At 44.4% G+C, this 67,466-nt stretch overlaps 1 protein-coding gene across 1 annotated transcript; it reads right to left on the reverse strand.

The window, feature by feature from the left end:
* Window positions 1-21,480: 21,480 nt before the first annotated feature.
* Window positions 21,481-36,727, reverse strand: LOC138665256 (oocyte zinc finger protein XlCOF6-like). Its single transcript, XM_069752570.1, has 6 exons — window positions 36,611-36,727; window positions 26,671-26,828; window positions 25,203-25,394; window positions 24,911-25,117; window positions 24,715-24,826; window positions 21,481-23,149 (listed from the first exon to the last, which is right to left on the reverse strand). Exons 2-6 carry the CDS (start codon window positions 26,818-26,820, stop codon window positions 21,846-21,848), a joined length of 1,965 nt encoding a protein of 654 aa, XP_069608671.1. The 5' UTR covers window positions 26,821-26,828; window positions 36,611-36,727; the 3' UTR covers window positions 21,481-21,845.
* Window positions 36,728-67,466: the final 30,739 nt, after the last annotated feature.

Genomic DNA, 67,466 nt, shown 5'->3' on the forward strand with positions numbered 1-67,466 from the left:
AAGATAGAAAAATAAGCCTACCTTGCCTCAGAGAAATTCCCCAAAGGAAAAGGCAGCCCCCCACATATAATGACTGTGAGTTGAGATGAAAATACAAACACAGAGATGAAATAGATTTTAGCAAAGTGAGGCCCAACTTACTGAACAGACCGAAGATAGGAAAGATAGCTTTGCGGTCAACACAAAACCCTACAAACAACCACGCAGAGGGCGCAAAAAGACCCTCCATACCGACTAACGGTACGGAGGTGCTCCCTCTGCGTCCCAGAGCTTCCAGCAAGCGAGAAAAACCAATATAGCAAGCTGGACAGAAAATATAGCAAACAAAAATAACACAAGCAAAACTTAGCTTATGCAGGATAGACAGGCCACAAGAACGATCCAGGAGAGAGCAAGACCAATACTGGAACATTGACTGGAGGCCAGGAGCAAAGCACTAGGTGGAGTTAAATAGAGCAGCACCTAACGACTTAACCTCGTCACCTGAGGAAGGAAACTCAGAAGCCGCAGTACCACTCATGACCACAGGAGGGAGCTTGACCACAGAATTCACAACAGTACCCCCCCCTTGAGGAGGGGTCACTGAACCCTCACCAGAGCCCCCAGGCCGACCAGGATGAACCACATGAAAGGCACGAACCAGATCGGCAGCATGGACATCAGAGGCAAAGACCCAGGAATTATCTTCCTGACCATAACCTTTCCACTTAACCAGATACTGGAGTTTCCGTCTCGAAACACGAGAATCCAAAATCTTCTCAACTATATACTCCAACTCCCCCTCAACCAAAACCGGGGCAGGAGGATCAACGGATGGAACCACAGGTGCCACGTATCTCCGCAACAATGACCTATGGAATACGTTATGGATGGAAAAAGAAGCTGGAAGGGTCAAACGAAAAGACACAGGATTAAGAACCTCAGAAATCCTATACGGACCAATGAAACGAGGCTTAAACTTAGGAGAGGAAACTTTCATAGGAATATAACGAGATGACAACCAAACCAAATCCCCAACACGAAGTCGGGGACTCACACAGCGCCTGCGGTTAGCGAAACGTTGAGCCTTCTCCTGGGACAAAGTCAAATTGTCCACTACATGAGTCCAAATCTGCTGCAACCTGTCCACCACAGTATCCACACCAGGACAGTCCGAAGACTCAACCTGCCCTGAAGAGAAACGAGGATGGAACCCAGAATTGCAGAAAAACGGCGAAACCAAAGTAGCCGAGCTGGCCCGATTATTAAGGGCGAACTCAGCCAAAGGCAAAAAGGACACCCAATAATCCTGATCAGCAGAAACAAAACATCTCAGATATGTTTCCAAGGTCTGATTGGTTCGTTCAGTCTGGCCATTTGTTTGAGGATGGAAAGCCGAGGAAAAAGACAAATCAATGCCCATCCTAGCACAAAAGGCTCGCCAAAACCTCGAAACAAACTGGGAACCTCTGTCAGAAACGATGTTCTCTGGAATGCCATGTAAACGAACCACATGCTGGAAGAACAATGGCACCAAATCAGAGGAGGAAGGCAATTTAGACAAGGGTACCAAATGGATCATCTTAGAGAAGCGATCACAAACCACCCAAATGACCGACATTTTTTGAGAGACGGGGAGATCCGAAATAAAATCCATAGAGATATGTGTCCAAGGCCTCTTCGGGACCGGCAAGGGCAAAAGCAACCCACTGGCACGAGAACAGCAGGGCTTAGCCCGAGCACAAATCCCAGAGGACTGCACAAAAGAACGCACATCCCGCGACAGAGACGGCCACCAAAAGGATCTAGCCACTAAATCTCTGGTACCAAAGATTCCAGGATGACCAGCCAACACCGAACAATGAACCTCAGAGATAACTCTATTCGTCCACCTATCAGGGACAAACAGTTTCTCCGCTGGGCAACGGTCAGGTCTATTAGCTTGAAATTTTTGCAGCACCCGCCACAAATCGGGAGATGGCAGACAAAATTACCCCCTCTTTGAGAATACCCGCCGGCTCAGGCAAACCCGGAGAGTCGGGCACAAAACTCCTAGACAGGGCATCCGCCTTCACATTTTTAGAGCCCGGAAGGTACGAAACCACAAAGTCAAAACGGGAGAAAAACAGCGACCAACGAGCCTGTCTAGGATTCAACCGTTTGGCAGACTCGAGATAAGTCAAGTTCTTGTGATCAGTCAAGACCACCACGTGATGCTTAGCTCCTTCAAGCCAATGACGCCACTCCTCGAATGCCCACTTCATGGCCAGCAACTCTCGATTGCCAACATCATAATTTCGCTCCGCAGGCGAAAACTTCCTGGAAAAGAAGGCGCATGGTTTCATCATCGAGCAATCAGAACTTCTTTGCGACAAAACAGCCCCTGCTCCAATTTCAGAAGCATCAACCTCGACCTGGAACGGGAGTGAAACATCTGGTTGGCACAACACAGGGGCAGAAGAAAAACGACGCTTCAACTCTTGAAAAGCTTCCACAGCAGCAGAAGACCAATTGACCACATCAGCACCCTTCTTGGTTAAATCAGTCAACGGTTTAGCAATGCTAGAAAAATTATTGATGAAGCGACGATAAAAATTAGCAAAGCCCAGGAACTTTTACAGACTCTTCAGAGATGTCGGCTGAGTCCAATCATAAATGGCCTGAACTTTAACAGGGTCCATCTCGATAGTAGAAGGGGAAAAAATGAACCCCAAAAATGAAACCTTCTGAACACCAAAGAGACACTTTGACCCCTTCACAAACAAAGAATTCGCACGCAGGACCTGGAACACCATTCTGACCTGCTTCACATGAGTCTCCCAATCATCCGAGAAGACCAAAATATCATCCAAGTATACAATCAGGAATTTATCCAGGTACTCTCGGAAGATGTCATGCATAAAGGACTGAAATACTGATGGAGCATTGGAAAGCCCGAATGGCATAACCAGGTACTCAAAATGGCCCTCGGGCGTATTAAATGCAGTTTTCCATTCATCGCCCTGTTTAATACGCACAAGATTATACGCACCACGAAGATCTATCTTGGTGAACCAACTAGCCCCCTTAATCCGAGCAAACAAATCAGACAGCAGCGGCAAGGGGTACTGAAATTTGACAGTGATTTTGTTTAGAAGGTGGTAATCAATACAAGATCTCAGCGAACCATCCTTCTTGGCCACAAAAAAGAACCCTGCTCCCAATGGCGATGATGACGGGCGAATATGACCCTTCTCCAAGGATTCTTTTACGTAACTCCGCATAGCGGCGTGCTCAGGCACAGATAAATTAAACAGTCGACCTTTAGGAAACTTACTACCAGGAATCAAATCGATAGCACAATCACAATCCCTATGCGGAGGTAGGGCATTGGACTTGGGCTCATCAAATACATCCCGGTAATCTGACAAGAACTCTGGGACCTCAGAAGGGGTGGATGACGAAATAGACAGAAAGGGGACATCACCATGTACCCCCTGACAACCCCAGCTGGACACAGACATTGATTTCCAATCCAATACTGGGTTATGGACTTGTAGCCATGGCAACCCCAACACGACCACATCATGCAGATTATGCAACACCAGAAAGCGAATATCCTCCTGATGTGCAGGAGCCATGCACATGGTCAGCTGGGTCCAGTACTGAGGCTTATTCTTGGCCAAAGGCGTAGCATCAATTCCTCTCAATGGGATAGGACACTGCAAGGGCTCTAAGAAAAACCCACAACGCCTAGCATACTCCAAGTCCATCAAATTCAGGGCAGCGCCTGAATCCACAAACGCCATGACAGAATAGGATGACAAAGAGCAGATCAAAGTAACGGACAAAAGAAATTTCGACTGTACCGTACCAATGGTGGCAGACCTAGCGAACCGCTTAGTGCGCTTAGTACAATCAGAGATAGCATGAGTGGAATCACCACAGTAGAAACACAGCCCATTCTGATGTCTGTGTTCTTGCCGTTCAGCTCTGGTCAAAGTCCTATCGCACTGCATAGGCTCAGGTTTATACTCAGATAATACCGCCAAATGGTGCACAGTTTTACGCTCACGCAAGCGTCGACCGATCTGAATGGCCAAAGACATAGACTCAGTCAAACCAGCAGGCATAGGAAATCCCACCATGACATCTTTAAGGGCTTCAGAGAGACCCTTTCTGAAAATTGCTGCCAGCGCACATTCATTCCATTGAGTGAGCACAGACCACTTCCTAAACTTCTGACAATATACCTCTACCTCATCCTGACCCTGACACAGAGCCAGCAAATTTCTCTCTGCCTGATCCATTGAATTAGGTTCATCATAGACCAATCCGAGCGCCAGAAAAAACGCATCAATATTACATAATGCAGGATCTCCTGGCGCAAGGGAAAATGCCCAGTCCTGAGGGTCGCCACGTAATAAAGAAATAATGATCTTAACTTGTTGAACTGGGTCACCAGAGGAGCGGGGTTTCAAAGCCAGAAACAGTTTACAATTATTTTTAAAACTCAGAAACTTAGCTCTATCTCCAGAAAACAAATCAGGAATAGGAATTCTTGGTTCTAACATAGAATTCTGAACCACAAAGTCTTGAATATTTTGTACTCTTGCAGTGAGATGATCCACACATGAAGACAGACCTTTAATGTCCATCACTACACCTGTGTCCTGAACCACCCAAATGTCTAGGGGAAAAGAAAGACAAAACACAGTGCAAAGAAAAAAAAATGGTCTCAGAACTTCTCTTTTCCCTCTATTGAGAAGCATTAGTACTTTGGGCCTCCAGTACTGTTATGAACTGGTGATTCAGAACCACAATGGGCCTAGTGGTTAAGAGCACACAAAGTGACCTGACAGTTACCAATAACATAGGACGAGCTCTGAGAAGTGGGAACTCTGCTGACCGCAATCCCTAATCCTATCAAACCACACTAGAGGTAGCCGTGGAGCGCTCCTGACCAGTCCTAGGCGCCTCGGGCACAGCCTGAGAAACTAGCTAGCCCTAAGATAGAAAAATAAGCCTACCTTGCCTCAGAGAAATTCCCCAAAGGAAAAGGCAGCCCCCCACATATAATGACTGAGTTGAGATGAAAATACAAACACAGAGATGAAATAGATTTTAGCAAAGTGAGGCCCAACTTACTGAACAGACCGAAGATAGGAAAGATAGCTTTGCGGTCAACACAAAACCCTACAAACAACCATGCAGAGGGCGCAAAAAGACCCTCCGTACCGACTAACGGTACGGAGGTGCTCCCTCTGCGTCCCAGAGCTTCCAGCAAGCGAGAAAAACCAATATAGCAAGCTGGACAGAAAATATAGCAAACAAAAATAACACAAGCAAAACTTAGCTTATGCAGGATAGACAATAGTGAAATATGTCGTGGCACAGCTGTGTCGGTGCTCAAGAGAGGTTTCCCACACCAGTAGATATATAGTAGATAAATAACTTGGCACTCAACTTGGTGGATAGTGATAATCAAGAAAAATGAAATTTATTACTTGAAATGGCAGTCCAGTAAGATATATAAACGTTTCGGTCAAACATAAAGACCTTCTTCAGTAAACTGCATAGATATGTTACAAAATATGACAATTACAATGTTGAAAAACAAATAATAAACAATAAACAAAACAAAAGTAAATCTCCTGATCAAGGTATGTGATAGGAGGGAGGGAAGGAAAGAGAGGTAGGGGAAAAGCTTTTTTACATACCCGACTGCTGTACAGTACAGACCAAAAGTTTGGACACCTTCTCATTTAAAGATTTTTCTGTATTTTCATGATTATGAAAACTGTAAATTCACACTGAAGGCATCAAAACTATGTATTAACACATGTGGAATTATATACTTAACAAAATAGTGTGAAACAACTGAAAATATGTCTTATATTCTAGGTTCTTCAAAGTAGCCACCTTTTGCTTTGAAGACCGCTTTGCACACTCTTGGCATTCTCTTGATGAGCTTCAAGAGGTTGTCACCGGAAATGGTCTTCCACCAATCTTGAAGGAGTTCCCAGAGTTGCTCAGCACTTGTTGGCCCTTTTGCCCTCACTCTGCGGTCCAGCTCACCCCAAACCATCTCGATTGGGTTCAGGTCTGGTGACTGTGGAGGCCAGGTCATCTGGCGTAGCACCCCGTCACTCTCCTTCTTGGTCAAATAGCCCTTACACTGCCTGGAGGTGTGTTTGGGATCATTGTACTGTTGAAAAATAAATGATGGTCCAACTAAATGCAAACCAGATGGAATAGCATGCAGCTGCAAGATGCTGTGGTAGCCATGCTGGTTCAGTATGCCTTCAATTTTGAGTAAATCCCCAACAGTGTCACCAGCAAAGCACCCCCACACCATCACACCTCCTCCTCCATGCTTCACGTGCTTCACGATGGGAACCAGGCATGTAGAGTCCATCCGTTCACCTTTTCTGCATCGCACAAAGACACGGTGGTTGGAACCAAAGATCTCAAATTTGGACTCATCAGACCAAAGCACAGATTTCCACTGGTCTAATGTCCATTCCTTGTGTTCTTTAGCCCAAACAAGTCTCTTCTGCTTGTTGCCTGTCCTTAGCAGTGGTTTCCTAGCAGCTATTTTACCATGAAGGCCTGCTGCACAAAGTCTCCTCTTAACAGTTGTTGTAGAGAGGTGTCTGCTGCTAGAACTCTGTGTGGCATTGACCTGGTCTCTAATCTGAGCTGTTGTTAACCTGCGATTTCTGAGGCTGGTGACTTGGATAAACTTATCCTCAGAAGCAGAGGTGACTCTTGGTCTTCCTTTCCTGGGGTGGTCCTCATGTGAGCCAGTTTCTTTGTAGCGCTTGATGGTTTTTGCAACTGCACTTGGGGACACTTTCAAAGTTTTCCCAATTTTTCGGACTGACTGGCCATCATTACTTTAAGAAATGAAGGTCGGTGTCCTAGCTGGCCATGTGAGCGGATGCAGGGAAGAGCGCTCCCGCTGCCAGAAGGACTGATAATCCTGTTTTAACCCCGACCTGCGGGGATACTTACATTCCTCCGGCTGGCTGAAGGTCCGGAGACGGCAGCTGTGCAGAGCGGTGGGTCCGGAGTTGGCGGCGATGACCAGGAGGCGTCAGAAAGACGCTGGCACCGGCGATGCAGGAGCCTGCAAAGATGGAATTGGAATCTAGGTGCCTCCCCCTCCCTTATTTAATGATAACCAGATTGGACAAGAGAGGGACTGCCTTATCCTCACATGGAGGACGCCGCTGAATGAGGTTATGTCTGCCACTGCAGAATACCTCCATTAACCTGGACATTTAACCTGGACATTTTATTCCCCTGATGAACCCCCGTAACGGGGAGGGAAACGCGTTGGGAAGAGAAAGAGGACATATCATCCAGGGTGGTTATACTAACCAAAGGGCTTCATTAAGTAGGCTCAAACTTGGGGACTGCCCTTGTTAGGGCGGGAGTCTTATACACGGGGCACGACAGGGAAGATAGCTTCAAACCCTTCCCCCCCACCTACCTATATCTTTTTTTTTTTTTTTTTCTTTTCTTCTCCCCCCCATTGGAAAAGGTCTATTGGTCTCCGTCCCATGCCGTGCTCTCAATAAGCACAAGAATCTACAACAAGAAGAGAGACAGCAATTGGGTGAGATCATGCCATTTTTCTTGTCTAGTGCACGTTTAAACATGAGCACCTAATTGTTTTTAAAGTACACATAATTTTAGAGGTATACATATTAAATGTTAAGTTTTAGAGTCTAGTGGCTGGCTATGCTGGCCAGAAAGACGCTGGCACCGGCGATGCAGGAGCCTGCAAAGATGGCGCCGATGTAAGGGAGGACGCCGAGAAGGAGAACGCCGCATGCCAGCGGCGCATGGAGGTGGCCGCAAAGCTGCAGCAGTATGCCAGAGTGGAGGCTGCTGAGGAGGCAGGAGCAGGATCCGGAGCTGACCAGGAGGTGGAGGAAGCAAGCGCAGCTGAGCAGCATGAGGTGCAGAGGGGGAAAGAAGGAGGCAGCATGGCGGGGGCTAGTGGGGGACCTGGAGGCATACCGCAGGGAGAGGAGCCGACCCTTAGGGATATAATTACCCTGATCTCCTCATGCCAGCAATCCCTGAATTCCTTGGCCCAGCAGATGCAGGAAGTTAAAGGGGACACGGCACAGATTAATGCGGCTCTGCAGAAAATGGACAAACGTATAGGAGTGGTGGAGGAGAGGGTGAGCACGGCAGAAGATCACATAGTTAAGCTACAAAAAGCTGAAAAGAAGTTCGCCCAAGCAATAGCCGAGCTCGCTGCCAAAAATGAGGATCTGGAAAATAGATCCAGAAGAAATAATATACGTATAGTGGGGCTGCCTGAAAAGACTGAGGGGAGAAATCCCACTGAGTTTGTGGAGAACTGGCTGTTGGAGAAGATTGGGAACACAGTGTTGACAAAAGTCTTTGCTATTGAACGTGCTCATAGGGTCCCGCCGCAGCCCCCTGCCCCAGGAGCGAATCCCCGTACCATGCTTGCTAAAATACTCAATTACAGGGACAGAGACATTATCCTTAGAAAGGCTAGAGAGATGGAGGATCTGACGGCTGGAGGTCAGAAAATTGCCATTTATCCGGATTATTCAGCTGCGGTTCAGAAGCAGCGGATGAAGTTTACTGGAGTCAAGCGGCGACTGAGGGAGCTAGGAGTGCAGTACTCAGTGATGTTTCCCGCCAAGCTGAGACTGGTGGCTTTTAATAAGACCCACTTTTTCCTGACACCGGAGGACGCTACCCAGTGGCTTGACACCAATGAGAAAAAGCTGAAAGGAGTGGGCGACTGACATGTCGACGAGATCTGGCTGGAAATTGTTTTCTCTGTTGTTGGCGGAGAGTTTTGCGCTTGTTAGCGTCGGTTAAATAGTTGAGCAACTGCTGAGGGTTTTGCTGGGCCTTGTTGAGGACTGGCCGAAGGGGACAGTACCGTCTACTAAATGTGGGGGAGGAGGGCTATGGAGGGTACTGTAAATTGGTTTCGTACTTTTCTTATATGTTATATAAGTGCAATGTTAAGTTATAATAAAGTGGAAAGTTGGGGGAAATTATGTTTGATATGGCAGCGGGACGCGAATGGAGAGGGTTAAGTGAGGGAGAGAGTTCGCAGTGGGCAGTGGAGCCCCACTCTTGCTGAGAGGAAGAATGCGTTACACTGGGGGGGATAGGGGGGTAAGTTGGGAGGGGGTAGGGGGGATGGGAGGGGTGGGGCAGCCCCAAAGCATGATGTTTCCACCACCATGCTTTACAGTAGGTATGGTGTTTGATGGATGCAACTCAGTATTCTTTTTCCTCCAAACACGACAAGTTGTGTTTCTACCAAACAGTTCCAGTTTGGTTTCATCAGACCATAGGACATTTGGGGCAGCTCATACTTGGGAAATTGGATATTATGAGAAATGATGAGCCACAAGTCTTCACAAGGTTGGCACACACTGTTGTTGGTATGTTGGCCCATTCCTCAATGCAGATCTCCTCTAGAGCAGTGATGTTTTTGGCTTTTCGCTTGGCAACACGGACTTTAAACTCCCTCCAAAGGTTTTCTATAGGGTTGAGATCTGGAGACTGGCTAGGCCACTCCAGGACCTTGAATTGCCCTGGCGGTGTGCTTTGGATCATTGTCATGTTGAAAGACCCAGCCACGTTTCATCTTCAATGCCCTTGCTGATGGAAGGAGGTTTGCACTCAAAATCTCACGATACATGGCCCCATTCATTCTTTCATGTACCCGGATCAGTCGTCCTGGCCCCTTTGCAGAGAAACAGCCCCAAAGCATGATGTTTCCACCACCATGCTTTACAGTAGGTATGGTGTTTGATGGATGCAACTCAGTATTCTTTTTCCTCCAAACACGACAAGTTGTGTTTCTACCAAACAGTTCCAGTTTGGTTTCATCAGACCATAGGACATTTGGGGCAGCTCATACTTGGGAAATTGGATATTATGAGAAATGATGAGCCACAGGGGGGGGAGAGTGTATTAAAATATTGAGTTGGAATGTGAGAGGTCTGGCGGATAAAACACGGCGAGCGGCAAGTTTGCAGTATGTTCGAGAGCAGAGGGTCTCAATGATATGCCTGCTGGAGACGCATTTAGTGCGGGAGAGGGTAAACTTATTGAATAGGCGCTGGATACAGAGGGCGTATCATTCTACTTTCTCGACGTACTCTAGGGGTGTGTCTGTGTTGATTCCTACTGGGGTGCAATATGAGGAGGTAGCGGTAAAGGAAGATGTGGATGGTCAGTATGTGGTGGTGAAATGTAAAATGAATGGAGTATTGATGTGTATAGCGGCAATGTATATTCCGCCCCCATACTCAAGCAAGAAGATAAGAGAGGTGCTTGAGAGGGTAGAGCGTTGGGGACCGTTACCATTACTAATTATCGGCGACCTTAATAATATAGGTGATGACTTTTGGGATAAGAACAAAAACCCCCAGAATAGGACGGCGGGACATATCACTACGTTTGGGACTTATGTCGGGGAAGTGAGCATGGTTGATTTATGGAGAGTTAGGCATATCGGGGAAAGGGCGTATTCATGCTACTCACCAGCTCATGGTGTCTAGGATTGATCTGGCACTGGGTAACCGATTATTAGATACGATGGTGGGGGATGTGAGATATTTGCCTAGGGCTCTCTCCGACCATAGTCCAGTTGAAGTGGAATTTCGACCAGTGGGGACGCAGACCGGGAGCAGGAGGGAGTGGAAAATTCACCCTAATTAGCTACACAGTATAGACTTGGAGAAGATTAAGAAGGAGTTGGTGGAATTTTTTGAGATAAATGAGGGAAGTGTAGACGTGCTTACTGTGTGGGAAGCCATGAAAGCGTACTTGAGAGGGCTGTTGTTCAGGGATATTAGTAGGTGTAAGCGGAAATCGAGAGAGGCAGAGAGGTTGGCGATTGATGGGCTGAGGATGAGATGGTAATAACGGGTACTCTGGAGGCTGGGAGGAGGTTAAAGGCAGCTCAGAGTCAGTTGGAGGCGGTCTTGCTGAGTAAGGCTGAAAGGAAGAGGGAATTCATGAATCTGGCCTACTACCAGGAGGGTGAATCAGTGGGTCATTTGTTATCGCTGGTGGCATCTGCCCAGAGAAATACTTCCTTTGTTCACTCTTTGGTGTCTGGGAGTGGTGTTGCTGTTTCTGAGACTTCAGAGATTTTGGAGATTTTTGCAGAATTTTATGCAGACTTATACTCCTCTCGGGTAGATGGGTCAAAGGAGGACATGGTGGCGTTCCTTGAGGAGTTGGAGCTCCCAAGGCTGAGTGACACAGCTAGGGAGGATTTGGAGGCTCCCATTACGGAGGAGGAATTGGGACGGGCATTGCAGTCGATGGCTAATGGGAAGGCGCCTGGCGTAGACGGATTTCATGCCGAAATTTATAAAAGCTTGGGGGAAGTGTTGATCCCTAAATTGAAAGGCGGTCTTGGAGGAGGCTAGGAATGGTGGAAGGCTACCGGCATCTATGCGGGAGGCCACAATAGTGGTGATTCCAAAGGAGGGGAAAGACCCGACACAGCCGGACTCATATCGGCCAATTTCTTTACTTACTATCGACGTTAAACTCCTGGCTAAGGTGTTGGCGATGAGGTTGACAAGTGTTATTTCTGGCCTGATACACTCAGACCAATCTGGCTTTATGCCTGATAGGTCAACTGCGATCAACTTACGAAGGCTGTATATGAACTTGCAACTCGGAGCCGATAACTGTGGCCAGAGAGTTATTGCATCTTTAGACGCTCACAAGGCGTTCGATAGTGTGGAGTGGGGGTATCTCTGGCAGGTGTTGCGAAAAATGGGGTTTGGACCGCAGTTCATATCCTGGATTCAACTAATGTATTCGATGCCGATGGCCAGGGTTAGGGTAAACGGGGAGTTGTCACGGACCATACAATTGGCTAGAGGGACGAGACAGGGGTGTCCGCTCTCCCCCCTTTTCTTTGCTCTGGCTGTGGAACCGCTGGCCGCTACGCTTCGACGGTCTGATGAGATGACGGGGTTTAAATATGGGGTGATTGAAGAAAGGGTGGCGTTGTATGCGGATGACATTTTGTTGTTTCTGGCTGATCCAGTTGCATCCTTGGAGGGAGCCATTGGGATTATTGAACGATTCGGATCAGTGTCGGGGCTTAGAATAAATTGGAGTCAGTCTATTTTGTTTAAGGTGGACGATGAGGGTGGGGAACCATTGGAGGATGGACGACTGGAGGTGACAAGTAAATTTAAATACCTTGGAATATGGGTATCTATGCCGGTCACTGAGTATATACATGAGAATCTGACTCCAATCTTGGGTGCCCTCAAGGCAAAGGCGGATGCTTGGCTTAAGCTGCATTTATCTGTGGTAGGTAGGGTGAATCTTATCAAAATGATTCTGATGCCGAAAATACTGTATATTCTCCACAATGCACCGGTTTGGATACCGCGCGGGAAATTTAGACAGATCAACTCTCTGTTTAGGAATTTGATATGGGGGAGGCAGCATCCGCGTATCAAACTGGAGACACTTCAGCGACCCAAGGATGATGGGGGTCTGGCATTGCCTAACCCGGAATTGTACTTTCTTGCAGCCCAGAGTCAGCATCTAAGAGGCTGGGCGCATGAAGGGTCATCTGGGGCGGTACAGCGGTTGATGGAGGTGGTGACAAAAAGAAGGCCAGTGGTGCAATGTTTGGAGGATGGATCCTTGGAGAGTCTGGGGAAGTTACATCAGACTGTGCTGTTGATACGCAAGCTGTGGAGTAGATTGAGGCATATACGTGGGATCACGGACTTGACTAGATACTCGCCGCTATGGCATAATAACAATCTGAAAGAATTTGAGGCATTGGGGGTACTGATAGAGTGGTTGGGCAAAGGGATTCAGTATGCATACCAAATAATTGAGCAAGGTGAACTGAAATCATTTTCCCAATTGCAGGCGGAATTTGGTATCGGGACTGCAGGGGAGTATCAGTATTTGCAGATGAGGCATGCCTTTGGAGCTCAGAGTAGGAACGGAGGTATTAGGATTCAAAGGGATATAGTACTGGAGTATGTGTGTAATGATGGGACGACTGGAGGAGTCATATCCACTCTGTATAGGGATCTGTTGCACACTTTCCTATTGGGGTTTCCAATAATGGCAAGAGCTAAATGGGAAAGGGATCTGGGTCCAATGGATAATGAGACTTGGGAGTCGGTGTTGGAATGGGTCCCAAGACTGTCGCTGAGTGAACCGTATAGGCTGTCACAGCTTTATGTGATACACAGAGTTTATAAGTCTCCAATGGTGCTATATAAGGCAGGATTGCGTAATGACTCTGAATGTCCGAGGTGTAGGTCTACGGATGCAGATATTTTCCATATGATGTGGACATGTCCGGGGTTGGCTGCCTTCTGGGTGGTAGTTTTCAGTCGTATGGAAGGTGCGTATGGGTGCATGGTGCCAAGGGATCCAGTTGTCTGTTTGTTGGGATGCGTGGATGAGATTGGAGTGGATAAACACCTAAAGATAGCTATAGCCAGATTGCTATACATGGTTAGGAAGGTGATAGCTCGAAAATGGATTAGGGAAGAGCCGCCGTCAAGAGGAGAATTCCTCCAGTATGTGAAGCAGGGCCTGACACTGGAAAAGGGGATTTATAAGAAGAGAGGGAAAATTGAAACATTCAATAAAATGTGGTCTTCATGGATAGCTATGGGATAGTAATGTGAAGTGTGGCTTATACGGTTGGTTGAGGGATTAGATGCTCTATGGTCTTAATGATGGAAGTAATTAACAAGATGAGCTGCTTTGTGGGATGGGGGTGGGGGGCCTTGGGATTGAAGGGGGTTGTTTGAAGGGGGAGGGGGGGGAAATACTCTGTATTGAAAATGTGAATGTAACATGTTAATTTTCTTTTTATTCTTAATAAAAATTTATTTGAACAAAAAAAAAAAAAAAAAGAAATGAAGGTCATTCGTTTTTCAGTCTATTCAGTACAACTATCATCTGTGTATTCACCAGACTTCTGCTCAACACAACTGATGGTCCCAACCCCATTTATAAGGCAAGAAATCCCACTTATTAAACCTGACAGGGCACACCTGTGAAGTGAAAACCATTTCCGGTGACTACCTCTTGAAGCTCATCAAGAGAATGCGAAGAGTGTGCAAAGCAGTCATCAAAGCAAAAGGTGGCTACTTTGAAGAACCTAGAATATAAGACATATTTTCAGTTGTTTCACACTTTTTTGCTAAGTATATAATTCCACATGTGTTAATTCATTGTTTTGATGCCTTCATTTACAATTTTCATAGTCATGAAAATACAAAAAAAAAAATCTTTAAATGAGGAGTGTCCAAACTTTTGGTCTGTACTGTATATATATGTATATATACAGTTCGGTCCATATATATTTGGACAGAGGCAACATTTTTCTAATTTTGGTTATAGACATGACTGCAAAGAATTTTAAACAATTCAGATGCAGTTGAAGTTCAGACTTTCAGCTTTCATTTGAGGGTATCCACATTAAAATTGGATGAAGGGTTTAGGAGTTTCAGCTCCTTAACATGTGCCACCCTGTTTTTAAAGGGACCAAAAGTAATTGGACAGATTAAATAATTTTAAATAAAATGTTCATTTCTACTACTTGGTTGAAAGCCCTTTGTTGGCAATGACTGCCTTAAGTCTTGAACTCATGGACATCAAAAGACGCTGTGCTTCCTCCTTTTTGATGCTCTACCAGGCCTTCACTGCGGTGGTTTTCAGTTGCTGTTTGTTTGTGGGCCTTTCTGTCTGAAGTTTAGTCTTTAACAAGTGAAATGCATGCTCAATTGGGTTGAGATCAGGTGACTGACTTGGCCATTCAAGAATATTCCACTTCTTTGCTTTAATAAACTCCTGGGCTGCTTTGCATTTATGTTTTGGGTCATTGTCCATCTGTAGTATGAAACGACGACCAATCAGTTTGGCTGCATTTGGCTGGATCTGAGCACACAGTATGGCTCTGAATACCTCAGAATTCATTCAGCTGCTTCTGTCCTGTGTCACATCATCAATAAACACTAGTGACCCAATGCCACTGGCAGCCATGCATGCCCAAGCCATCACACTGCCTCCGCCGTGTTTTACAGATGATGTGGTATTCTTTGGATCATGAGCTGTACCACGCCTTCGCCACACTTTTCTCTTTCCTTCATTCTGGTAGAGGTTGATCTTGGTTTCATCTGTCCAAAGAATGTTCTTCCAGAACTGTGCTGGCTTTTTTAGATTTTTTTTTAGCAAAGTCCAGTCTAGCCTTTTAATTCTTGATGCTTATGAGTGGCTTGCACCATGCAGTGAACCCTCTGTATTTAATTTCATGCAGTCATCTCTTTATGGTAGATTTGGATATTGATACGCCTACCTCCTGGAGAGTGTTGTTCACTTGGTTGGCTGTTGTGAAGGGGTTGCTCTTCACCATGGAGATTATTCTGCGATCATCCACCATTGTTGTCTTCCGTGGGCGCCCAGGTCTTTTTGCATTGATGAGTTCACCAGTGCTTTCTTTGTTTCTCAGGATGTACCAAACTGTAGATTGTGCCACTCCTAATATTGTAGCAATTTCTCGGATGGGTTTTTTCTGTTTTCGCAGCTTAAGGATGGCTTGTTTCACCTGCATGGAGAGCTCCTTTGACCGCATGTTTACTTCACAGCAAAACCTTCCAAATGCAAGCACCACACCTCAAATCAACTCCAGGTCTTTTATTTGCTTAATTGAGAATTACATAACGAAGGGATTGCCCACACCTGTCCATGAAATAGCCTTGGAGTCAATAGTCCAATTACTTTTGGTCCTTTTAAAACCAGGGTAGCACATGTTAAGGAGCTGAAACTCCAAAACCCTTCATCCAATTTTAATGTGGATACCCTCAAATGAAAGCTGAAAGTCTGCACTTCAACTGTATCTGAATTGCTTTGTTTAAAATTCATTGTGGTAATGTCTATAACCAAAATTAGAAAAATGTTGTCTCTGTCCAAATATATATGGACCTAACTGTAGAGAGAGATATATATATATATATAGAGAGAGAGAGAGAGAGAGAGATACAGTGGGGCAAAAAAGTATTTAGTCAGTCAGCAATAGTGCAAGTTCCACCACTTAAAAAGATGAGAGGCGTCTGTAATTTACATCATAGGTAGACCTCAACTATGGGAGACAAACTGAGAAAAAAAAATCCAGAAAATCACATTGTCTGTTTTTTTAACATTTTATTTGCATATTATGGTGGAAAATAAGTATTTGGTCAGAAACAAAATTTCATCTCAATACTTTGTAATATATCCTTTGTTGGCAATGACAGAGGTCAAACGTTTTCTGTAAGTCTTCACAAGGTTGGCACACACTGTTGTTGGTATGTTGGCCCATTCCTCCATGCAGATCTCCTCTAGAGCAGTGATGTTTTTGGCTTTTCGCTTGGCAACACGGACTTTAAACTCCCTCCAAAGGTTTTCTATAGGGTTGAGATCTGGAGACTGGCTAGGCCACTCCAGGACCTTGAATTGCCCTGGCGGTGTGCTTTGGATCATTGTCATGTTGAAAGACCCAGCCACGTTTCATCTTCAATGCCCTTGCTGATAGAAGGAGGTTTGCACTCAAAATCTCACGATACATGGCCCCATTCATTCTTTCATGTACCCGGATCAGTCGTCCTGGCCCCTTTGCAGAGAAACAGCCCCAAAGCATGATGTTTCCACCACCATGCTTTACAGTAGGTATGGTGTTTGATGGATGCAACTCAGTATTCTTTTTCCTCCAAACACGACAAGTTGTGTTTCTACCAAACAGTTCCAGTTTGGTTTCATCAGACCATAGGACATTCTCCCAAAACTCCTCTGGATCATCCAAATGCTCCCTAGCAAACTTCAGACGGGCCCGTACATGTACTGGCTTAAGCAGTGGGACACGTCTGGCACTGCAGGATCTGAGTCCATGGTGGCATAGTGTGTTACTTATGGTAGGCCTTGTTACATTGGTCCCAGCTCTCTGCAGTTCATTCACTAGGCCCCCCCCGCGTGGTTCTGGGATTTTTGCTCATCGATCTTGTGATCATTCTGACCCCACGGGGTGGGATTTTGCGTGGAGCCCCAGATCGAGGGAGATTATCAGTGGTCTTGTATGTCTTCCATTTTCTAATTATTGCTCCCACTGTTGATTTCTTCACTCCAAGCTGGTTGTCTATTGCAGATTCAGTCTTCCCAGCCTGGTGCAGGGCTACAATTTTGTTTCTGGTGTCCTTTGACAGCTCTTTGGTCTTCACCATAGTGGAGTTTGGAGTCAGACTGTTTGAGGGTGTGCACAGGTGTCTTTTTATATTGATAACAAGTTTAAACAGGTGCCATTACTACAGGTAATGAGTGGAGGAAAGAGGAGCCTCTTAAAGAAGAAGTTACAGGTCTGTGAGAGCCAGAAATCTTGATTGTTTGTTTCTGACCAAATACTTATTTTCCACCATAATATGCAAATAAAATGTTAAAAAAACAGATGTGATTTTCTGGATTTTTTTTTCTCAGTTTGTCTCCCATAGTTGAGGTCTACCTATGATGTAAATTACAGACGCCTCTCATCTTTTTAAGTGGTGGAACTTGCACTATTGCTGACTGACTAAATACTTTTTTGCCCCAGTGTGTGTGTGTGTGTGTGTGTGTGTGTGTGTGTGTGTGTGTGTGTGTGTGTATATATATATATATATATACACACACACACTATATGGTGGCCCGATTCTAACGCATCGGGTATTCTAGAATATGCATGTCCACGTAGTTTATTGCACAGCCCACATAGTATATTGCCCAACCACGTAGTATATTGCCCAGCCACGTAGTATATTGCCCAGCCACGTTGTATATTGCCCAGCGACGTAGTATATTGCCCAGCCACATAGTATATTGCCCAGCCACATAGTATATTGCCCAGCCACATAGTATATTGCCCAGCCACATAGTATATTTCCCAGCCACGTATGTAACAGGTTAAAAAAGACAAAATAAAAAATAAACATACTCACCTTGTGAAGGCCTCTTGTAGTCCTGGCGCCTGTGTGCAGTGCACGCGGCAGCTTCCGGTCCCAGGGTTGGTATGAGCGCAGGACCTGTGATGACGTCATGGCAGGTCCTTCTCGCACAGCATCCTTAGCACCGGAACCTGCCGCTTGCACTGCCGAGGACAGCGCCACGTCGGAGGGTGAGAATAATGTTTTGGTTTTTTTGTAACATTAGATCTTTTTACTATTGATGCTTCATACGCAGCATCAATAGTAAAAACTTGGTCACACAGGGTTAATAGCAACGGTTACGGAGTGCGGTACCCGCGGCCAGTTACCGCTGGCATTAACCCTGTGTGAGCGGTGAGTGGAAAGGAGTATGCGGGTGCCGGGCACTGACTGCAGGGGAGTAGGGAGAGACTAATCGGACTGTGCCCGTCGCTGATTGGTCGCGGCAGCCATGACAGGCAGCTGGCGAGACCAATCAGCGACGCTGGATTTCAGTGACGGAAGTTGCCAAAAGACAGAAAGACAGACAGACAGACGGACGTACCCCTTAGACAATTATATATCTATATATATATATATATATATATATATATATTCTAGAATATGTGTTTAGGTATGTATATAGCAGCCACATAGTATATAGCACAGACCACGTAGTATATAGGAGCCATGTAGTATATAGCAAATACTACATGGCCTGTGCGATATACTATGTGGCTGCTATATAAACAGAATACCCGATGCGTTAATACAGGCCACGCAATATGTAACAGTGGCCACGCAGTATATAACACAGCCACGCAGTATATAACACAGGCGACGTAGTATATAACACAGGCCACGCAGTATATAACACTGGCCACGTAATATATAGCACAGCCCACGCAGCATATAGCAGCCATGTAGTATATAACACTGCCCACGCAGTATATAGCAGCCATCTATATATATATAATTGCCTAAGGGTTTTTCCGTCTGTCTGTCTGTCTGTCCTGGAAATCTAGCGTCTGATTGGTCGAGGCAGCAACGGGCACAGCGACGACGATGTCATAAAGGACGTAGACATTCCGCGTCTCCGATTGGTCGAGGCCGCCAGGCCTCGACCAATCAGCAACGGGCACAGCGACGATGATGTCATAATGGTTGCCATGGCGACGATGATGTCATAAAGGTTGCCTCGACCAATCAGCGTCGGGCACAGTCTGCCGCGAATTCGCCTCGACCAATCAGCGACGGGCACAGTATCGACGTAGATGTCATAATGGTTGCCATGGCGACGATGATGTCATAAAGGTTGCCTCGACCAATCAACGATGGGCACAGTCTCCCGCAAATTCTGGAATCATCATTGTCCATATACTACGGGGACATGCATATTCTAGAATACCCGATGCGTTAGAATCGGGCCACAATCTAGTGTAGTATATAACACTGCCCACGCAGTATATAAGTGTGGCCACGTACAATATAGCACAGCACACGCAGTACATAACACAGCCCACATAGTATATAACAGTGCCTATGTAGTATATAACACAGCCACGTACTATATAACACAGCCCACACAGTATATAGCAGCCACGCCGTATATAACACAGGTGACGTAGTATATAACACAGGCCACGCAGTAGATAACACTGGCCACGTAATATATAGCACAGCCCATGCAGTATATAGCAACCACGTAGTGTATAACGCTGCCCACACAGTATATAACACAGGCGATGTAGTATATAACACAGGCCACATAGTATATAACACTGCCCACGCAGTATATAGCAGCTACGTAGTATATAACACTGCCCACGCAGTATATAACAGTGGCCACGTAATATATAGCACAGCTCACGCAGTACATAACACAGCCCACATAGTATATAGCACAGCCACGTACTATATAACACAGCCCACGCAGTAAATAGCAGCCACGCAGTATATAACACAGGTGACGTAGTATATAACACAGGCCACGTAGTATATAACACTGCCCACACAGTATATAACACTGCCCACGCAGTATATAGCAGCCACGTAGTATATAACACTGCCCACGTAGTATATAACAGTGACCACGTAATATATAGCACAGCACATGCAGTACATAACACAGCTCACATAGTATAACAGTGCCTATGTAGTATATAACACAGCCACGTACTATATAACACAGCCCACGCAGTATATAGCAGCCACGCAGTATATAACACAGGCCACGCAGTATATAACACTGGCCACGTAATATATAGCACAGCCCACGCAGTATATAGCAGCCACGTAGTGTATAACACTGCCCACGCAGTATTTAACAGTGGCCATGTAATATATAGCACAGCCCATGCAGTACGTAACAGCCACCTAGAATATAACACTGCATACGCATTATATAACAGTGGCCACGTAATATATTGCACAGCCCACGGAGTATATCACACAGCCCACATAGTATATAAGACTGCCTATGTAGTATATAGCAGCCACGCGGTATCTAACACAGCCCACGTAGTATACAGCAGTGTGGGCACCATATCCCTGTTAAAAAAATAATTAAAATAAAAAAAGTTATATACACACCCCCTGGGATCCACTGAAGCTCCGGCGATACGCGCGTGGCTGTCGCCATCTTCCGTTCCCGGGATGCATTGCGAAATTACCCAGATGACTTAGCGGTCTCGCAAGACCGTTAAGTCTTCTGGGTAATTTCGCAATGCATCGCCGGGAACAGAAGATGGCAGAAGGAGCGAGCAGCTCGGCAGACTACGGAGGGTGAGAATAGCAGGTTTTTTGTTTTTTTATTATTTTTAACATTACATTTTTTTTACTATTGATGCCGCATAGGCAGCATCAATAGTAAAAAGTTGGGGACACACAGGGTTAATAGCAGCGGTTACGGAGTGCATTACCCGCGGCATAACGCAGTCCGTTACCGCCGGCATTAACCCTGTATGAGCGGTGACTGAAGGGGAGTATGCGGGCGCCAGGCACTGACTGCGGGGAGTAAGGAGCGGCCATTTTCTTCCGGACTGTGCCCGTCGCTGATTGGTCGTGGCTGTTTTGCGGCGACCAATCAGCGACTTGGATTTCAATGACAGACAGAGGCCGCGACCAATGAATATCCATGACAGACACAATGAATATCCGTGACAGACAGACAGAAAGACGGAAGTGACCCTTAGACAATTATATAGTAGATTATTAGATAGATAGATAGATAAAGAAGGGGAGGAAAAAATGAAAACGAAAATGCTTGAAATAGTTGGGTCAAGAATAGGTTAACAATCACTCTTTCTTGAAATTGATGTACTGTGTTTTGTAAATACCCAGATTGGTGGTTCCTGTGACACCTCCAAAATGTGCTCACTGCTTAAGACAGACCATCCTCACAATTAGGCCATATGTTATCTACACACGGATGGCACCTTACAGCTATTTTACACAGCAAATCAGCACTTGATTGTAGCTTTTTCTTCCCAATCTGGAAAAGTTCTTATAACAGAATGAATCATGCTTGATTTTTTTTATTTTTTTTTGAGCCATTTAGAAATAGTACCAGAAATCTCCATGAATACTGGACACTTGTCACATGAAGCAGGGCAATAAGATGAACATGGCACTCAAGACACAATGTAGCCACCATGGTTATTGATGCTCAACCTATCCCAATAAAATACAAACTGTGAATATTAAATAACACGCTTTCATTAATATAATACTGCTGTTTTAAACAATAAAAGGATAATAAAAAAGTTTTAAAATGTGGAACAGGGCAAGCCGATCAGAAATAATCCAACATTTCAGGCTCTTGAAAGTCAAAAAATCTGTTGGTCAGACTCATGCTGAGAAAACTTGTCTGGAAAAATGAGCATTTAATTCTTAGAATACAAATGCCATCTCATCTACATGAGCTGTCTTGTGTTTTAGAAGATCTGATATCTCTGTAAAACACTCCCCGCATTCTGTGCACACGAAGGGTTTCACGTCTAGATGAGATTTCTTGTGCATGGTAAGTTCAGGTTCAAAGGAAAAGGACTTCCCACACTCCAAACACTGAAATGCCTTCTCCCCCGTGTGAGTTCTCATATGCGCTAAAAGCCGATCATTTCTAGTAAAGGATTTCTCACACTGAAGACATGGGAATGGCCTCTCACCATTATGAGTTCTTATGTGTGGGATCAAGTTTGATTTCTTGGCAAAACATTTTCCACAATCAGGACAAGCAAATGGCTTCTCACCAGTGTGTGTTCTCTGATGCTGGACAAGAACGGATTTTTGTGCAAAGCACTTTCCGCACTCAGAGCACATATATGGTTTCTCCCCAGTGCGAGTACGTTTATACTTAACCACTACAGATTTCCGTGCTGCTTGCTTATTGCAATCCGGACACAAAAATGGAGTTTCACCTGTGTGAGCTTGCTGAAGCGTCATATCTCTGGTGAAAAATTTTCCACATTTAAAACAAGAAAACTCACAGCGGTGACTCTTCTCATGTTCATCAAGATCGAACTGGTTTGCAAAACAAAATCCACATTGAGAACAGGCAATTAATTTTTCAACTGTGTGGCTGATGAGGTGTTCATCAAGCTCAGATTGGTGGAAAAAACAGCTTTCACACTCTGGACATGAAAATGACTGTTCCATGTGTGTTCTGTGGTGATCAAAAAGAGTTGTCTCATACTTAAAACTTCGGCCACATTCAGAACATGAAAACGGCTTCTGGCTAGAGTGACTCTTCTGGTGTTCGATAAGTGACTCATTACGAGTGTAACATTTCCCACATACAAGACAAACAAAAGGCTTCTCTCCACTGTGAATTCTCTGATGTGCTAGAAGTCTGTCTTTTCTTGAAAAACGTTTCCCACAGTCCAAACATGGGTATGGCCTGTCTCCATTATGATATCTCTGATGGGCCAAAAGATTTGACCTCCGGGTAAAATACTTCCCACATTCAGAACAATAATGTACTTTACTCCCATTGCGAGTAGTAACAGTGGGTGATATAGCAGAAGAAGCAGATGATCCGGCATAACTTGATGGATCAGAAGATAGATCTATACTGTGAAGAACTAAGGCTGCAGATTGGTCATCCGAAAAATCTTCTGTGACTATGGTGTTTTGGATCTCACAATCTTGAGCTCCCATGAACGGTCTCTCGGAGATGTTCCAGCTTCTGCTTCCATCTGCAGATAATCAAGAATATAAGCAGCAGGTTGCTCATATACTATATTACACATATAAACATATTTTCATGAGTACACCCTCTTAGGGTATGTGCACACTTTGCAGATTTCCTGCGGATCCACAGTGTTTTTTTCCGCGCAGAAACGCTGCAGATCCGCAAGTGATTTACAGTATAATGTAAATCAATGGAAAAAAAAATGCTGTGCTGATGGTGCGGAATATTCTGAACAGAAAACGCAGTGGATTAAAAGAAGGACCATGTCAATTCTTTGTGCGGATCTGCAGCATTTCTGCACCCATTCCATTATAGAAATCCACAGGGAAAAATCTGAAATCTGCACAGACTCCGCAGTAAATCCGCAACAAAAACGCACGAAATCCGCAAAAAAAAAAATGCGCAGATTTTGACCTGCATTTTCTGCCAAGAGATGCAGAATCCGCACTGAAAATTCCACAGGTAAATTCACAACGTGTGCACATAGCCTTAGAAACCTATGGTTTTATGCATCAGGGAATAATAATAAAGTAAAAAACAAAACATTTGGTCTTAAAATAAGGTAAGTACAATCTCAGAAAAAAAACACCCACATTACACTGGGTCATTATTTATTTAATAAAAACTAGGCCAAAATGAACAAGCAGAGTTTGACAAATAGATTACACCCCTACTGCTTTCATGTAAGTAAAAAAGGGCAAGTAGCAGCCAAGTGCTGATAAATGCAGCTGTTTTCTGGCCACTTAACAGCTGCAGTAGCAACTTGAAGTCAACAGTGCTGCAGCCAATTACTGGGTTCAGTGACTGGACTGCATGGCAGAGACAGAGCCCACTGATTGATGCAGAGCTGTTGATATGACACCACCACTGGGACTTGGGAAAGCGAGTACCAGTAGATTTTATCAACTTAAAGAGAACCTGACAGCTAATAGATGCTTCCCGATCCATGGGCAGCACGAATCAAGCACTGGCTGCATTGTTTCAGCAATATATGTTTAACTCTGTGGCATTTCCCAGAAAAACAGCCGTCGGGGACCAAGCCGCACAGATGGTCCCAGCTTTTCCCCTCCTGCTCCACTGATGTGACAGGGGGAGTCCTAACACTTAAAGGGAGTATGTGGGAAGAACCTGCCGGGGACACGCCAATTCGACTAGTCTCTTGTGCAGTTTGGTCCCCAGTGGCTATTGAACAATGGTTTTCTTTGAAACATCACAGCGTTTCAGAATCAAACATGCCTGGCTCAAATCAGTCAGTGTCTGATACATGCCGCCTGTGGATCGAGCAACATGTATCAGCTGTCAGGTTCTTGTTAAACACAGGTCAAAGGTGGTCAGAAAGATGAAATCTTTATAATGATTTGCCTGTGACAGGAATATAATTTCATGCTTAAAATGGTTGTTAATTTCAGGACCCAACTACATGAGAATGAAAAGCTGAGACCCAGAACTGGCACACAGAGGGAAAACAGTTCATAGTGTTAGAACTTCAAGAAATTTTCTTTCCAATGATTTGTACTGGCAGAGAATGTAGGATATGAGATTGGTTTGGTGACGCAAGTTGTTACTTACCTGGGCTAATATCTGTAAATATCTTGACCTCTGTTAAGTGCTGCTCATCATCCACATTAGTCTCCTCTTTTTCATCTATTACTTGAACTTGTTTATCAATCAGACATTCATCCTACCAGAAAAGGAAGGATGTCAGTGAGAAAAATCAACACAGCACCTTTACTGATGAAATATGTTAACCGACTCATGAAAATACCTGATAATTCTGTAGAACAATTTCCTCCGAACAATCCTGGGAATACAGGGGACTGAGACCTTGTTCTGGAGGATTTCTCCTACCCGGTGATGTTGGAGGCTGGTGGTCCTCCATCATGACATCCTTGTACAGATCCTTGTGTCCTTCTATATACTCCCACTCCTCCATGGAGAAATGGACAGTGACATCCTGACACCTTATAGGAACCTGACACACAGTGATACAGTCATCATCCAGACACATCATCCCTTGTGTTACTGTATAATGCCCCAGTATTCCCAGCAGCGCTCACCTCTCCAGTCAGCAGCTCAATGATTTTCTTGGTGAGGTCCAGGATCTTCTGATCATTGTATCTCTCAGGTATCAGTGGATAAGGCGACGGCATCATATTAGAGCCCTGGGTCATACCCCATCCTGCCGTGCTATAGTGTTGGTTGCTGGGGGTCACACTCTCCCCAGTGGTTTTATTCACTACTGTGCAATCCTGTGCATAAGAACGATCACTGAATTTACCTATGTCATTTTATACAAGTCCACAAGCCTTCACTTAACCAGTTTGGTCTTCATTTTAGTAACAGGTTGAAAAGGCCTGTCGCTGAATGTTTAACTGCACACACAATGTAATAGGCACTGACCAATCATAAACAGGCAGCAACACAACAATTAAAAAAGAACACGCCCCCACTATAGCATTAGAAGTCTTGCTCTTCTCACTCCAAAGTGATGTTGAGCGAAAGCACAGCAGAGCTCAGTGTGATTGACAGAGAGATGAGAGCTGAAAGCGGTCAGCATGGGGGGAGGGGCAGTGCTGCAGCGTTTAGTCAAAACTTGTAGTAGCTCTAGTCTCATAGACCTATTAGCACTGCCAATCATAAGTAGTTGTCCACATACAAGTGAAAAAGAACACCCCCCCCCCCCCCCCGCTATAGTCTAGAACAGGTTCAGTGTGAAATAATGATACTGCATTCTGTGGGTGAGTTGGGGGGGGGGGGGGGGGAGTATAACAGAGTTAATAGCACTACACTTGCTTTGTTCTGCCAATAAAGCACCTTTTGAATTTAAGAGAATAGCTACAAGAAGTGTTTTTAATGAGAATCAACTCTGCTGTGCTGCCCCTCCCCCACAATGACCACTTTCAGCTCTCATATCTTTTAGTCAGTCAATCCTAGAATCATAGAATGTTAGAGTTGGAAGGGACCTCCTGGGTCATCTGGTCCAACCCCCTGCTCAAAGCAGGATTCACTAAATCATCCCAGCCAGATGTCTGTCCAGTCCTTGTTTGAAAACTTCCATTGAAGGAGAACTCACCACCTCTCATGGTAGCCTGTTCCACTCATTGATCACCCTAACTGTCAAAAAGTTTTTTCTAATATCTAATCTGTGTCTCCTTCCATTCAGTTTCATCCCATTGCTTCTAGTCTTTCCTTTTGCAAAAGAGAATAAAGATGATCCTTCCACAATGTGACAGCTCTGTAGTGCTGGAGCTTGTCAGCACTCTGCAGCGAGGAGAGCAGACTGTTTGTCAATGCTACTGTGGAGAGGTTCTTTTTTCCTAAGTGTGTTGCCGGCTGCTTGTTACTGGTCAGCATTAAAAAGAGGAAATGGTACATGCCCCCCAGTGAAATCTCTCTGGTTATGCCCACTTGACAAAAACAAAAATAACTGTTTAGGTGCCAAGCACTATTATCTCTGCAACGTAGAGGGAAAATGGAAATTAAAAAAAAAAATGTTTAATTGAAACGTAAACCACAATCCCTCACCTCTCCAGTCAGCAAGCAGATGATTTCCAGAGTGAGGTTCAATATTTCAGTCGTGTAACTATTTTCATTGCCCGTCCTTAGTGTTTCTGTAGGGTTATGCATATAAGAGCCTTTTTCTGACAACAGGATGAAGTTTTCATGTGACTTCATAGCGCTACCTAGAGAACATGTTATATAAAAATCAAATTCATCACTGATAAAAATCTACTGAAAGATGTTCTGCACAATGTAACTCCAACTCTAGTCACCACGTTTGTCCAAATGAGAAAGGCAAAAATCATTTGTGGCATTTACTATGCCTAAAGGAAATATTTAATCAAAGAGCTTTATAGAATTGTAAAAAAAAATAAATACAATACAGTATTTGCATGTAGATTGTAGCTTGTATTTGCACAAGAAAGAGTATTCATTAACCCCTTCCCAACATCTAACTTACATGTAAGTTGGGAAGCACTTAGGACGTGTGGGTTTTTTTTTCTGCAAGTACAAGTCTTCTTTCAGAAACTGAGCCTGCAGTAGATCTGTTATTCAGCTGGCTTCTGCAATGCTCCGAACTAAGCTCAGAATGCCGCTGTTAACGCCTCATATGCTGCTGTCAATCTGCATTTATGCCGTCCTGGGTGCACACTTTTTCAGGTGACCATTGGGCACCATCCTCCAATCTCCACATTGTGATTGCAAAGTTCTGACGTGTCACCATTGGTGATGAGCGAATATACTCGTTACTCGAGATTTCCCGAGCACGCTCGGGGGTCCTCCGAGTATTTTTTAGTGCTCGGAGATTTAGTTTTTCTCAACTCCGCTGAATGATTTACATCTCTTAGGTCGGTTTCACACGTCAGTGGCTCCGGTACGTAAGGTGACAGTTTCCTCACGTACCGGAGACACTGACTCACATAGACACATTAAAATCAATGTGTCTCTGCACATGTCAACGTGTTTTCACGGACCGTGTGTGAGTTTGGAAAACACGGAGACATGTCAGTGTTTGTGGGAACGCACGGATCACACGGACCCATTAAAATCAATGGGTCCATGTAAAACACGTACCACACATGGATGCTGTCCATGTGCAGTCCGTGTGCCGTGCAGGAGACAGCGCTACTGTAAGCGCTGTCCCCCCAGCTTGTGGTGCTGAAGCCCCATTCATTTCTTCTCTCCAGCAGCTTTCGCTGGAGAGAAGGAATGAAAAATCTTTTTTTTTTGGTTTTTAAAATAAAGTTCCCGGTAATCTCCCCCCTCCCACCCCCTGTGCGCCCGCCCGCTGACATTAAAATACTTACCCAGCTCCCTCGGCGCTTCCATCCTCTCAGCTCTTCCTGTATGAGCGGTCACGTGGTGCTGCACATTACAGTGATGAATATGCGGCTCCACCTCCCATAGGGGTGGAGCCGCATATTCATCACTGTAATAAGCGGCACCACGTGACCGCTCATACAGGAGAAGCTGCCAGCGCTGAGAGGAGAGAGAGGAGACATCGCGGGAGCCGGGTGAGTATTTCTATGCAAGGGGCCGGGCGGCGCACGGGGGATGGGAGGCGGGAGCTCACCAGCAAACTTTATTTTTAACAAAAACTTGATCTTTCATCTCTTCTCTCCTGCAGGGGAGAAGAGATGAATACGGACACGGATAATTCCGGTACCGGAATTATCTGGACGTGTGGGACAGGACTTAGCCAGCTTGATTACATGTGGGGATTCCCTAGCAAACAGGCAACCCCCACATGTACTTATGCTGGCTAACAGATGTAAATCATTCAGCTGCGGCGATGGAAACGAAATCTCCGAGCACTAAAAAATACACAGAGGACACCCGAGCGTGCTGGGGAAAACCCGAGCAACGAGTATATTCGCTCATCACTAGTCGCCATGGTAAATGGAATTCTGCTGAAGGCACTCATGACACCTACTGCTGCTTATTTACACTTGAAATGACTCCTTATTGTTCTAATTTATTAATTGATATTGATTGTTATATTATATGAACATTATATTACTTGCAAATTAAATGACTTAAATAACTAATTCATTAGTGTTATATTTTATGAATTGGTATTCATTATTGTCACAATATATGAATATTTGTTATTTGGAAATATTATATCTTGATTTGTAAGTTATAAACTTACTATACATACACTAGCATTTTCCACTGGTCTTTGGATTATTATGCCCACTATTTCAGTGTACTCCCCACTTAATTTTACAATTCATCATTGTTACTGTATTTCCCCTCTTTATCATCCACTTAACATTATTTTATTTTTATATACATTATCAATTTTGATATCATCATGGCTAATAAAGTACTGTAATTGATTTATTATTTTGGTTATATCTCCTTTCCTTTCTCGGTTCTATATACTAACTGACATGTCAACAAAACAAAAACTCCTTCGCGGAGCGCAATGCACCCTGGGAACGGAAGCCTCCGCATGCACCGCTGAGAACCGGGAGAACTCTGGGGCCCGTCGGAAGGTAAGTATATCCACATTTTTTTTTTTTATTCTGTTACACGAATATGGATCCCAGGGCCTGAAGGAGAGTCTCCTCTCCTCCAAACCCTGGGAACCATCCGGGACTGCTCCCTGCACCATATGAGGCGACCTCAGAGCTCCGTAAATGCCGTACCCGGCGTATAAGGGTATGTGTCCACGTTCAGGCTTGCTTCAGGATTTGGTCAGGATTTTATGCAGGCAAAATCCTGACCAAATCTGCACCTGAGGTCACTGGCAGGTCACCTGCGGTGTTCTTGCGTGTTTTGCTCATTGTAAGGACATGCTGCGTTCTGAAAAAACGCGCTGCATGTGCGTTTTCGCAGGTATGCCGCATGCGTTTTTTCCTGCATAGTGGAGACGGGATTTCATTAAATCCCCTCCACTATGCTGTAACATCTGGACGCTGCGTTTTTGACGTTGCGGCTCAACGCAGCATCAAAAACGCAGCGTTTCCTGAACATGGAAACATACCCTCAGACGATCCCCGACTTTTTGAGGGGATTTTCAGGGGTTAAAAGTCATCTTATACACAGGAAAATACGGTATATATAATTTTTTTTTTTGCAAAAAGACTGAAACAATTGATATGCGGCAAATTTAAAAAATGCTGTAGTTCTCAAATTTAATCACGAAAAATTAACTCCTTTCTGACATTAGACATACTATCCCGTCGAGGTGGTCTGGGCCCCTATGACCACCGACAGGATAGTACGTCATCACCGATCAGCCGCGCTCATGGGGGAAGGGGGGGGAGGGGCGTTTGATCGCATCCGGGTGTCAGCTGATTATCACAGCTGACATCCGGCACTATGTGCCAGGAGTGGTCACGGACCGCTCCTGGCACATTAACCCCCGAAACACAGTGATCAAACATGATCACAGAGTTCCGTGGCATAGGGAAGGCTCCCTGCATGCTTCCCTGAGACCCTCGAAACGATCGCGTTGTTCCGAGCGTTTCCTCCATCCTCCTCCCTGCAGGCCCCGGATCCAAGATGGCCGCGGGGGGCCTTCCAGGTCCTGTATGGAGGTGGCTTGCAAGCGCCTGCTGAGAGCAGGTGCCGGCAACCCTGCACCACGGCCTGTCAGATCGCTGATCTAACACAGTGCTGTGCAAAGTGTCAGATCAGCGATCTGACGCTATAGCATGATGTCCCACCCTGGGACAAAGTAAAAAAAAAAATATTTACATGTGTTAAAAAAAAAGAAGAAAAAATCCTAAATAAATAAAAAAATATATTGTTCCAATAAATACATTTCTTTATGTAAATAAAAAAAAAACAATAAAAGTACACATATTTAGTATCGCCGTGTCCGTAACAACCCGACGTATAAAACAGTCCCACCAATTAACCCCTTCAGTGAACATCGTAAAAAAAAGAAGAAAAACAAAAAGAGGCAAAAAACAATGCTTTATCATCATACTGCCGAACAAAAAGTGGAATAACACACGATCAAAAAGACTGATATAAATAAAAATGGTACCGCCAAACGACATCTTGTCCTGCAAAGAACGAACCGCCATACAGCATCAACAGCAAAAAAAATAAAAAGTTATAGGCTATGTGCACACGTTGCGGATTAGGCTTAGGAATTTCTGGTGCGGATTCTGCCTCTCCTGGCAGAAAACACACCTGCAGATTTGTCGCGTTTTTTTGTGCAGTTCTGCAGCGTTTTTGTACGTTTTTGCTGCGGTTTTCTTGCGGATTTGCTGCGTTTTTTACCCCTGCGGTTTTCTATAATGGAATGGGTACAAAAACTCTGCAGATTAACAAAAAAGAAGTGACATGCTACTTCTTTTAAACCGCAGCGTTTCCGCAGCGGATTTTCCGCAGTGTGCACAGCATTTTTTTTCTTATTGATTTACATTGTACTGTAAATCAATTGCAGATCTGCAGCGTTTCTGCATCTCAAAAAACACTGCGGATCCGCAGAGAATCCGCAACGTGTGTACATACCCATAGCCCTCAGAATAAAGCGATGCAAAAATAATTTTTTCTCTAAAATAGTTTTTATTGTATAAAAGTGCCAAAATATAAAAAACTTATATAAATGAGGTATCGATGTAATTGTACTGACCCGTAGAATAAAACTGCTTTATTAATTTTACCAAACGGGGAATTGTATAAATGCCCCCCCCCCCCCCAAAAAAAAAAAAGAAATTCACGAATTGCTGGCTTTTGTTCATTCTGCCTAACAAAAATCGGAATAAAAAGAGATAACAGAAATGCCATGTGCCCAAAAATGGTACCAACAAAAACGTCAACTCGTCCCGCAAAAAACAAGACCTCTGTGGACCAAAATATGGAAAAATTAAAGCTCTCAGAATGGGGCAACGCAAAAAAATATTTTTTGCAATAAAAAGCATCTTTTAGCGTGTGACAGCTGCCAAACATAAAAACCTGCCGGCTTCACACTCAGCGTATGAAAATACGGTCCGTATATTACGGCCGTAATACGCTGAAAAGTCCCGAAAATAGTGGTCCGTAGCTCCTCCGTAGGCAGGGTGTGTCAGCGTTTTTTGCGAATGGCATCCTCCGTATGTAATCCGTATGGCATCCGTACTGCGTGGTTTTCTCGCAGGCTTGCAAAACCAACATACCGCTATAGAAATGATCCATGTGTCCCAAAAAGAAAAAAAATATATATATATATACTGTCTGGGAGCTTTCTAGGTAAGTTCCCACGATCTATGAACATCCAGCAGAGGGCGCCTCACCGCAAATGAAGCTAAATATAGCTCATTGATCTATATTTAGACTCATTCCCCGGGGTTTTGCAGCGAGGAGTAGCATTGCATTAGCAAAGCTCCTTGCTGCAAAAGGTTTTAACCCCTTCAGAAGGATTTACATCGTTGGACGTTACAGATCTGCGGAGGGTAAGTATATTGTTGGTTTATTATGTTTTTTCTTTCACAGAACGAGGGTCTTCAGTGACTGGATTGGGCGTAGAATAAAATACTCCAACAACCATTGTTTTTATTTCATTAAAATAATTTATAATAATGTGTTTGTGTTTTATTTAACCCTTTACTACAATTGGATTAATAATGGATAGGTGTCATAATTGACGCCTCTCCATTATTAATTAGGCTTAATGTCACCTTACAATAGCAAGGTGGCATTAACCCTTCATTACCCCATATCCCACCGCTACACGGGAATGGGAAGAGAGTGGCCAAGTGCCAGAATAGGCGCATCTTCCAGATGTGCCTTTTCTGGGGTGGCTGGGGGCAGATATTTTTAGCCAGGGGGGGGGCCAATAACCATGGACCCTCTCCAGGCTATTAATATCTGCCCTCAGTCACTGGCTTTACTACTCTGGCGGAGAAAATTGCGCGGGAGCCCACGCCAATTTTTTCCGCCATTTAACCCTTTATTTTAAGAGCTAGAACGGCCAAATTTTGCAGATACACACTACTGACATTAGTAGTGTGGAATCTGCAAAAAAAATGGAGAGAAGACATGGTTTACTGTATGTAAACCATGTCTCAAATCATGTCGGGTTTTAGGAAGGAGAAAGAAAAAGCCGGTAATTGAATTACCGGCTTTCAAGCTGTATAGCGCTGGAATAAATATTAATATATATACATATATGTGTCTCACTGACATATATATATATATATATATATATATATATATATATATATATATATATATATACCTATTCTATGTGTACACATTTATTCTACCTATTGGACTGTAAGCTGTCAGTGTGATTTTACTGTACACCGCACTGAATTGCCGGCTTTTCTCTCTAACAGAGCTGCGTATTTCTCGCAAGTCACACTGCTTGTCCGTGTGTAATCCGTATTTTTCACGCTTCCATAGACTTTCATTGGCATATTTCTTGCGCAGTACGGTGACAAACGCAGCATGCTGCGATTTTGTACGGCCGTAGAAAGCCGTATAATACTGATCAGTAAAATACGGCAGATAGGAGCAGAGGCATAGAGAATAATTGTGCCGTATTTTTTGCGAGTTTTACGGACGTAGTTTCTGCGCTCTTACGTCCATAAAACTCGCAAGTGTGAAGCCGGCCTAAGTAGTAAATCAAAACCCCCTTTATCACCACCTTAGTTAGGGAAAAATAATAAAATAAAAAAGTATTTATTTCCATTTTCCCATTAGGATTAGGGGTAGGGTTGGGGCTAAAGTTATGGTTGGGACTAGAGTTGGGGTTTGGATTACATTTACGGTTGGATTAGGGGTGTGCCAGGGTTAGGTGTATGGTTAGGGTTGGGATTAGGGTTAGGGGTGTGTGTTCAGGTTAGGGGTGGGGTTGGGATTAAGGGTGTGTTGGGGTTATGTGTGTGTTGGGGTTAGGGTTGGAGTTAGAATTGGGAGGTTTCCACTGTTTAGGCACACCAGGGGCTCTGCAAACGCAACATGACGTCCTATCTCAATCCATACAATTCTGCGTATCAGCGTACTCAGGACAAATTGGACAACTTTTGGTGTCCAATTTCTCCTGTTATCCTTGGGAAAATTCAAAACTGGGGGCTAAAAAAATCATTTTTGCGGAAACAAATATTTTTTTTATTTTCACGGCTCTGCATTATAAACTTTAGTGAAACACTTGGGGGTTCAAAGTTCTCACACCACACAGCTAGATAAGTTCCTTGGGGGATATAGTTTCCAATATGGGGGTCACTTGTGGGGGGTTTCTACTGTTTAGGTACATCAGGGGCTCTGCAAATGCAACGTGAAGCTGGCAGACCATTCCATCAAAGTCTGCATTCCAAAACGCCAATCCTTCCCTTTTGAGCTCTGCCATGCGCCCAAACACAGTAGTTTTCTCCCACATATGGGGTATCAGCGTACTCCGGACAAATTGCTCAACTTTTTGGGTCCAATTTGGGAAAATACAAAATTGGGGGCTAAAAGATCATTTTTGAGGAAAAAAATGATTTTTTTTTTTTTATTTTCACGGCTCTACATTATAAACTTTAGAGAAGCACTTGTAGGTTGAAAGTGCTCACCACACATCTAGAGAAGTTCCTTAGGGGGTCTACTTTCCAAAATGGTGTCACTTTTGGGTTTTTTTCACCGTTTAGGCACATCAAGGGCACTCCAAACGAGACATGGCGTCCAATCTCAATTCCAGTCTATTTTGCACTGAAAAGTCAAATGACGCTCCTTCCCTTCCGAGCCCTGCCATGCGCCAAAAAAGTGGTTTACCCCCACATATGAGGTATCAGCGTTTTCAATACAAATTGCACAACAACTTTTGGGGTCCAATTTCTCCTGTTACCCTTGGTAAAATAAAACAAATTGGATCTGAAGTAAATTTTTTGTGAAAAAAGTTAAATGTTAATTTTTATTTTAAACATTCCAAAAATTCCTGTGAAACACCTGAAGGGTTAATAAACTTCTTGAATGTGGTTTTGAGCACCTTGAGGGTATGTGCCCTGCATCCTGGTGTGCGGATTTTTCCGCACTGATTTTGATAAATTCGCAGGGCAAAATCACTGCGTTTTTCCTGCACATTTATCACAGATTTTCTGCGGATTTTCCACGTTTTTTGTGCGGATTCTACTGCGGTTTTACACCTGCGGTTTTTTAATATGGAGCAGATGTTAAAGAATTGACATGCTGTGAAAAATAAACTGCAGCGTTTCCGCACGTTTTTTTCCGCAGCATGTGCACAGCAGTTTTTGTTTTCCATAGGTTAACATGGTACTGTACACCGCATGGAAAACTGCTGCAGATCCGCAGTGTCAAAAACGCTGCGGATCCGCAGTAAAAACCGCAACGTGTGCACATACCCTGAGGGGTGCAGTTTTTAGAATGGTGTCACACTTTGGTATTTTCTATCATATAGACCGCTCAAAGTGACTTCAAATATGATGTGGTCCCTAAAAAAAATGGTGTTGTAAAAATGAGAAATTGCTGGTCAACTTTTAACCCTTATAACTACCTAACAAAAAAAATGTTGGTTCCAAAATTGTGCTGATGTAAAGTAGACATGTGGGAAATGTTATTTATTAAGTAATTTGTGTGATATATCTCTGTGATTTAAGGGCACGAAAATTCAAAGATGGATAATTGCAAAGTTTTCAAAATTTTAGCCAAATTTCCGTTTTTTTCACAAATAAACTCCAATAATGTCAAGGAAATTTTACCACTAACATGAAGTACAATACGTCACGAGAAAACATCGTCAGAATCATCAGGATCCATGCAAGCGTTCCAGAGTTATAACCTCATAAAGGGACAGTGGTCACAATTGTAAAAATTGGCACCGGTCCATAACATGCAAACCATCCTTGGGGGTAAAAGGGTTAAAACAAGCGCGTGCAGGAGATTTTTGAAAAACACAAAGCTTTTGCTGCTACTGTAAAAAGCAGAATATAATTTGCAATTTAAAAAAAAAACGGTGCATGTGAACATACTCTTAGGCTACGTTCACATTAGCGTTGCGCGCCGGTGCGTCGGCGACGCAACGCGCGACGCACCAAAAACGCGCGCAAAAACGCTGCGTTTTGCGACGCGTGCGTCGTTTTTTGACGAAAATCGGACGGACGAAAAATGCAACTTGTTGCATTTTCGTGCGTCCGACGCTAGCGTCGAAAACGACGCACATGTCGAAAAACGCAAACAAAAAAACGCACGCGTCCCCTATGTTAAACATAGGGGCGCGTCGCGGCTGCGTCGCCGCTGCGTTGCCGACGCAACAGCGACGCACATTAGCGTAATGCTAATGTGAACGTAGCCTTACAACACTAATTACGCCCAGCGCACTGACTGTACACTGATGCCATTTGTGTGCTGTCAGCGATTTTCACGGACCCATAGACTTGCATGGGCAGTTTTGATCCGTGATCTGAAATTAAAATGGAGACGTTGCCGTGATTTTCATGAACACACAGGTCGAAAAAAAAAACCTGGACAAGTGATCCGCTCCATATACTAGAGGATCGGGTTCTATCCGTGAAACCTACTGACAGAAGATGTACTTGTGAAAACGACGTCTGAGTAAAGTCACACGTGTGGACAATTTGCAGAAAAACGCTGCATAAAGTGCGCACATCTTTACTTGTTTTATCCTATGAATGGGTGAAAATGCCGCAAAAACTCTGAAAGGATGGACCTGCTGCAGACTGTAAAGAAAAAAACACAAAAAAAACACATTGATGGTTTAAATCTGCAAGAGAAAAAGGCATAATGTGCATAAGGTTTCAGAAATTCCAATCACTTTGCTGCTATTGGAAAACGCAGAGTGTGAACAACCCCCACAGTTAAGGATTCTACCCTGAGACTGTCACCAGCCCCCACAACAATCCTCTCATGAAGAGGACAATGTCACAGTGATGTGGGGACCACACCATCTCCCATCATTGTCCTACATGATATGCACATAGTACCTATATACGTCATTTCTACATTTCCTGGTCACCTACATGCAGTAAATACAATAAGCCAATACAATTCAAGCACAGCATACCATAATGTGACAGGGTGACAGCTTCACAGAAATGCCATTAACTTCTGCCAGTCACAATAATGTCCTGTTCGTCTTTCCGCCTCCTCACCCGGAAGCTGTCACCAGCAACTTCCGGTGTATGCGTTCCAGCTAACGTTTTGCTTTTACCTCATGTGAACCGCAAGTGCACTCCTGGTTTCTGAGCAAGCGTGACGTGTGTCATGTATCTGCCAACAGAGCCGCACTCATCCTCCGCATTGAGAGTGTGGCTGAAGGGTGTCCTTTCCAGAAAATGCTGCGAAACGAGCGACATATTGTGATACGGCAGGAGGGCGGCGGCCATTTTCTTGTAGTCCACAGGGAACAGGCTGAGCTTACTGTTGGGACTGAGCAGCAGGGCAAGAAATAAGCGTCGGTGAGACATTAGTGACGCACAAGCCTTGCTGTCTAGTAACCACTTAGGCTCCTTTCACACTAGCGTCGTACCCGGCCTGTCGCAGTGCGTCGGGCCGACGTACCGACGCATACTGTGGAAGCACCGCACAATGGGGGCAGTGGATGCATTTTTCCAGCGCATCCGCTGCCCCATTGTGAGTTGCGGAGAGGTGGGGGCGGAGTTCCGACCGCGCATGCGCAGTCGGAAATGGCGGACACGACGCTCAAAAAAACGTTGCAAGCAAGGTTTTTTTGTTCGGACGGTCCGCCACAACACGACGCAACCGTCGCATGACGGTTGCGACGTGTGGCAATGCGTCGGTAATGTTAGTCTATGGGGAAAAAATGCATCCTGCAGACAACTTTGCAGGATGCGTTTTTCCCCAAAACGACGCATTGCGACGTTTCCCAAACGACGCTAGTGTGAAAGTAGCCTTACGTGTCGCCTCAATCCCATGCGCTGACTAAGGGTATGTGCACACGTTGCGGATCTGCAGCTTTTTTTTCCGCGCAAAAACGCAGATCAACTGATTTACAGTGCAATGTAAATCAATGGGAAAAAAATGCTGTGCTAAAGGTGCAGAAAAATCTGCATGGAAAACGCAGCAGATTAAAAAAAAGGACCATGTCAATTCTTTTTGCGGATCTGCAGTGTTTCTGCACCTATTGACTTCCACTGTATCAGGCAAATCTGCAGCAAAACCGCAGGATCTGCTGTTTTGCTGCGGAGTGTGTGTGCGGGGCTGTATGTAGGCAGGCATTGTCCGATAGGACTTCTAGTCCCATTCGGCTGTGCCTGCTACAGTGACAGCTAGCTGGATGATGGGACAGTAGTAGTCCCATCATCCGGCTACTGTGTTCAAGTGTAAAAAAAACAGACAGTACATACATATACACATACAGCCCCGAAGCCCTCGATCACCTGTAAGAAATATAAAAATAATAAACCAACAGTATACTCCCTAATCCGCAGTAACCCATCTAGTAACGAGTGTCCCACGACGATCTCCCTTGGAGAGCTGTCACATCAGGAGATGCGACCGCTCTCCAGGGACTTCGGCGATATAATGACTGTATCCCTCTGCCGCTGTGAGTACAGTAAAGTTCATACTGTCACTTGCAGCATAGCCTTGTGGGAAAATTCTCACGCAGCAGTGCTGTAAAGTGAGAGCAATTAACTCATTGAACCATCAGTGATAACACTTCAGAAGCCATTGTTTCCTGTCAGCGTATCACTGAAAGTCTATACAACTGTCACATTTCCTGATGTCCACAGCTATCTGCATAGCCTTTCTGGCTACAAATTATAGGGGAACCCCTATTTTAATAGCCAATAAAGGCTGCGCAGACAGCTGCGGGCTGATATTCATAGCCTAGGAAGCTATGAATATACCCGCTGCCCAGGCTATATAAACACCGGCCCCCAGTCTCTGGCTTTTCCACTCTGGACTTGAAAATTGTACGGGAGCTCATGCAATGTTTTTTCCATTTTTAAAAAAATTAAACAGATATTGCGTTAAAGGCCAAGGTCACACTTGTGAGAAACTTGCATGAGTCTCGTACCTCGTTACCCGGCACAGCCACCAGCACTAAGAACTGGAGTGTGCAGCTGCATGTAATTCTATGTAGCTGAACGCTCCAGTCCCAGTGCCGGCGGCAGTGTCGGGTATTGAGGTGCGACACTCGTGCGAGTTTCTCGCAAGTGTGACCCAGGCCAACACAGATTTTGTGTGTGTGCGTCTTTGTTTAACTCTCTTTGTACCTTTTTATTATGTTTATTACTAAACATTAGGCTTGGTATTATCTATCTATTATCTATCTATATGTGTAAACAGTATTCTTCAAATGAGGAGGTTGGACAAGAAATGACATCACAATTTATTTTTTTAAGTATGTTAGCTTTATTTAGGTTACAGAAACGCAGACAAATCCGCATGAAAAAAATGCACAAAAAACGCATCAAAAGCGGATCCGCAGCGTTTTTAGACGTGCGGAATTGCATCAAATCCGCAGTGTAGTGCACAATGTTAGTCTATGTGAAATTGACATCTGGTGTGCACATGCTTTGGAAAAAAATGCGCGGAATCGCAGCATGTCAATTCCTTTTGCGGATCTGCAGCATTTCTGCACCCATTGACTTCCATTGTGTCAGGCAAAACCGCAGGTGTAAAAAAGATCTGCGGTTTTGCTGCAGATGTGTCTGCGAGAAATGCTGCAGATCGGGAGGGGGAAGAGAGTGTGGGCGGAGACTGTGTGTGTGTGTGGAGAAGATGTGCGTGTCTGTGCTGGTGTTTGTGTGTGTCTGCAGGGGTCTGCAGGGCTGTGTGTGTGTGCGGAGAAGATGTGCGGGACTGTGCGTGTGTGCGGGTGTTTGCGTGTGTCTGCAGAGCTGTGTGTGCGGAGAAGATGTGTGGGGCTGTGTTTGTGTGTGTGCGTGGCTGTGTGTAGGCAGGCATCGACCGATGAGACTGCTATTCCCATCTGGCTATGCCTGCTACAGTGACAGGTAGCCGGATGATTTGACAGCAGTGGTCCCATCATGCAGCTACTGTGTTCAAGTGAAAACAAAAACACATACACATACAGTACATACAACATACAGTACACACTCACCAATCACCTAGTCCCCGAAGCCCTTGATCACCTGGAAAAGAATTAAAATAAAAAAACAACAGTATACTCCCTGATCCGGTGTAATCCAATTAATAACGAGTGTCCCACACCGGCAGATGCGACCGCTCTACAGGGGCTCCGGGATACAATGATGGAAGGTATCCTTCCGCACTGTATCCCTCTGCCGCTGGGAGTACAGTATAGTTCATACTGTCACTTGCAACACTGCAAGGGAAAATTCTCACGTAGCAGTGCTGTTAAGTGAGAGCCCATTGAACCCTCAGTGATAACACTGCAGAAGCCATTGTCTCCTGACATTGTGTCACTGGAGGGAGTATAGAGCAGTCACAACTCCTGATGTGACAGTTCTATAGGGGAAATGGTCGTGGAACACTCATTATTAAATGGACTGCATCGGACAGGGAGTATTTGTATTGGTTTACTATTGAAATTTTTTTTCAGGCGATCGAGGGCGTCGCATGGATTGGCCGAAACAATAAAGATGGCAAAACTGTGTGTTGTTTTATTTCATTAAAATACTTTATTCTGCATGTGTGTATTTATTTAACCCTTTACTAACTTTAGGATTAGTAATGGAGAGGTGTCATATTGACACCTCTCCATTACTAAGCTGGCTTGATGTCACCTTACAATACAAAGGTGACATTAACCCCTTATTACCCCATGTGCCACTGCTACTGGGTAGTGGGAAGAGAGAGGATAAGTGCCGGAATTGGCTCATCTTACAGATGCGCCATTTCTGGGGCGGCTGAGTGCTGGTGTTTGTAGCCGGGGTGAGGGTGGGGGGCAATAACTATGGTCCCTTCCTAGGCTATGAATATCAGCCGACAGTTGTCTGCAAAGCCTTTTCTGGCCATTATAGGGGTCCCCCTATTTTAATAGCCAGTAAAGGCTAAATATAGAGCTGTGGTCTGATATTCATAGCCTAGGAAGATCCATAGGTATTAACCCCTTCTCAGGCTATAAACATCGGCCCCCAGTCACTGGCTTTCCCTCTCTGGGGCAGAAAATTGTATGGGAGCCCACATCATTTTTTTAAATAAATTAAACAGATATTGCATTTAAGGCCTGTGTCACACTTGCACGAGTCTTGATCCTCAATACCTGGCACTCAGGACCGGAGCGTGCGGCTGCATGTATTTCTAAGTAGCTGCACGCTCCGGTCTCGAGTGCAGGCGGCAGTCTCGGGTATTGAGGTGCGAGTTTCTCGCAAGTGTGACCCCGGCCTAACGCAAATTTTGTGTGTGTGTGTGTGTCTTTATTTAACTCTTTATGTACCATATTATTATGTTTATTACTAAACATCGGGCTTGGTATTCTCTATCTACCTATAGATCTATCTATTATCTATCTATTTATTTATTATCTATTTATCTATCTTTCTGTGTGTAAACATTATTTTTCAATGGAGTATGTAAATGAAGAGGTTGGACAAGAAATTACATCATAATTCTTTTTTTTTCTGTTCAATAATAGATCTTTATTTAGCTTTCAAAAACACATACAGATCCGCATGAAAATATGCATCAAAAACGCGCAGATTTTTACCTGCGTTTTCTGCCAAAAGATGCAGAATCTGCACAGACAATTCCACAGGCAAATCTGCAACGTGTGCACATACCCTAAGGCTATGTGCACATGTTGCGGATTTAGATGCGGATCTGCAGCTTTTTTGGATGCGCGAAATTCCATCAAATCCGCAGTGTAGTGCACAAGCAGTGTAATCAATGGGAAATTGAGAATGTTTGTGCACATGCTGCTGAAAAGAAGGTGCGGATTTGCAGTGTTTTATTTTCCGCAGCATGTCAATTCTTTTTGCGGATCTGCAGCGTTTCAGCACCCATTGACGTCCATTGTGTCAGACCAATCCGCAGCAAAATCGCAGGTTTAAAAAAGATCTGCGGATTTGCTGCAGATGTGCCTAAGATAAACGCTGCAGATGGGGAGGGGGAAGAGAGTGTGGGCGGATATTGTGTGTGTGGGCGGAGACTGTGTGTGTGGAGAAGATGTGCGTGTCTGTGTGCGGGTGTTTGTGTGTGTCTGCAGGGCTGTTTGCATCTGTGTGTGTGCGGGAGTCTGTGGGTGTGTGCGGGGCTGTGTGTTTGGTAGCCCCATCATCCGGCTACTGTGTTCAAGTGCAAAAAAAAACCAAACACACATGTACAGTACATACAACACACAGTACATACAGCATACAGTACATACTCACCCTACAGCTAGTCCCCGAAGCCCTCGATCACCTGTAAAAAAATAGAAATAATAAACCAACAGTATACTCCCTGATCCGATGTAATCCATTTAACAACTAGTGTCCCACGACGATCTCCCGTGGAGACCTGTCACATCGGCAGATGCGACCGCTCTCCAAGGGCTCCGGTGATACAATGATGTAAGGTATCCTTCCTCACTGTATCCCTCTGCCGCTGTTAGTGCAGAGTTCATACTGTCACTTGCGGCACCGCTGCGTGGGAAAATTCTCACGCAGCATTGCTATAAAGTGAGAGCCTGAACTCCAGTAACCTCTTCAGTGATGCACTGCAGGAGCCATTGTCTCCTGTCAGTGTGTCATTGGAGGCCTATAGAGCTGTCACATCTTCTGATGTGACAGCTCTATAGGGGAGATCGTGACAGCTCTATAGGGGACACTTGTTATTATATGGACTTGCGTCAGACCAGGGAGTATTTGTCAATAATACACCTATCCATTACTATTCCTATAGTTGTTAATGAGTTAAATAAACACACACACATGCAGAATAAAGTATTTTAATGAAATAAACACCACACAGTTTTGTCATCTTTATTGTTCTGCCAATCCATGAGATGCCCTCGATCTCCTGCAAAAAAAGAAAAAATAATAAACTAAATACTCTCTGGTCCGACGCAGTCCATTTAATAACGAGTGTCCCACGATGATCTCCCCTATAGAGCTGTCACATCAGGAGAAGTGACAGCTCTATAGGCCTCCAGTAACACTCTGACAGGGGACAATGGCTCCTGCAGTGTTATCACTGAGGGTTCAATGGCCTCTCACTTTACGGCAATGCTGTGTAAGAATATTCCCATGCAGCGGTGCCACAAGTGACAGTATGAACTTTGCACTCACAGCGGTGGAGGGATACAGCGCGGAAGGATACTTTGCTTCCTGCATTTTTTTGTTATTTTGACCATTTCTCATTTTCAGAAAATAAATACAACATTTATTGCTTGGAACTTCAGAGGCTTGTTGTCAGTAGTTTATAGAATAAAAGAACAATTTACATTTTACTCAAAAATATACCTATAAAGAGAAAAATCAGGCAAACTGAAAATGTTGCAGTGGTCTCTTAATTTTTGCCAGAGCTGTATGTGTATATATATTTTTTATATTTAGGATGGGGGTGGGCTGTCCAAATCTTGCATCGGGGTCCTCAGACTCTAGTTACGCCACTAGCCACATGAGAGACTAGTCGGTGGCTTCTCCCACCTGATACAAGTGACTGACAGAAACATACTAGACACACATTACCCATGGACTTACCCTCTCTTCCAGAGGCGTAGCTAGGGTTTTGGTTCGGGGGGGGGGCGAAACTTCTGAGTGGGCCCCTAACCAGGTAACCTTGATTACAGCTGGGTGACGCACCCTAATAGTGGAGGAGAACCTCAGCAGATGACCGCGCTGTTACTGAAGATAATCTCTATATAAAGCCCAACATGGATATTACCGCCATATGGTCAGCGGTAGATACCAGTCCTACAGAACATATAAGAGATGACAGCACAGTTACAGATAGTGACTTACCGCTGACGTCCTTTCTGACTTCTTCAAGCCAGGACTCGGCTGCAGAGATTACAGCAAAAATACATTTCACTTCTCATTTTCCAGCCATCACCATCTATTCCCAACCTGCACAAACTCCTCATCCTGCTGATATCCCAATAATGAGCCGCTGTTGCCGTATGTGTCCCTATTACTACACCTGATACCCCAATACTGAGCCGCTGTTGCCGTATGTGTCCCTATTACTACATCTGATACCCCAATACTGAGCCGCTGCTGCCGTATGTGTCCCTATTACTACCCCTGATACCCTAAGGCCGGCGTCACACTAAGCGTAGGGAAATACGGTCCGTTTTTTACGGCCGTAATACGCAGAAAAGCTCCTGAACATTGATCTGTATTCAATGCGAGAATGCGATTTTTTCTCCAAAAAGTCATTGAGACACATATATATATATTTATATTTAATACAGCGCTAGATAGCAGAAAAGCCGGTAATTCAATTGCCGGCTTTTGCTATCTCTTTCCCAAACCCGACAGGATATGAGACATGGTTTACATACAGTAAACCATTTCATATCCCTTTATTTTTTTTACATATTCCTCACTACTAATGTTAGAAGTGTCTGTGTGCAAAATTTTGTGGCCCTGTTAAAATTAAGGGATAAATCACAGAAAAAATTGGCGTGGGCTCCCGCGCAATTTTCTCCACCAGAGTGGGAAAGCCAGTGACTGAGGGCAGATATTAATAGCCTGGAGAGGGTCCATGGTTATTGCCCCACCCCTGGCTAAAAACATCTGCCCCACTGTTAATTTGATTGAGTGTATAATAAAGGTATTACAACACCATGTGCATTTATTTCATTAAAATACTTTTTTCCAAATGTCTGTGTGCTTTTTTAACCCTTTATTAACCCCTTAGCGACCGCCGATACGCCTTTTAACGGCGGCCACTAAGGGTACTTAAACCACAGCGCCGTTAATTAACGGCACTGTGGAAAAAGTAAATAGCGCTCCCCAGAGTCGGATTTTCTCCGGGGTCTCGGCTGCCGGGGGTAGCCGAGACCCCAGATAACATGATTCAGGGGTTTTTTTACCGACCCCGCTTTTGCGATCGCCGGTAATTAACCGTTTACCGGCGATCGCAAAAAAAACCAAAAACGCGATTTCTTTTTAATTTCTCTATCCTCCGATGTGATCGCACATCAGAGGACAGAGAAAAGGGGTCCCCGATCGCCCCCCGATACTCACCTATCTCCCCCGGTGCTCCTCGTGGCTCCCGGTGGGCGCCGCCATCTTCAAAATGGCGGGAGCATGCGCAGTGCGCCCGCCGGCCGGCCCCGGGAGAAACTTTGGGGTCTCGGCTACCTGGGGTAGCCGAGACCCCAAAGAGCATGATCGGGGTCGGTTTTACCGACCCCTGTTTTGCGATCGCCGGTAATTAACTGTTTACCGGCGACCGCAAAAAAAAAAAAAGCAAAGTGTAATTCTCTGTCCTCTGATGTGATCGCACATCAGAGGACAGAGAAATAGGGGGATTCGGGGACCCTATCATACTCACCGGTGTCCCTGGGTCCTCCTGCTGCTCCTCCTGGCCGCCGGCGTCTTCTGGGGAAAAGAAAATGGCGGGCGCATGCGCAGTGCGCCCGCCATCTGTCTCCATCTGCCGGCCGGCAGGAGAAGAGCAGTTGGGGCTAAAATTAGGGTTAGAGTTAGGGCTAGGGTTAGGGCTAGGGCTACGGTTAGGGCAAGGGTTATGGCTAGGGTTAGGGCTAGGGTTAGGGTTAGGGCTAGGGGTAGGGCTAGGTTTAGGGTTAGGGCTAGGGTTAGAGCTAAATTTAGGGTTAGGGTTGGGGCTAAATTTAGGGTTAGGGTTGGCGCTAAATTTAGGGTTAGGCTTCTTTCACACTTACGTCGGTACGGGGCCGTCGCAATGCATCGGCCCGACATACCGACGCACGTTGTGAAAATTGTGCACAACGTGGGCAGCGGATGTAGTTTTTCAACGCATCCGCAGCCCAATCTATGTCCTGGGGAGGAGGGGGCGGAGTTACGGCCACGCATGCGCGGTCAGAAATGGCGGATGCGACGTACAAAAAAACGTTACATTGAACTTTTTTTGTGCTGACGGTCCGCCAAAACACTGATCCAGTGCACGACGGACGCAACGTGTAGCCATCCGTCACGATCCGTCGGCAATACAAGTCTATGGGCAAAAAACGCATCTTGCGGGCATATTTGCAGGATCCGTTTCTTGTCCAAAACGACGGATTGCGACGGATGCCAAACGACGCGAGTGTGAAAGTAGCCTTAGGGCTAGGGTTAGGGTTGGGGCTAAAGTTAGGGCTATGGTTTGTGGCTAAAGTTAGGGTTAGAGTTGGGATTAGGGTTAGGATTTGGATTAGGGTTGGTATTAAGGTTAGGGTTGGCATTAGGGTTACGCTTGGGATTAGGGTTAGGTTTGGGATTAGGGTTAAGGTTAGGGTTGTGATTAGGGGTGTATTGGGATTAGGGTTAGGTTTGAGGTTAGGGTTGAGATTAGGGTTATTTTGGGGTAAGGGTTGTGATTATCGTTAGGGTTAGTGATTAGGATTGTGGATCGGGTTGGGATTAGGGTTAGGGGTGTGTTGGGGTTAGGGTTGGAGCTAGAATTGGGGGGTTTCCACTGTTTAGGTACATCAGGGGGTCTCCAAACACGACAGCCAATTTTGCTCAAAAAGTCAAATGGTGCTCCCTCCCTTCTGAGCTCTGCCGTGCGCCCAAACAGTGGGTTACCCCCACATATGAGGCATCAGCGTACTCGGGATAAATTGGACAACAACTTCTGGGGTCCAATTTCTCCTGTTACCCTTGTGAAAATAAAAACTTGGGGGCTACAAAATCTTTTTTGTGGAAATTTTTTTTATTTTTTATTTTTATGACTCTGCATTATAAACTTCTGTGAAGCACTTGGGCATTCAAAGTTCTCACCACACATCTATATAAGTTCCGTGGGGGGTCTAGTTTCCAAAACGGGGTCACTTGTGGGAGGTTACTACTGTTTAGGTACATGAGGGGCTCTGCAAACGCAACATAACGCCCACAGGCCATTTTATCTAAGTCTGCATTCCAAAACGGCGCTCCTTCCCTTCCGAGCTCTGCCGTGTGCCCAAACAGTGGTTTACCCCCACATATGGGGCATCAGCGTACTCAGGATAAATTGAACAACAACTTTAGTGGTCCAATTTCTCCTGTTACCCTTGTGAAAATAAAAACTTGGGGGCTACAATATCTTTTTTGTGGAAAAAAAATATTTTTTATTTTCACGACTCTGCATTCTAAACTTCTGTGAAGCACTTGGGCATTCAGAGTTCTCACCACACATGTAGATAAGTTCCTTGGGGGTCTAGTTTCCAAAATGGGGTCACTTGTGGAGGGTTTCTACTGGTTAGGTATATCAGGGGGTCTGCAAATGCAACATAACGCCCGCAGACCATTCTATCAAAGTCTGCATTCCAAAACGGCGCTCCTTCCTTCCGAGCTCTGCCGTGCGCCCAAACAGTGGTTTACCCCCACATATGGGGTACCAGCATACTCAGGACAAATTGGACAACAACTTTTGGGGTCCAATTTCTCTTGTTACCCTTGTGAAAATAAAAACTTGGGGGCTAAAAAATCTTTTTTGTGGGAAAAAAAAAATATTTTTTATTTTCACGACTCTGCATTCTAAACTTCTGTGAAGCACTTGGGCATTCAAAGTTCTCACCACACATCTAGATAAGTTCCATGGGGGGTCTAGTTTCCAAAATGGGGTCACTTGTGGGGGATTTCTACTGTTTAGGCACATCAGGGGCTCTTCAAACGCGACATGGCGTCCGATCTCAATTCCAGACAATTCTACATTGAAAAAGTAAAACGGCACTCCTTCTCTTCCAAGCTCTGCGGTGCGCCCAAACAGGGGTTTACCCCCACATATTGGGTATCGACGTACTCAGGAGAAATCGCACAACAACTTTTGTGGTCTAATTTCTCCTGTTACCCTTGTGAAAATAAAAATTTGGGGGCAAAAAGATCATTTTTGTAGAAAAAATGCGATTTTTTATTTTCACGGCTCTACGTTATAAACTTCTGTGAAGCACATGGAGGTTCAAAGTGCTCACCACACATCTAGATAAGTTCCTTAAGGGGTCTAGTTTCCAAAATGGTGTCACTTGTGGGGGTGTCCACTGTTTAGGCACAACAGGGGCTCTGCAAATGCAACATGGCGTCCGATCTCAATTCCAGACAATTCTACATTGAAAAAGTAAAACGGCGCTCCTTCACTTCCAAGCTCTGCGGTGCGCCCAAACAGTGGTTTACCCTCACATATGGTGTATCGACGTATTCAGGAGAAATCTCACAACAACTTTAGTGGTCTAATTTCTCCTGTTACCCTTGTGAAAATAAGAAATTGTGGGCGAAAAGATCATTTTTGTGTAAACAAAAGCGATTTTTTATTTTCACGGCTCTACGTTATAAACTTCCGTGAAGCACTTGGGGGTTCAAAGTGCTCACCACACATCTAGATAAGTTCCTTAAGGGGTCTACTTTCCAAAATGGTGTCACTTTTGGGGGGTTTCCACTGTTTAGGCACATCAGGGGCTCTCTAAACGTGACATGGTGTCCGATCTCAATTCCATCCAATTCTGCATTGAATAAGTCAAACGGCGCTCCTTCACTTCCAAGTTCTGCGGTGCGCCCAAACAGTGGTTTACCCCCACATATGGGGTATTGGTGTATTCAGGAGAAATTGCATAACAAAATTTATGGTTACATTTCTGTTTTTACACATGTGAAAATAAAAAAAATGGTTCTGAATTAAGATGTTTGCAAAAAAAAGTTAAATGTTCATTTTTTCCTTCCACATTGTTTCAGTTCCTGTGAAGCACGTGAAGGGTTAATAAACTTCTTGAATGTGGTTTTGAGAACCTTGAGGGGTGTAGTTTTTAGAATGGTGTCACACTTCTTTATTTTCTATCATATAGACCCCTCAAAATGACTTCAAATGTGATGTGGTCCCTAAAAAAAATGGTGTTGTAAAAATGAGAAATTGCTGGTCAACTTTTAACCCTTATAACTCCCTAACAAAAAAAAATTTTGTTTCCAAAATTGTGCTGATGTAAAGTAGACATGTGGGAAATGTTATTTATTAACTATTTTTCGTGACATATCTCTCTAATTTAAGGGCATAAAAATACAAAGTTTGAAAACTGCAAAATTTAAAAATTTTCGCCATATTTCCATTTTTTTCATAAATAATCGCAAGTAATATCGAAGAAATGTTACCACTAACATGAAGTACAATATGTCACGAAAAAACAGTCTCAGAATCAGCGGGATCCGTTGAAGCGTTCTAGAGTTATAACCTCATAAAGTGACAGTGGTCAGAATTGTAAAAATTGGCTTGGTCATTAAGTACCAAATTGTCTCTGTCACTAAGGGGTTAATATTGGATTAATAATGGATAGGTGTCTTATTGACACCTCTCCATTTTTAACCAGGCTTAATATCACCTTGCAATAGCAAGGTGACATTAACCCTTCATTACCCCATATCTCACCGCTACAGGGGAGTGGGAAGAGAGAGGTTAAGTGCCAGAATAGGCGCATCATGGTCCCTCTCTAGGCTATCAATATCTGCCCTCAGCCACTGGCTTTCCCACTCTGGCAGAAAAAATTGTGCGGGATTTAACCCTTTATTTTAACAGCTAGAGCCACAAAATTTTGCACACATACACTTCTAACATTAGTAGTGAGGAATATGTAAAAAAAAGGGATATGAAATGGTTTACTATATGTAAACCATGTCTCATATCCTGTCGGGTTTGGGAAGGAGATTGAATTACCGGCTTTTCTGCTATCTAGCGCTGTGTTAAATATAAATAAATATATATATATGTATCTCAATGACATTATATATATATATATATATATATATATATATGTACCTATACTATGTGTAGACATTTATTCTATATATTCTATTCAAACCTGTCAGTGTGATTTTACTGTACAACGCGCTGCATTGCTGGCTTTTCTATAGAACACTGGTACCTATTTCTCGCAAGTAACACTGATGGTCCGTGTGTAATCCGTATTTTTCTCACCCCCATAGACTTTCATTGGCGGATTTTTTGCGCAATACGCTGACAAACGCAGCATGCTGCGATTTTCTACACCCGTAAAATACAGCTGAAAAATATACGGCAGATAGGAGCTGCCCCATAGAGAAACATTGGTCAGTGTGCAATGCGTAGTTTTTGCGCCTCTCATACGTCCGTAAAACTCTCTAGTGTGACTCCGGCCTAATACTGAGCCACTGCTGCCGTATGTGTCCCTATTACTGCCCCTGATACCCCAATACTGAGCCGCTGCTGCCGTATGTGTCGCTATTACTGCACCTGATACCCCAATACTGAGCCGCTGCTGCCATATGTGTCCCTATTACTGCCCCTGATACCCCAATACTGAGCTGCTGCCGTATGTGTCCCTATTACTGCCCCTGATACCCCAATACTGAGCCGCTGCTGCCGTATGTATCCCTATAACTGCAACCAGTAACCCCAATACTGAGCTGCTGCAGCCGTATGTGTCCCTATTACTGCACCTGATACCCCAATACTGAGCCTCTGCTGCCGTATGTGTCCCTATTACTGCCCCTGATACCCCAATACTGAGCCGCTGCTGCCGTATGTATCCCTATAACTGCAACCAGTAACCCCAATACTGAGCTGCTGCAGCCGTATGTGTCCCTATTACTGCACCTGATATCCCAATACTGAGCCTCTGCTGCCGTATGTGTCCCTATTACTGCACCTGATACCCCAATACTGAGCCGTTGCTGCCGTATGTGTCCCTATTACTGCTCCTGATACCCCAATACTGAGCCGCTGCTGCCGTATGTATCCCTATTACTGCACCTGATATCCCAATACTGAGCCTCTGCTGCCGTATGTGTCCCTATTACTGTACCTGATACCCCAATACTGAGCCGTTGCTGCCGTATGTGTCCCTATTACTGCACCTGATATCCCAATACTGAGCCGCTGCTGCCGTATGTGTCCCCATTACTGCACCTGCTGTGTGGTTCTCTGTGCCCTCTAAATTCTAAAGCAATTCTCTACAATATAGTAATGCCGGGTGCAGGTGCCCTAGAAAACAGTGCCCATATTTTGCCCCCTAGAAAGTAATATTGCCCTGTGTGCCCCTTTGATATCCACAGTAACCTGAGTTCCCCTATAGCAATAAGTGCAGACTTTACATTTAATAATGTCCCGAGTCTCCCCTTGTACAGCTCCCCTATACACAGCATGATGCTCTCTTATACATAGTATAATGCCCCCTCACTGAATAGTACCACCCACACAGTATACTGGCCCCTTAGTAGCCCCCAAACTGTTTGATGGCTCCAACACTGTAAGATGACTCCCTCACTGTAATCTCCACACTGTATGATGGCCCCCTAGACAGCCTCCATATACAGTAGAATAATGCACCAAATAGTCCACAATATAGTATAATGCACTCCCCATAGGCAGACTCTATAGCCCCCATAGTCAGACCCTGTAATAAGGCAGAAGCCCCATATAGGCAGACCCTGTAATAAGGCAGTACCCCCATAGGCAGACCCTGTAATAAGGCAGCACCTCCATAGACAGACCCTGTAATAAGGCGGCAGACCCTGTAATAAGGCAGCACCCCCATATTCAGACCCTGTAAAAAGGCAGCCCCCATAGGCAGGCCCTGTAATAAGGCAGCACTCCCTTAGTCAGACCCTGTAAAATGGCAGCCCCCATAGGCAGACCCTGTAATAAGGCAGCACTCCCATATAGGCAGACCCTGTAATAAGGCGGCACACCCTGTAATAAGGCAGCACCCCCATAGTCAGACTCTGTAATAAGGCAGTCCCCATAGTCAGACCCTGTAATAAGGCAGCACCCCCATAGTCAGACCCTGTAATAAGGCAGCCCCCATAGTCAGACCCTGTTAAAAGGCAGCCACCATAGGCAGACCCTGTAATAAGGCAGCTTCCCATAGTCAGACCCTGTAATAAGGCACTACCCCCATAGGCAGACCCTGTAATAAGGCAGCACCCCAAAAGTCAGACCCTGTAAAAAGGTAGCCCCCTTAGTCAGACCCTGTAATAAGGCAGCACCCAAATATTCAGACCCTATAAAAAGGCAGCCCCATAGGCAGACCCTGTAATAAGGCAGCACCCCCATAGTCAGACTCTGTAATAAGGCAGCCCCCATAGGCAGACCCTGTAATAAGGCAACCCCCTTAGTCAGACCCTGTAATGAGGCAGCACCCCCATATTCAGACCCTGAAAAAAGGCAGCCCCCATAGGCAGACCCTGTAATAAGGCAGCACCCCATAGTCAGACTCTGTAATAAGACAGCCCCCATAGTCAGACCCTGTAATAAGGCAGCACCCCCTTAGTCAGACCCTGTAAAAAGGCAGCCCCCATAGGCAGACCCTGTAATAAGGCAGCACTCCCATAGCCAGACCCTGTAATAAGGCAACTCCCATAGTCAGACCTTGTAAAAAGGCTGCCTTTTTACAAGGTCTGACTATGGGAGTTGCCTTATTACAGGGTCTGGCTATGGGGGTGCTGCCTTATTACAGGGTCTGACTAAGGGGGCTGCCTTATTAGAGGGTCTGCCTATGGGGGTACTGCCTTATTACAGGTTCTGCCTATATGAGCCCTTTTACATGGGCTCCCAGAACAAAGTACTGCAGTGCGCAGGCGCCGGAAAGGTCAGAGAGGCCCGGCGCCTGCACACTGCAGTACTTTGCTCAGCCCTCAACAGGGCAGACAAAGTACGCCTGCGCCGGAGCCGTGGCTGAAGATCAGAAGAGGACGTCTTGGAATGAAGATAGGAGGCGCCGCAGCGGACCAGAGACGCCCATCCGACCGGACCAGCAGTGGGACCTCCCCTGGGTGAGTATAATCTAACGTCTTTTTCTCCTCTTTCAGGTAACATCGTGGGCTTATCTACAGCATTACAGAATGCTGTAGATAAGCCCCTGATGCCGGTGGGCTTACCTCACCCGCGATTTTCGGGGTGACAGGTTCCCTTTAAAGGGGTTGTGCACTACTCGGACAACCCCATCTTTTAAAAGAACAACACTTATACTCACATTCGGTACTGGAGCCATTCCTGCAGTGTCACTGCTCTCTCTCCCAGCGATTTCTAGTGTGACATCATGTGAACCCTGCCGCCAATCAGCGACCGTTACACTCTCCCCTTCTTCGGACAGTCCGCTTACATCCGGAGGATGTGAGTGCTACTGCTCTCTCTTCCTTTATATAGTGGCTTGTGAAAGTATTCACCCCCTTGGCTTTTTACCTATTCTGTTATACTAGATGGTGGCCCGATTCTAACGCATCGAGTATTCTAGAATATGCATGTCCACATATTATATTGCCCAGCGACGTAGTATATTGCCCAGTCACATAGTATATTGCCCAGCCATGTAGAATATTGCCTAGCCAGGTAGTATATTGCCCAGCCACGTAGTATATTGCCCAGCCACATAGTATATTGCCCAGCCACGTAGTATATTGCCCAGCCACGTAGTACGGTATATTGCCCAGTCACGTAGTATATTGCCCAGCCACATAGTATATAGCAGAGCCACGTAGTATATTGCCCAGTCACGTAGTATATTGGCCAGCACAGAGCCACGTAGTATAGAGACTTAAAAAAATAAATAAACATATATTCACCTATAGCCCGTCCTGCTATACTTACCATCCGCCGCCTTTCCCGCTACTCGCCACGCTCCCGGGACCGCTCCATTGCAAGCGGCAGCTTTCGGTGCCAGGGCTGGTGTGAACAGGACCTATGATGACGTCGCGGTCACTTGACCGTGACGTCACGGTAGGTCCTTGTCGCACACCAGCCCTGGGACGGGACCTCACCGGAAGCTGCCGCTTGCAATGGAGCGGTCCCGGGAGCGTGGCGAGGAGCGAGAAAGGCGGCGGAGGGTGAGTATAGCAGGTTTTTTTTTTTTTTATTATTATTTTTAACATGACATATTTTTACTATTGATGCTGCATAGGCAGCATCAATAGTAAATAGTTGGGGACACACAGGGTTAATAGCAGCGGTAACGGAGTGCGGTACACCGCGGGCTGTTACCGCTGCCATTAACCCTGTGTGAGCGGTGAGTGGAGGGGATTGTGGAGCGGGCCCCGGGCAGTGAGTGCAGGGAAGTAGGGGAGGGACTAATCGGACTGTGCCCGTCGCTGATTGGTCGCGGCAGCCATGACAGGCAGCTGCCGAGCCCAATCAGCGAACGAATAACCGTGACAGAAGGACAGACAGACAGATGGAAGTACCCCTGAGACAATTATGTATATAGATTACAACCTGTGCTTAAATATCTTTGCAATCTGATTTGTTTGTGATGCATCAGCATTAAATAGTCTAAGTTGGTGAAATGAGAAAAATGTAGGCATAAATTAACAAAGTTATTGAGAAGTACAAGTCAGGGTTGGGTTATAAAAAATATCCCAATCTCTGAAGATCCCCCGAAGCACCATCAAATCCATTATCATCAAATGGAAAGAACATGACACCATAACAAACCCGCCAAGAGAGGGCCGCCCACCAAAACTCTCAGACAGGGCATGGAGGGCATTAATCCTACAGTAGATGCAGCACAGAGATTCCTCCCCAAATGTATGGAGGAAGGTGCTGTTATGGTAAATATTTATACTTTGTTTGGATTATCATTCAGACAATTTATATATCTTTGATAATTTAATATTTTTAAATTGGCTTTATAAGTGTTATTCATAAAAGCAATAACAGATGACTTTGTCTCTCATATAGAGGTGTCTGTGTGTTAAGTTTTGTTTGTTACAGAAGGAAACTGGACAGAAGTTTCAAGGACTTCAGCAGAATCCATAATTTGTGACCTTGTTATTCCAAATTAAAATAATTTCTTTCCTAGGTAATGTACATAGAAATTCCCTTTTCTTCTGGGAGTGTAATAAAATACTTGTTGCTTGGGAGCTGAAGGCAGACAAGAATTGTACACAGACAGAAACTGTCTGTGTATATTGTCTTGCTTCCGATGCATCGTATTTTGTTTCATTTTAATTTGGACCAATAATGGCAGAGATATTGGAGATCGTTTGCATCTGAACCCAAATTAGCTCTCCTTGGAACGGGTTACTGCAACAGTGCTTTGGTCAGGTGAGACCAGAATTGAGCTTTTTAGTCACCAAGGAGAATGTTATGTCTGGTGCCATACCAACAGAGCTCGTCACTCAAATAACACCATCCCCACATTGAAACATGTTGGAGGCAGCATCATGCCATGAGGAAGTTTTTCCGCAGCAGGGACAGGGAAAATTGTCTGAGTCAAGTGGAAGATGGATGGCATGAAGTACAGGGATATTCTTGAGCAAAACCTGTTTCAGTCTATCAGTGCTTTGAGACTGGGATGGAGGTTCACCTTCCAACAAGACAATGATCCAAAGCATAGTGCTAAAGCAACACTCCAGTGGTTTATGGGGAAAGGTGTAAATGTTTTGGGAGTGGCCTAATCAACGCCAAGACCTTAATCCAATTGAGAATCTGTGGTCAGACTCCTTAATCCAATTGAGAATCTGTGCTCAGACTTGAAGATTGCTGTTCACCAAAGGAATCCATCTAACTTGAAGGACCTGGAGCAGTTTTGCCTTGAGGAATGGGCAAAAATCCCAGTGGCAAAATGTTGAAAACTCATACAGATTTATCTAAAGCAACTCGCAGCTCTAACTGTGGCAAAAAGAGGCTCTACAAAAGTGTTCCCTAACTCCAGGCCTCAAGAGCTATCAACAGGTCATGTTTTCAGGATTTCCTTAGTATTGCACAGGTGATGGAATTGTTGCCTGTGCAGGTACTTCTTTTTTTGTCCTGATCAAGAGGTCTGTAGTACTTTGAAACAAGTTGACTAAATAAAGACCATATGTACTTTCGGTCTAAACGTTTATTTATTACACCATGTTCCAAATTATTATGCAAATTACATTTTTCTCAGATTTTCCTAAATGGTCACTGCAAATGACAGTCAGTCTAATAAAAGTCATCACCCGTTAGAGTATACATTGCATTTTATTGAAGAAACCTCCCAATGATAACAGCATAATCTTCAAAATGAATAAAAACTCAAAATGCACTGTTCCAAATTATTAGGCACAGTAGAATTTCTAAACATTTGATATGTTTTCAAGAACTGAAAATGCTCATTTGTGGAATTTGCAGCATTGGGAGGTCACATTCACTGAAACAAAAAGCTATTTAACTCCAAAACATCCTAATAGGCCAAGTTACATGTTAACATACGAACCCTTTTTTTATATCACCTTCACAATTCTTGCATCCATTGAACTTGTGAGTTTTTGGAGAGTTTCTGCTTGTATTTCTTTGCATGAAGTCAGAATAGCCTCCCAGAGCTGCTGTTTTGATGTGAACTGTCTCCCACCCTCAAAGATCTTTTGCTTGATGAAACTCCAAAGGTTCTCTATAGGGTTGAGGTCAGGGGAAGATGGTGGCCTCACCATGAGTTTATCTCCTTTTATGCCCATCGCAGCCAATGACTCAGAGGTATTCCTTGCAGGATGAGATGGTGCTTTGTCATGCATGAAGATGATTTTGCTCCTGAAGGCACATTTCTGCTTTTTATACCATGGAAGAAAGTTGTCAGTCAGAAACTCTATATACTTTGCAGAGGTCATTTTCATACCTTCCGGCTCAAAACATGACTCCTCCACCGCCTTGCTGACGTTGCAGCCTTCCTTGTTGGGACATTGTGGCCATCCACCAACTATTCACTACTCCATCCATCTGGACCATCCAGGGTTGCTCAACACACATCAGTACACAAGACTGATTGAAAATTAGTCTTCATGTATGTCTGGGCCCACTGCAACCGTTTCTGCTTGTGAACACTGTTTAGGGGTGGCCGAATAGTAGGTTTATGCACCACAGCAAACCTTTGAAGGATCCTTCACCTTGAGGTTCGAGGGACTCCAGAGGCACCAGCAGCTTCAAATAACTGTTTGCTGCTTTGTAATGGTACTTTGGCAGCTGCTCTCTTAATCCAATTAATTTGTCTGGCAGAAACCTTCCTCATTATGCCTTTATCTGCATGAACTCTGTCTGTGCTCTGTTTTTGAAACAGTCAAAAATCTCTTCACAGTATGATGATCACTCTTAAGTTTTCATGAAATATCTAATATTTTCATACCTTGTCCAAAGCATTGCACTATTTAACGCTTTTCAGCAGCAGAGAGATCCTTTTTATTTCCCATATTGCTTGAAACCTTTGGCCTGCTTAATAATGTGGAACATCATTTTTAAGTAGTTTTCCTTTAATTAGAATCACCTGGAAAACGAATTATCACATGTGTTTAAGATTGATTTCAGTGAACCATTGAGCCCTGAGACACAATACCATCCACGAGTTTATTTGAAAAACTAAACAATTAAATCTTCATGACACTTTATCCAATTTGCATAATAATTTGGAACATGGTGTATATGGGATACCACAGCGCAGATTATCCGCAAATCCTCCTTATCCAGGTAATGCAATTATCACCTGTGCAATACTAAGTAAATCCTGAAAACATGACCTGGTGGTGGCTCTTGGGGACTGGAGTTGGGGGAACACTTCTCTACAAAGTACTGACTTTAGGGGGGTGAATAGTTATGCACTCTAAAGTTTTCAATTTTATGTGTCCTATTTGTTGTTTGCTTCACAATAAAAAGAAAAAACAAATGTTCACAATTTGTTAGACATGTTCTTTACATGAACTGTTGCAAACCGTAAAAAACAGTGACATTTCAGGCTGTGAGGTAGCAAAAAATATTTCTACATGCCACGGTATGTAATATGTAATACATGCGACGTAGATAAGAATGAAGCGTCCAGTAATTGACCACAGGGTTTGCATTATGTCACACTGTTATGCGATCGCCTGGAGAGACAATGCTGACACCGTTGGAACAGTGCCAGAATCGGAAGTGCGCAGAGGTGTTGTTCTTTTAAAAGAAGGAAACATACAGATTGAAAAGGGGTTGTCAGAGTAGTGGACAACCCCTTTGCCACCTTGGGTTTTTCCATGTTTTTTTTTTTCGCTTTTTGCTCCCTTTTTCCTAAAGCCATAGCTTTTTAATATTTTCGATCAATATGGCCACGTGAGGGCTTGTTTTTTGCGGAACGAGTTGTCCTTTTGAATGGCACCATTGATTTTACCATATAGTGTACTGGAAAATGGGAAAAAAAATCAAAGTGTGGGGAAAGTGCAAAAAAGTGAAATTCCACAATTTTTTTTTAGTTTTTTTTTAACCATGTTCACCAAATGCTAAAACTGACCAGCCATTATGATTCTCCAGGTCACTATGACACTATGAGTTTGTAGATACCAAACATGTCTAGGTTGTTTTTTTATTTAAGTGGTGCAAAAAACATCCAAAATTTGTCACAAAAAAAGTCGCCATTTCCGAGACCTCAGCGTCTCCATTTTTTCGTTATCTGGGGCTGGCTGAGGATTATGTTTTGCGTACTGAGCTGACGTTTTTATTGATACCATTTTGGTGCAGATACGATCTTTTGATCGCCTTTTATTGCATTTTAATGTTACGGCTATCAAAAAAAAAGTAATTGTGTCGCTTTGATTATTTTTTGTTACACAGTTTACTGATCGGATTAATTCTTTTTACATTTTGATAGATCGGGCGATTCTGAGTTATCGCTAAATATGTGTATTATTATTATTTTATTTTATTTTGAATGGGGCAAAAGGGGGGTGATTCAAACTTTCAGAATTTGTAATATTTTTAAAAAGTTTTTTCTTGACTTTTTACTGGTTTCAATAGTTTTCATGGGAGACTAGAAGCTGCGATCATGCGATCGCCTGTGCTACACATAGTAAGGCTTCAGCCCTGCTCTGTAAAGCAGAAATGCTCATCTGCTATGAACACTGGCCATGGGAAGGCGCTCATAGCTATCCGGCAAAGACAACCACAGAGGTCTCCTGCAGGCCCCTGGTTGTCATGCCAACCCATCAGCGCCCTGCGATTATGAAACAGGGGCACAGATAGGTGGAGCTAATGAAGCGCTTCTGGCGCGATCATGATAAATGCTGCTGTCAGAGGGGACGTACTAAAAAGAATGAAGAAAAGGAATAAATAAAAAGAATGAACATAATAACTTATAGGTCCAAAGAGATGGAGAGAAGTTATAGATTTCTTATGCATCTTGGATATGAACTGAACATAAATTATATGTAAAAAAAATTAGGAAATCAACATAGATCCCGTAAAAAAGGTGTATATTATATTCCCTGAGCTTTATAGGTGGGGAATGAACATGAAATATGTGTAGAGAATAGGAGAATGAACACATATCCCATATAAACAGGTGTATATTATATTCCCTGAGCCTGATAGGTGGGGAATGAACATGAAATATATGTAGATAATAGAGGAATGAACACATATCCCATATAAACAGGTGTATATTATATTCCCTGAGCCTGATAGGTGGGGAATGAACATGAAATACAGTGGGGCAAAAAAGTATTTAGTCAGTCAGTAATAGTGCAAGTTCCACCACTTAAAAAGATGAGAGGCGTCTGTAATTTACATCATAGGTAGACCTCAACTATGGGAGACAAACTGAGAAAAAAAAATCCAGAAAATCACATTGTCTGTTTTTTTAACATTTTATTTGCATATTATGGTGGAAAATAAGTATTTGGTCAGAAAGAAACAATCAAGATTTCTGGCTCTCACAGACCTGTAACTTCTTCTTTAAGAGTCTCCTCTTTCCTCCACTCATTACCTGTAGTAATGGCACCTGTTTAAACTTGTTATCAGTATAAAAAGACACCTGTGCACACCCTCAAACAGTCTGACTCCAAACTCCACTATGGTGAAGACCAAAGAGCTGTCAAAGGACACCAGAAACAAAATTGTAGCCCTGCACCAGGCTGGGAAGACTGAATCTGCAATAGCCAACCAGCTTGGAGTGAAGAAATCAACAGTGGGAGCAATAATTAGAAAATGGAAGACATACAAGACCACTGATAATCTCCCTCGATCTGGGGCTCCACGCAAAATCCCACCCCGTGCGGTCAGAATGATCACAAGAACGGTGAGCAAAAATCCCAGAACCACGCAGGGGGACCTAGTGAATGAACTGCAGAGAGCTGGGACCAATGTAACAAGGCCTACAATAAGTAACACACTACACCAACATGGACTCAGATCCTGCAGTGCCAGACGTGTCCCACTGCTTAAGCCAGTACATGTCCGGGCCTGTCTGAAGTTTGCTAGAGAGCATTTGGATGATCCAGAGGAGTTTTGGGAGAATGTCCTATGGTCTGATGAAACCAAACTGGAACTGTTTGGTAGAAACACAACTTGTCGTGTTTGGAGGAAAAAGAATACTGAGTTGCATCTATCAAACACCATACCTACTGTAAAGCATGGTGGTGGAAACATCATGCTTTGGGGCTGTTTCTCTGCAAAGGGGCCAGGACGACTGATCCGGGTACATGAAAGAATGAATGGGGCCATGTACCGTGAGATTTTGAGTGCAAACCTCCTTCCATCAGCAAGGGCATTGAAGATGAAACGTGGCTGGGTCTTTCAACATGACAATGATCCAAAGCACACCGCCAGGGCAACGAAGGAGTGGCTTCGTAAGAAGAATTTCAAGGTCCTGGAGTGGCCTAGCCAGTCTCCAGATCTCAACCCTATAGAAAACTTTTGGAGGGAGTTGAAAGTCCGTGTTGCCAAGCAAAAAACCAAAAACTTCACTGCTCTAGAGGAGATCTGCATGGAGGAATGGGCCAACATACCAACAACAGTGTGTGGCAACCTTGTGAAGACTTACAGAAAACGTTTGACCTCTGTCATTGCCAACAAAGGATATATTACAAAGTATTGAGATGAAATTTTGTTTCTGACCAAATACTTATTTTCCACCATAATATGCAAATAAAATGTTAAAAAAACAGACAATGTGATTTTCTGGATTTTTTTTTCTCAGTTTGTCTCCCATAGTTGAGGTCTACCTATGATGTAAATTACAGACGCCTCTCATCTTTTTAAGTGGTGGAACTTGCACTATTGCTGACTGACTAAATACTTTTTTGCCCCACTGTATATGTAGAGAATAGGAGAATGAACACATATCCCATATAAACAGGTGTATATTATATTCCCTGAGCCTGATAGGTGGGGAATGAACATGAAATATGTGTAGAGAATAGGAGAATGAACACATATCCCATATAAACAGGTGTATATTATATTCCCTGAGCCTGATAGGTGGGGAATGAACATGAAATATATGTACGAGGGGCGATCCAAAAGTAATGATAATCGGTTATTTCTATTGCATACAGAAATTAAAATAAAATGTTTTCTTCTCTCTTAGGTACCCACTAGTCCAGGAAAAAAAAATTACTTAAATAGACCACGATTCCCGGGAGCTACATTCATTTGAATATGAACTGCCGAGGAGTGAACATCAAAATGGAAAAAAACGAGCTCAGAGGTGTCATCAAATACCTCTGCTTGAAAAAAAATGACTACCAAAGACATACACAGCGACTTGGTGGAAACATTGGGGGACTCTTCTCCATATTCCACAGTTGCACGCTGGGCCAAGGAATTTAAGCTGGGAAGAACATCGACGGAAAATAACCATCGTGAAGGACGCCCATCCACGTCCCTCAATGAAGAAAACGTGAAAAAAGTTGAAGAAGTTGTATTGGCAGATCGAAGAGAGGGTCAAGATCAAGATTTTTTTTCGAAGGGAATTCTAAGTTTAGAAAAGAGATGGACTAAATGTATAGACTTGTTAGGAGACTATGTAAAAAAATAAATTTATTTTTTGACTATATTCATTGTGTTTAGTATTGATTATCATTACTTTTGGATCGCCCCTCGTAGATAATAGGAGAATGAACACATATCCCATATAAACAGGTGTATATTATATTCCCTGAGCCTGATAGGTGGGGAATGAACATGGAATATATGTAGAGAATAGAGGAATGGACACATATCCCATATAAACAGGTGTATATTATATTCCCTGAGCCTGATAGGTGGGGAATGAAGATGAAATATATGTAGAGAATAGGAGAATGAACACATATCGCATATAAACAGGTGTATATTATATTCCCTGAGCCTGATAGGTGGGGAATGAACATGAAATATATGTAGGGAATAGGAGAATGAACACATATCCCATATAAACAGGTGTATATTATATTCCCTGAGCCTGATAGGTGGGGAATGAAGATGAAATATATGTAGATAATAGGAGAATGAACACATATCCCATATAAACAGGTGTATATTATCCCCTTCCCGACCTGTGACACAGCGTATGCGTCATGAAAGTCGGTGCCAATCCGACCTGTGATGCATATGCTGTGTCACAGAAAGATCGCGTCCCTGCAGATCGGGTGAAAGGGTTAACTCCCATTTCACGCGATCTGCAGGGACAGGGGGAGTGGTAGTTTAGCCCAGGGGGGGGTGGCTACGATCGCTCTGATTGGCTGTTGAAAGTGAAACTGCCAATCAGAGCGATTTGTAATATTTCACCTAAAAAAATGGTGAAATATTACAATCCAGCCATGGCCGATGCTGCAATATCATCGGCCATGGCTGGAAACACTTATGTGCACCCACCCCACCCCACCGATCGCCCCCCAGCCCTCCGATCTGTGGTCCGCTCCCCTCCGTCCTGTGCTCCGCTCCCCCGTCCTCCTGTCCGCTCCCCCCGTGCTCCAATCCCACCCCCCGTGCTCCAATCAAACCCCCCCGCACTCCGATCCACCCCCCCGCACTGCGATCCCCCCCGTGCTCCGATCCACCCCCCCACACAGCGATCCCCCACCCCGTGCTCCAATCCACCCCCCGTGTTCCGATCCACCCCCCCGTGCTCCGATCCACCCCCCGTGCTCCGACGCCCCCCCCGTGCCCTGATCTCCCCCCCTTATACTTACCTAGCCTCCCGAGGTCCGTCCGTTTTCTTTCCTGGGCGCCGCCATCTTCCAAAATGGCGGGCGCATGTGCAGTGCGCCCGCCGAATCTGCCGGCCGGCAGATTCGTTCCAGAGTGAGTTTTGATCACTGAGATATAACCTATCTCAGTGATCAAAATAAAAAAAAATAGTAAATTACCCCCCCCCTTTGTCACCCCCATAGGTAGGGACAATAAAAAAAAAATAAAGAATTTTTTTTTTTATGTTCCACTAATGTTGGGGTAAGAACTAGGGTTGGGGTTAGGGTTAGGGGTAGGTGTTGTGAATTCTGTGGCTGAATTCACTCCTGTGGTCACAAGTGGTACTGCAGCTTCTGAGCTTCCTCCCTCAGGTGTTCTGGTGAGCTCGTTAACTGCTTCATTACTTAACTCCGCCTGATGCTGCTATCCTTGCTCCTTGTCAATGTTTCAGTGTTGGATCTGAGCTTCTCCTGATTGTTCCTGTGACCTGCTGCTCTGTATAGCTAAGTGCTTTTTGCTTTTTTGTTGCTTTTTTTCTGTCCAGCTTGTCTTTTGTTTTGCTGGAAGCTCTGAGACGCAAAGGGTGTACCGCCGTGCCGTTAGTTCGGCACGGTGGGTTTTTTTTGCCCCCTTTGCGTGGTTTTGCTTTAGGGTTTTTTGTAGACTGCAAAGTTCGCTTTACTGTCCTCGCTCTGTCCTAGAATATCAGGCCCCACTTTGCTGAATCTATTTCATCCCTACGTTTTGTCTTTTCATCTTACTCACAGTCATTATATGTGGGGGGCTGCCTTTTCCTTTGGGGAATTTCTCTGGGGCAAGTCAGGCCTATTTTTCTATCTTCAGGCTAGCTAGTTTCTTAGGCTGTGCCGAGTTGCCTAGGTAGTTGTTAGGCGCAATCCACAGCCGCTTTTAGTTGTGTTTAGGATAGGATCAGGTGTGCAGTCTACAGAGTTTCCACGTCTCAGAGCTCGTTCTTGTATTTTTGGGTATTTGTCAGATCACTGTGTGCGCTCTGATCGCTAAGCACACTGTGTTTCTGGATTGCCTTCATAACACCTGTCATTAGCAAACATAACAGGTAGGGTTAGGGGTAGGGTTAGGGTTAGGGGTAGGGTTAGGGGTAGGGTTAGGGTTCGGGATGTGCACACGTATTCTGGTCCTCTGCGGTTTTTTCCACAGAGGATTTGATAAATCCGCAGGGCTAAACCGCTGTGGATTTATCGCGGATTTACCGCGGTTTTTCTGCGCATTTCACTGCGGTTTTACAACTGCGATTTTCTATTGGAGCAGTTGTAAAACCGCTGCGGAATCCGCAGAAAGAAGTGACATGCTGCGGAATGTAAACCGCTGCGTTTCCGTGCAGTTTTTCTGCAGCATGTGTACAGCGATTTTTGTTTCCCATAGGTTTACATTGAACTGTAAACTCATGGGATCCGCAGCGTTTTCTGCAGCGTGTGCACATACCTTTAGAATTAGGCTATGTGCACACGGTGCGGATTTGGCTGCGGATCCGCAGCAGTGTTCCATCAGGTTTACAGTACCATGTAAACATATGGAAAACCAAATCCGCTGTGCCCATGGTGCGGAAAATACCGCGCGGAAACGCTGCGTTGTATTTTCTGCAGCATGTCAATTCTTTGTGCGGATTCCGCAGCGTTTTACACCTGTTCCTCAATAGGAATCCACAGGTGAAATCCGCACAAAAAACACTGGCAATCCGCGGTAAATCCGCAGGTAAAACGCAGTGCCTTTTACCCGCGGATTTTTCAAAAATGGTGCTGAAAAATCTCATACGAATCCGCAACGTTGGCACATAGCCTTAGGGTTAGGGTTGGAATTAGGGTTGTGGTTAGGGTTAGGGGTGTGTTGGGGTTAGGGTTGTGGTTAGGGGTGTGTTGGGGTTAGCGTTGTGATTAGGGTTACGGCTACAGTTGGGATAAGGGTTAGGGGTGTGTTGGAGTTAGAATTGAGGGGTTTCCACTGTTTAGGCACATCAGGGGGTCTCCAAACGCAACATGGCGCCACCATTGATTCCAGCCAATCTTGTATTCAAAAAGTCAAATGGTGCTCCCTCACTTCCGAGCCCCGACGTGTGCCCAAACAGTGGTTTACCCCCACATATGGGGTACCAGCATACTCAGGACAAACTGCGCAACAATTATTGGGGTCCAATTTCTCCTGTTACCCTTGAGAAAATAAAAAATTGCTTGCTAAAACATCATTTTTGAGGAAAGAAAAATGATTTTTTATTTTCTCGGCTCTGCGTTGTAAACGTCTGTGAAGCACTTGGGGGTTCAAAGTGCTCACCACATATCTAGATAAGTTCCTTGGGGGGTCTAGTTTCCAAAATGGGGTCACTTGTGGGGGGTTTCTACTGTTTAGGCACACCAGGGGCTCTGCAAACGCAACGTGACGTCCGCAGACTATTCCATCAAAGTCTGCATTTCAAAAGTCACTACTTCCCTTCTGAGCCCCGACGTGTGCCCAAACAGTGGTTTACCCCCACACATGGGGTATCAGCGTACTCAGGAGAAACTGGACAACAACTTTTGCGGTCCAATTTCTCCTGTAACCCTTGGGAAAATAAAAAATTCTGGGCTAAAAAATTATTTTTGAGGAAAGAAAACGTATTTATTATTTTCACGGCTTTGCGTTATAAACTTCTGTAAAGCACTTGGGGGTTGAAAGTGCTCACCACATATCTAGATAAGTTCCTTTGGGGGGCTAGTTTCCAAAATGGGGTCACTTATGGGGGGTTTCTACTGTTTAGGCACACCAGGGGCTCTGCAAACGCAACGTGACGCCCGCAGACCATTCCATCAAAGTCTGCATTTCAAAAGTCACTACTTCCCTTCTGAGCCCCGACGTGTGCCCAAACAGTGGTTTACCCCCACACATGGGGTATCAGCGTACTCAGGAGAAACTGGACAACAACTTTTGGGGTCCAATTTCTCCTGTTACCCTTGGGAAAATAAAAACTTCTGGGCTAAAAAATTATTTTTGAGGAAAGAAAACGTATTTATTATTTTCACAGCTCTGCGTTATAAACTTCTGTGAAGCACTTGGGGGTTCAAAGTGCTCACCTCACATCTAGATAAGTTCCTTTCGGGGTCTAGTTTCCAAAATGGGGTCACTTGTGGGGGGTTTCTACTGTTTAGCCACATCAGGGGCTCTGCAAACGCAACGTGACGCCCGCAGAGCATTCCATCAAAGTCTGCATTTCAAAACGTCACTACTTCACTTCCGATCCCCAGCATGTGCCTAAACAGTGGTTTACCCCCACATATGGGGTATCAGCGTACTCAGGAGAAACTGGACAACAACTTTTGGGATCAAATTTCTCCTGTTACCCTTGGGAAAATAAAAAATTGCGGGCTAAAAAATCATTTTTGAGAAAAGAAATTTTTTATTTTATTTTCATGGCTCTGCGTTATAAACTTCTGTGAAGCACTTGAGGGTTCAAAGTGCTCACCACACATCTAGATTAGTTCCTTTGGGGGTCTAGTTTCCAAAATGGGGTCATTTGTGGGGGATCTCCAATGCATAGGCACACAGGGGCTCTCCAAACGCGACATGGTGTCCGCTAACAATTGGAGCTAATTTTCTATTCAAAAAGTCAAAAGGCGCGCCTTCCCTTCCGAGCCCTGCCGTGTGCCCAAACAGTGGTTTACCCCCACATATGAGGTATCGGCGTACTCGGGAGAAATTGCTCAACAAATTTTAGGATCCATTTTATCCTATTGCCTATGTGAAAATGAAAAAATTGAGGCGAAAAGAAATTTTTTGTGAAAAAAAAGTACTTTTTCATTTTTACGGATCAATTTGTGAAGCACCTGGGGGTTTAAAGGGCTCACTAGGCATCTAGATAAGTTCCTTGGGGGGTCCAGTTTCCAAAATGGGGTCACTTGTGGGGGAGCTCCAATGTTTAGGCACACAGGGTCTCTCCAAACGCGACATGGTGTCCGCTAACGATGGAGATAATTTTTCATTCAAAAAGTCAAATGGCGCTCCTTCCCTTCCAAGCCCTGCCGTGCGCCCAAACAGTGGTTTACCCCCACATATGAGGTATCAGCGTACTCAGGACAAATTGGACAACAACTTTCGTTGTTCAGTTTCTCCTTTTACCATTGGGAAAATAAAAAAATTGTTGCTGAAAAATCATTTTTGTGACTAAAAAGTTAAATGTTCATTTTTTCCTTCCATGTTGCTTCTGCTGCTGTGAAGCACCTGAAGGGTTAATAAACTTCTTGAATGTGGTTTTGTGCACCTTGAGGGGTGCAGTTTTTAGACTGGTGTCACTTTTGGGTATTTTCAGCCATATAGACCCCTCAAACTGACTTCAAATGTGAGGTGGTCCCTAAAAAAAATGGTTTTGTAAATTTCGTTGTAAAAATGAGAAATCGCTGGTCAAATTTTAACCCTTATAACTTCCTAGCAAAAAAAAATTTTGTTTCCAAAATTGTGCTGATGTAAAGTAGACGTGTGGGAAATGTTATTTATTAACTATTTTGTGTCACATAACTCTCTGGTTTAACAGAATAAAAATTCAAAATGTGAAAATTGCGAAATTTTCAAAATTTTCGCCAAATTTCCGTTTTTATCACAAATAAACACAGAATTTATTGACCTAAATTTACCACTAACACGAAGCCCAATATGTCACAAAAAAACATTCTCAGAACCGCTAGGATCCATTGAAGCGTTCCTGAGTTATTACCTCATAAAGGGACACTGGTCAGAATTGCAAAAAAACGGCAAGGTCTTTAAGGTCAAAATAGGCTGGGTCATGAAGGGGTTATATTCCCTGAGCTTTATAGGTGGGGAATGAACATGAAATATGTGTAGAGAATAGTAGAATGAACACATATCCCATATAAACAGGTGTATATTATATTCCCTGAGCCTGATAGGTGGGGAATGAACATGAAATATGTGTAGAGAATAGGAGAATGAACACAGATCCCATATAAACAGGTGTATATTGTATTCCCTGAGCCTGA

This window comes from Ranitomeya imitator, chromosome 2 (genome assembly GCF_032444005.1).
Source record: "Ranitomeya imitator isolate aRanImi1 chromosome 2, aRanImi1.pri, whole genome shotgun sequence".
Classification (NCBI taxonomy): domain Eukaryota; kingdom Metazoa; phylum Chordata; class Amphibia; order Anura; family Dendrobatidae; genus Ranitomeya; species Ranitomeya imitator.

What these genes read in the sequence shown, in the direction of transcription:
- LOC138665256 (XM_069752570.1), bottom strand. Translation starts at nt 26,820, where the DNA reads ATGAAGTCACATGAAAACTTCATCCTGTTGTCAGAAAAAGGCTCTTAT. An exon ending in TTGTTCTACAGAATTATCAG is followed by an intron (nt 24,827 to 24,910) that starts GTATTTTCATGA and finishes CTTTTCTGGTAG; the next exon opens with GATGAATGTCTGATTGATAA. An exon ending in ATTTACAGATATTAGCCCAG is followed by an intron (nt 23,150 to 24,714) that starts GTAAGTAACAAC and finishes GATTATCTGCAG; the next exon opens with ATGGAAGCAGAAGCTGGAAC.